Below are 72,089 nucleotides of genomic sequence, written 5' to 3'. Positions count from 1 at the left end.
GGAGGAAATTTGCAATACTTTAACAGTATGTGTTGAAGCTCAATCCTGGCAAATGTTTATTCACGGCAAAGAGTGAAAGATTCTTGGGGTGTATTGTAATTGAATGTGGGATAGAAGCCGATCCAAGCAAGATGTGAGCGCTACAAGACGTGGCTCCTCTGTGCAATCTGAGGGAGGCTCAAAGACTAATCGGCTGAATTACTGCTCTCTCCCGCTTCATCTCCCGGTAGATTGATTGAAGCCTGCATTTCTTCAAGATACTTCGCCAAGCGACTAAATTTCAATGGGATGCTGACTGTGATAAAGTCTTTGAGGAGTTGAAGACTTATATAGCTGCTATACCAATACTTGCCACATTAGTAGCAGGTGAAACAATGTGGGCGTATTTGTCAACTAATGAGTACACAGTCGGGTCGATATTAGTAAGACAAGATAGAAAGGAAAAGCAGCCTGTATACTTTTTGAGCTATTTAATGAAAGGAGTTGAATGTCGTTATACTGCACTCAAAAAGTTAGCCAACTCATTAATAATTTCTCACCAACAAAATATTGTGTTGGCTTTAAGCGGACAATATAGGCAAATGAAGCAATTATCAACTAATAATACAAGCACTGTTTTGTTTATTCATATAATATTCAAATTTCTAATTGAACCTATGGCTAACTGTTCTATATAGCAAAAGAATGTTGATTAATGCCTTATGTTTAATTCTTAAATAAACAGGAAGGAAAATTTATGTTCAATAGTTAAAGGTGTCGTTGGCAACAATGGATGCAATACCGTGTACTTAAATTGTTAGAAAACATATAGGAGACAACATAAGTGGAATATTTAAGTTTCCAAGACATACATACTAGAATTTTTCTCTCGCAACCATAAGTTCCAAGCATTAGCAAGATAGTCAAACATAAAAGCAATCAAAAGAAGAGTAGTTCCTTCTACTTAAGAACAAACATAAAAGCAAACTTGAAAACATCAAACTATACAGCAGCGACTTTCAACTTTTCCACCTTCTCCTTTACAGCAACCACTTTCTCCCTTTCATCCAGCAACGTTCCCAGCCCGACGCATAGCTCAATGTGACCGGTTGTCCAGCCTCTTTCAAGGGATTACAACGTACGGTGGATTGATTTTTACAATTTTTTTTTGAATATGCTATTGACCAGGAGGAAGAAAGAGCTATCTTCCAAAGGTTCATATCACAATTTACTGGAATTGTTGAAAGAAAGATGGTTTACAAATTAAAACTCCAAGCGATGTCCGTGCAAATTTAGGATGTCAACTTTGCCTTGGTTAAGATGGAGAAGGAGTTGGAAGATACAAAGGAGGAGTTGAAAGATACAAAAGAGTTGAAAGAGACCAAGAAAACATTGTTGTTGGATGAAAGGGAGAAAGTGGTTGCTGTAATGGAGAAGGTGGCAAATTTAACAAAGAGGATGGAAGAGTTGGAAGTTGCTGCTGCATAGTTTGATGTTTTCATGTTTGCTTTTATGTTTGTCTCTTAAGTAGAAGGAACTACTCTTCTTTTGATTGCTTTTATGTTTGACTATCTTGCGAATGCTTGGAACTTATGGTTGCGAGAGAAAAATTCTAGTATGTATGTCTTGGAAACTTAAATATTTCACTTATGTTGTCTCCTATATGTTTTCTAACAATTTCAGTACATGGTACCGCATCCATTGTTACCAACAACACCTTTAACTACTGGAACATAAATTTTCCTTCATGTTTATTTAAGAATTAAACATAAGGTATTAATCAACATTCTTTTACTATATCAGAACAGTTAGCCATAGGTTCAATTAGAAATTTGAATATTATATGAATAAAACAAAACAATGCTTGTATTATTATTTGATAATTGCTTCATTTGCCAATATTGTCCGCTTGAAACTACACACAATATTTTGCTAGAGAGAAATCATTAATGAGTTGGCTAAATCTCAACTAGGAGTGAGTATTCGGTTAATTTGGTATATAAATTAATCGAAAATTGATTTAATGTTGGCTAACCAAAACGAATCAAAGTTTAATTAAAATTGAATTAATCGAATTAAATTAAAAATAGATTATATCGGTTAACACCGAATTAATCGAATTTGTTTAAAAAATAAAAAAAAAATTATATAAAATTAATACAGAATTAACCGAATGCTCACAGTCTTAGTAGGTGGCTTGTTTTATATATTTGAAATTCTAAGGCTTTGTACTGTGTGACAGGATCAACATATGTAGAGAAAAAGGTGAAAGTGTGTTAGAGAAAGTTTTACAGAAATCTTGATAGTTTGAGAGGAGGGTAGTTTAAAACTCATTGTGTGAGAACTTGCAGGAATTTGTGACTTTATGTAATATATATATATATATATATATAAAATGAGAACTTGCAGGAGTTTTTGACTTTATGTAATATATATATATATAACAAGCCACCTATTGAGAGAAGTTAGCCAACTCATTAATGATTTCTCACTAGTAAAATATTGTGTTGGCTTGAAGGGGACAATATAGGCAAATGAAGCAATTATCAACTCAAAATACAAGCAGTATTTTATTTTATTCATATAATATTCAAATTTCTAATTGAACCTATGATTAATTGTTCTATATAGCAAAAGAATGTTGATTAATACCTTATGTTAAATTATTAAATAAACAGGAAGGAAAATTTATGTTCTGTAGTTAAAGGTGTTGTTGGCAACAATGGATGCAGTACCGTGTACTGAAACGTTTAGAAAACATATAGGAGACAACATAAGTGGAATATTTTGAAGTTTCCAAGACATACTAGAATTTTTCTCTCGGAGCCATAAGTTTCAAGCATTCGTAAGATAGTCAAACATAAAAGCAATCAAAAGAAGAGTAGTTCCGTCTACTTAAGAAACAAACATAAAAGTAAACATGAAAACGTCAAACTATGCAACAATGGCTTCCAACTCTTCGATCCTCTTTGTTAAATTTGCACCTTCTCCATTACAACAACCACTTTCTCCCTTTTATCCAGCAATGCTCCTAGCCTGACGCACAACTCAATGCGACCGATTGTCCAACCTCTTTCAAGAGATTACAACGTACGATGGATTGATTTTTACAAGTTTTTTTTTTTGAATATGCTATTGACCAGGAGGAAGAAAGAGCTATCTTCCAAAGGTTCATATCACAATTTACTGGAATCGTTGAAAGAAAGATGGTTTACAAATCAAAACTCCAAGCGATGCCCGTGCAAATTTCGGATGTCAACTTCGCCCTGGTTAAGATGGAGAAGGAGTTAGAAGATACAAAGGAGGAGTTGAAAGATACAAAGGAGTTGGAAGACAAGAAAGTGTTGCTGGATGAAAGGGAGAAAGTGGTTGCTGTAATGGAGAAGGTGGCAAAATTAACAAAGAGGATAGAAGAGTTGGAAGCCCCTGCTGCATTGATGTTTTCATGTTTCCTTTTATGTTTGTCTCTTATGTAGAAGTAACTCTTCTTCTTTTGATTGCTTTTATGTTTGACAATCTTACTAATGCTTGGAACTTATGGTTGCGAGAGAAAAATTCTAGTATGTCTGTCTTGGAAACTTAAATATTCCACTTATGCTGTCTCCTATATGTTTTCTAACCATTTTAGTACATGGTACCGCATCCATTGTTGCCAATAACACCTTTAACTACGGAATATAAATTTTCCTTCATGTTTATTTAAGAATTAAACATAAGGTATTAATCAACATTCTTTATATCAGAATGGTTAGCCATAGACTCAATTAGAAATTTGAATATTATATGAATAAAACAAAACAATGCTTGTATTATTATTTGATAATTGCTTCATTTGCCAATATTGTCCGCTTGAAGCCAACACAATATTTTGCTGGAGAGAAATCATTAATGAGTTGACTAATTTCTTTCAACTAGGATGAACATTCGGTTAATTCGGTATATAAATTAAGTGAAAATCGATTTAATGTTACCTAACTAAAATGAATCAAAGTTTTGCTAAAATCGAATTAATGAATTAAATTAAAAATTGATTATATCGGTAAACACCGAATTAACTGAATTTGTTTAAAAAAATAAGAAAAAAATTATATAAAATTAATACTAAAGTAATCAAATTAATCGAATGCTCACAGTCTTAGCAGGTGGCTTATTTTATATATTTGAAATTCTAAGGCTTTGTGATGTGTGACCGGATCAACATATGTAGAGAAAGAGGCGAAAGTGTATTTGAGAAAGTTCTACAGAAATCTTGATAGTTTGAGAGGAGGGCAATTTCAAACTCATTGTGTGAGAAATGGCAGGAGTTTGTGACTTTATGTGATACCTCGAATAATTACAATGAATTGTTAAACCAACTATTTGCTAATACCCAGTAGCTTAATCCCTATTTCCTTTGGTATAAGGATTTTCAATATTTCACAGTCTTCAACTTTCATGATAACCAGTGTTCTAGTTAACTGCAGGGTTATGAAGACAACATCATAAATAAATCTGATGGTACTTTCTATTTTCATTTTTACTTACAAGAATTTGTTAGTGCGGGAAGTATCCGATGATCGAACCCAAGTTTTGATAATGGCAAAAGGATTCAAAGTTAAGATTACTTGTTTTCTAACAGTTTGAATGAGCTTGCGGGAAAGTCCTATGTGTACTTAGGCAAAAGTCCTACCTGCGGTTAGACAGGTGGAAAACCCTAGGGGGTGGCAACCCTAGGTTATAGGGGGGTGGTAACCCTATGCGGAAAGTCTTGGCGGGTCGAGGGCTTAAGGCAAAAGTCCTAGGGGATGGTAACCCTGGGTGGAAAGTCCTGGTGTCGCGAACCAGGTGGAAGACTGGACGGGTTGGGGAGCGGGCATCCAGCAGAAAGTCCAGAAGCACCGAACGCCGAGCAAAAGTCCAGTCGATCTGGAGGATCATACTGGCATCAGGTAAATCTCCTGAGTGGAGTAGGTGAGGACGCGTTCCCCGAAGAGGGAACAATAGGCGTTGGGTCGATCTAGGGTTTCTAGTAGGAAATCCGAAATCAGACCCGGACAGTCCGGAAACTGTCAATATTTTATTTATGACTATTATGTGCTAACTTTGTTTTGCAGGGAATGTGTTTGGGACTAACACATTTTGCAGGAACAAAGGATCAAGTCACACCTCGGATGAACAGTGTCCGAGGCGCCTCCATGGAGCTTGGAGGCACCTCGGGTGCAAAGTGTGAGCTGGCTGCGAAGAGGAGCTGGAGGCGCCTCAGACGGAGCTGGAGGCGCTTTGGACCAGTGCTTGGAGGCGCCTTGGACCAAGGCTTGGAGGCGCCTTGGAGTGGCCATGGAGGCGCCTCAAGCAGGATAAGAGACGAACTATTCAGCACTGATCCACACGGTTGACTCGGCATGTTGGAGGCGCCTCGGAAGGGCTTTAAGGCACCTCCAGCAGTGTATAAAAGGAGGTCTCGAGGCAACAGCAAGATAACGAATCCAAAAGCTTTCTTTAGACTGTTGGTTGATCAAAAGACGATCCTGAAGTGCTGTAGTTACGCCCCGACAACCAGAAGCTGCTATTCTACTATTCCTTTGTTGTCGGTATAAGATTGTTATTGTTTTACTTGTATTGCATTTCTGTAAAACTTTTCACGATTATAGTTGTTGTCCAAAGGAAACGCTCAACGAGCGTGAGCCTTGGAGTAGGAGTCGCCCTAGGCTCCGAACCAAGTAAATTCTTGGGTCGTGTGTTTGTGATTATCTTCCTTTTTATTATTTCCGCTGCTTAAACTCTCGATACGTTTTAAATCGAATGAAATAGCCACAAGCACTATTCACACCCCCGTCCTCCTTCTAGCGTTTCTCGATCCAACAAAATTGAGGCTTATTTTTATTCCTTTTTAAGTTTCAAAAATGTACTAAGATACACATTCCATAATTTGCCATCCTGCTCCTGATTAAAATTAACTTTTAGGTTTCAGATTTCAACCTTGGCAACAAAGCTTGGTGTTAGGAACATAACATTCCTTGGTTCAGGTCTTCTATTGGTGAATTACCTTGGTGCTATTGCTGCAGCAATTTATATGCCACAGGTAATCAAAATCTAAAAATCAACATCTTAATTAGTCATAAGACCAAAATTATTTGTTTCTTTTGTATGCCATGTGTAAGTTGCTTATATTTTGGAATTGGAGTCGGTGGGAGCACGACACAAACTTTCTGCCAATCTTTTCTCGATTTTATATTCATTTTATTTCTTTCAAATCTTCCTCTTCTCTAATGCTCAGTTTACTTGAAGGAGTGGATGAGTAAGGGAAAAAATTTCATCGTGGAAAAATATCCCTATGGAGAGGGAAGGGAAAAGAAAAAGACAAAAAGGGGCGAGAAAAGAATTCCCAAGGAAAGGAAAGAAAAGAACGCAAAGGGGAGAAGGCAAAGGATTTGATGATCTCATTCTTCATCTCCAACTCTTCTCCCTCTTCGACCCCTCTCCCTTCTCCACTGCCTCTCCGCATTCCTCTCCACTTCCCACGATTATGATAAGAACTGCCTTGCTTCCTCCCCTTTTCTGCCCCTGCCCTCGTTTCCTTCCGGTACCACCAGATCCGAAATGCCACCGAGATTCTCACCTTGGTCCTGAGAATGGAATACCTCGATGATCACAGCAAGGAGCTCATTGTCGAGGCGATTCTCGCTAACCTCGACAGCGTCATAGCCGTAATCAAAATCCTTCAAGGCGACAAGTCGCAACTTATCTTGAATCGATGCAGCCAAGGTTCTTGAGTCAATTCTCTCATCCTCTTCCTGCAACAGGGATAAAGCAATCTCGATTGTTGAGCAATGGAGGTATTGGCCAAGGCAACGAAGCTAGCACTGTGGGCAATAGATGAAGGTCAGGAAGGCGTGCATGCAAGCGGTGATGGGGGCGTGCGTGCAAGCGGTAATAGAACTTACCAAAAGAGGGACGAGTAGTGATCTGCAAATAGGAGGAGGCGTGCGTGCAAGTGATGGGGTGATTGATGAAGGTGAGGCTGGAGGTGCCAACCCTCGCGAGGCGGGGCCGCTCGCGTGATGCCAACCTGCGCACGCAAGGCACGACCTCCTCATCCAGTGTGCCTACGTTGCCGCCTCGTGCAGTGCCACCTTCGCGACTCGCAGTCGTCTCGTGCGATGCTGTGAGCTTATGTAGTTGAGACAGAGATGCGATAGAGGACGGATGTGGGCTTTCCGTCCGGTTTTGGGAGGATGAAAAAAAGCTAAAAAATGATTCACTGACGGATTCACGAATTCATCCGTCCATTATTTAACAGGAAGTAAACAATGGAAAGGATGACTAATCTATCTTTCCTCATAAAGTAAACAACATAAAATTTGTTCTGCGGAAAACTTTCCCCAGTTTTTAAATCCGCTCTCCCAAGTAAACAAAGCATAAAGGTCTTTAGAAGGAACGTAATGGTCCCAACACATGCTATGCTTGCATTGGTTTGTTTTTCAGGTGTTCCTCGATGCATTTTCTCTTAGTTTGTATTTCCCTTGATGGAGTAGTGATTTAATTAATTATTAGGATTTTATAATATGTAATGTAGTGTAGGATAGTTGAATCATTTATCTGTTTTATGGAATGTTTATTTCTCGAATTCATAGACAAGATGTGAAATTAGTCTAAATGGTTGTCAATTTAAATTTGCTGGTTCTCCCACTTTCCCTCTGACATCTCCCACTCCCTGTCCAGCATTTATTCTTACACATGCAAACTATCGTTCCTGGATAGAGCATGTCATCCTTGTAGCTATTCTGGATTCTGGATCCATAGCTTGGATAAATCCTTTGCATCTGTTTCATGCTGTTGGAAAGAGCATTTGGAGTTGTTAACAAGCTAAGTAAAGGTTAATCTAATAGATAAAGAGAAAATCGTGTATTAGATGTCATGTGACAAAAAAAAGACGAAATCGTTCGCCCCCAGCGCCCCCGTCGCACCCGACCCAAGGTCATCACGAGTGATGTAAATCACAGCATCCTGAGCGAGCATGTGGCAGGTGGGGTGAGTTGCACAGGGACCGGGGATTTACGCCCCGACTACCCTGAGTATCGACCCCGCGACCTCATGTGACAAACATCCCACCACATACCAACTCGAATGACCTGTGGGGTCAGATGTCATGGAGTTATTGACTTATATAAGGAAGGATATATAGTATAATTATAATAATACCCCTAGTTATTATGTTACAATATTCAAAACACTCCCCCTCAAGCTGGAGAATATAGATCATATGCACCCAGCTTGTTACATATGTAGTTAATTCGGAAACCTGTCAGTGATTTAATGAATATATCTGCTAGTTGATCATGTGAATTAACAAAACTAGTAGATATTTCTCCTAATATAACTTTCTCTCTAACAAATCATCAACTTCAATATACTTTATCCTCTCATAAAAAACTAGGTTCAAGGCAATATGCATGGTAGCCTGGTTGTCACATATAAGCTAAGTGACATTTGTGTAACCTCCCCAAACCTGAAGCAACCGTTTTAGTCATATAAGCTCTTGACTAGTTATGGTCATAGCCGGATACTCTGCCTCTGCATTGGATCTTGCCACAACATTCTGCTTTTTGCTTTTCCAAGAAACAAGGTTACCTCCGACAAATATATAAAACCTAGAAGTGGACCTTCTATCAATGGGAGATCCTGCCCAATCCTATGACTCGAGTATGTCCTTTGTCTGCATACAAAAGGCCCTTTCTTGGTGCACTTATGATATATCGAATAATGCGAGTCACAACATCTCAATGTTCTTTGCATGGAGAGTTGAGAAACTAACTTACTACACTTACCGCAAATGAGATATCTAGACAAGTAACAGTAAGGTAGCTTAGTTTCCCTACTAATCGTCTGTACCATTCAGGATCTGGAAGAGGCTCTCCCTGATTTGGCAGAAACTTGACATATGATCTGTTGGACCCCGTGGTAATTTTGATGTGATCAACCAAGTTGGTTAGGTCCTGCTGTGTTTGATCCCTGTGTCTGAGTGTGCAGGAGCTTAGGAGCACAGGAAGTCGAGCGGAAGACGCAGTTAGCGAGAAGGACAGCACGGGAAGGGAGCCGACGGGCTCAGTGCGTCCGAAGGACGAGAGAGTTGCGGAAGAGTACTCCGGTGGAGCGAGAAGAACGTGCACGGTGTTCGAGGGACGAGAAGCCGGACGGAAGCCTGCTCGAGGAGAAGGCCGGGAATTGGGTTCGGGTGAGCCCTATTTCGGTTGGCCGCAATCACCCAAAAGAACGGAGCTTCGGAAGCCAAAGCGAAGAAGAAATGGAGACAAAAGAGGCTGAAATTACTGTAGCAAAAATTACTGTAGTAGGAACCTTGAAGGCGCCTTAAACATATTGAAGGCGCCTTAAACATATTGAAGGCGCCTTAAACATATTCAAGGCGCCTTCAACATTGAAGGCGCCTTGAAAGGTTTGTTTAAGGCGCCTTAAGCCAGGTCAGTTTGACCGTTTGCGCTGCGGATAAAGTTTTATCCGCTGACTGACCTGGAGGCGCCTTGAACCTTGTTGGAGGCGCCTTGGATTCTCGGGATAAGATTTCCAGGACCTATATAAAGGCCCCTGGAGCTAGGAAAGTAACAACAACTCAAGCAATCAACTGTGTACTCTTTCCTAGCAATAGTTCTAGGCTTCCAAAGTGTAAAAGACTTCTCCGCTTTTAGCAAAGGAGATTTTTCTATTGAGCTTTTTCTACTGCCCTGGATTAACAACCTCCTTGGTTGTAACCAGGTTAAATCCTATCTATTACTTAATTTATATTTCCTTGCTTGTTTTAATTTTACTATTGCTTTTCTGAGTTGAAATCTGAAGAGGGTATAGTTTATTTTTGATTTCAGCAATTCACCCCCCTCTTGTCGGCCTCCGCTGCACCTACATGATCCATAGGGTTGTCGACTGTCTTTGAGTTTAACATTCTTATTTCTTTCAAAATATCCATTGCATACTTCCTTTAGGATATGACGATCCCCTGTTTAGACTGTGCTACTTCTATCTCCAAGAAATATTTGAGTTTGTCGAGGTCCTCTGTCTGGAAATGTTTAAAAGGATGTTGTTTCACTTGTGAAATCCCAAGATGATCACTACTTGTGATGACAATATCATTAACATAAATCACTATGTAGATGCAACCAGTAGATGAGTAGAGATAAAAGGCAGAATAGTTAGCCTCGCTCCGAGTCATGCCAAACTATTGAATTATAGTACTAAATCTCCCGAACCATGCTCTGGGTGATTGCTTGAGGTCATATAAAGATTTCCGCAGGCGACATACAAGACCAGAAGACTCTCCCTGAGCAATAAAACACGGAGGTTGCTCCATATAGACTTCCTCGAGCAGATCATCATATAAGAATACATTTTTGATGTCCAACTGATAAAGAGGCCAATGACAAATCACAGTAATTAACAGGAATAGGCGTACAGAAGACATCTTGATAACAGGAGAAAAAGTATCCCCATAATCCAATCCGAAAATCTGAGTATAGACTTTAGCAACGAGGCACGCCTTAAGTTTGTTAACCATACCCTCTGGACTGACCTTCACTGTATACACCCATTGAGAACCAACAACTGACTTCCCATGCGGTAGAGGAACGAGGTCCCAAGTCCCACTACTCTATAAAGTACAAATTTCATTTAGCATAGCCTGTTTCCATCCTGGATGAGAAAAGGCATCACCTACAGTCTTAGGAAGAGAAACAAACGACAAGGAAGAAAGACAAGAATAATAGGAAGGAGAAAGGCAATGATAACTCAAAGAAACATAGTGAGGAGAATGATTACAAGTGGAACACATACCCTTTCGAAGTGCAATAGGAATATCAGAGTCAGGAGATGGGACCGGAGGAAACTGCGAAGGACTTGGCTCCAAAGATGTGTCCACGGTAGTGTCAGTGTTGGTTAGCGGCAAAGCAAGATGAGGATGATGCTGATAAACATGCAAAAGAAGAGACGACGTCGGGGGATGATAGAAGTGCCTCCGAAGGACAAAAGATAGTCACTGGTGCAGGTGGAGAGGGAGAAGCCTCGGACTAGGAAGCGGGTGGCCCAAAAAAATGAAATCAAATCAAAGAATGTGACATCAGCAGAGATGAAATACCGACGAAAATAGGGGAATAACACTTGTACCCTTTCTGAGACTGTGGGTACCCAAGGAAAAACACACTTATGAGATCGAAGAGAGAGTTTATCAATGCTAGGATCAAGATCATGAGCAAAATATATAGAACCAAAGACCCGAGGTGGTAAAGGATGAAGAGGATGATGAGGGTAGAGGATATGATGAGGTATTTTATCTTGGAGAGTGGATGAAGGCATGCGATTGATGAGATAACACGTAGTAAGTACGATATCACCCCAAACTGATGAGGAACATGAGAATGGAGAAGAAGAGTCTGAGTGGTCTCAAGGAGATGATGATTCTTGCATTTTGTAACCCCATTCTGTTGAGGGGTAAGAGGGTAAGACGTATGATGCAGTACACCATGAGATGCCAAGAAGGAATAAAACTGAGTAGAAAGATACTCGAGTGCATTACCACTTTGCAAAGTTCGAAGAGAAATGTCATACTGAGTTTTGATTTCATGAAAAAAAAAGATTGAAAAATAGAAAATAATTATGAATGTTCCTTCATCAGATATAATTATGTACAACGGAAAAAATCGTCTATAAAAGTAACAAAATATCGTGATTCCAATGTAGAAGAAACACGACTCAGATCCCAAACATCAGAATGAACCAAAGCAAAGGGGACGTAGCTCGACTCATAGTGCGAGGAGAAAAAGAACTACGAACATGCTTACCTAACTGACATAACTCACAAGACAAAGATTCTAAGTGAGAAAGGCTAGGATGTAATTGTTTCAACTTATTAAGACCTAGATGTCCCAACTGAGCATGAATAAGAAGTGAAGATACCGCCGCCGAACCAACAAGAGAGGATTGCTGAAGCCGATAAAGGCCATGACACTCACATCCGAAGCCAATCATCCTCCCTGTACTTTGGTCCTGTAAGGAAACAGACGTTTTAGTAAAAGAAATAACACAATCAGGAGACCGAGTAAGTTGACTTATTGATAATAAATTAAAGGAAGCGCAGGGAGCATAAAGAACATTATGAATGGAAAGAGACGGAGAAGGATGAACAATACCAATACCCTTGTACACAATTTGGGAACCATTGGTCATGGTGACAATTGGTAAGTAACCAGAAGTAGTGAGAGAAGAAAATAGAGATTTATTACCAGTGATATGATCGGTGGCCCCAGAATCAAGAACCCAAGGACCTGAAGAGCGAGATATGCCAGCAAAGAAATTACCAGCGTGTGCAACAATAGCAGTGGAATCAGAAGCCTGACGATCCTCAAACCATTTCAGAAAGTCATTATAGGAACGTTATGGGGTCGGATCCGGTGTTAACTGTGAAGTGGAAGCTGAAGAAGCAACAGAACTTTGAACGATCTGAGCAGCGTGAGGAGGTCGACCATGCATACCCCAACACTTATCAATCGTGTGGCCCGGGCAGCACTACCAGAAAATTGAGATTTTATAACACTTAAAAGACAACGTTTTTTTTTTAAAAAAGCATTGTCTTTTGTTTTAACAACGCTTTTAGTGAAAAATATTGTCTATCTCTTTATTGTATTGCTAATAGACAACAATTTTTTTTAAAAAAATATTATCTATTAGTGATTTTTTGGGATCAAATATAACACGTTTTGAAAAATATTGTCTATTAGTAATTTTGTTAGTGTCTACGATAATGATTTTTAAAAAGTATTGTTCTCATCTAAATCTAGGGAGTAGAAAAACCCTATGCTCCACTCTGCACCCACCTATCGCCCGAATACCTCCATAACCCCTCTCACGTCTTCATCTCCTCCCGTACCCCTCTCACCTGAACATCATCTCACGCCCTCTCAGTACAACTCCTCTCCCCGGTGAACCCCTCTCCGCAAACCTCTCCTCTGAACACCAATGTGCTGGAAGGCAGCAAAACCCTAACCCTAGATCACGCCATGGTCGAGTTTGGAGGCGTCGCCCCCTGCGTGGTGCCCGAGTTGATGGATAGTGGCAGCGATGGCATATTCTGAGTGCCTATCCGCGCCGTCGTACACCCCGGACACCCTCCGACACTCGAGGTGCGCTCCCACCCTCTGCGCGAAACCCAGGCCGGGTCCTTCGTCAGCACCATTACCTGCCCCGGGTCGTAGCTCTGGGCCAGACTCCTATCCGACCTATGGGTGTGGAACCTCAAGGAGGTTTTTGAGAACTGGGAGCCCGACATCATGGTAAGGAAAGGCGATGAGAAAAGCATGCCCTTTAACGAGTCGTGTCGCGCGTCGCCGACGCTGTGCTTGGCGGTCGATGCTGCTAATGGCTTGATCTGGAGCGGTCACAAGGATGGAAAGATCAGGTCTTGGAATATGGAATTACCCATCACTGCCGATGCCACTTCAGATGATCGTGGCTCTTCTTCGTCCTCTATAGGCAGTAGTAGTGGTCATGGTGGTTGCCCTCCATTTAGAGAACGTCTTTCATGGTAGGTGCACCATCGATCTCTAGTTCTATCCATGGTTAATTGGTTATCACATCTTATGGTACTTTCCTTCCACCCCTTGTTTACCTGTACAATTTATTCTGCTTTCATTTGGTTAAAATGGATCAAATGTGTCCGTGGCCAATACAGAAAAAGATCTGTAAATGTAAAGTTGTAGAACAGTTATTTTTCATTTCTCCTAAAATTTAAATCAATTATAATCATAAACATAACTAAATTTAATTCAATATAATTTATAAAATTATAAGCATGTATCTGATTGGTATTGTAGCATCAGAGGTTGGATTAGTTGTTGTTGGATTGCAAGAGGTGGAAATGGGGGCTGGATTCCTTACAATGGCTGTTGCTAAAGAAACTGTAAGATATTTATCCCTGTATTTTCTATTTTTTTTCTCGTAGAATCCAGGTTTTTTTGAGTATGATCTATTTCTTTCTTACAATATTAAAAGCAAAGGGAAGGTAGAATATTTTTCCATCAGTTTTGACTATGCAAGATTTTTACCTTTTTCTACCTTCCATAATTATTGTGTTATGAATGTAATGGCGAAATTGATCTCTTTCCTATTTGCTTAATCTTTTGAATAGTTGGTCATCTAATCAAATTTAAACAGATTGTCCTCTAATAATTCTGCTAGTGACACAGTTATAAACTGAACGGTTTGTTCATGGTTTGAGTCAGATCACTCAGTCGGCTCATTCACAAAAGATGGGGAATACTGAGAATATAAAGCAAATATTGAATATTTTCTAACATCTTAAACCTTTTGGGATAGGTTGTCAACCAATCTAACCTATCATATCCATCCTAGTATAACATTTGAGCAAATTTCTATCCTTAGAAATGCTTTCAACTGAAAACGATAAAATAGTAATCACCACTTGCAATTCATCACTATAAGTATTTATTTAATTGCGTAGTAATCACTATAGCCGGCCCCACCTAGTAGAATAAAACTTAATTTATTGTTGTGTAGTAATCACCACTATTAAACTGTATTTAATGTTTCTGTTATGTGAAAATAAAAGAGGTTTGCTTCACTGTCATTGTGTAATATTATTTGTTAGAACTATTCTCGTGCCTAATAACTTGAGCATTTGCATGGGATAAGTAAGATCTGAGTAGGAGGTGTGTTGAATCTTGTTATCTATAGACATATATATTTATATTTAAGTCAACATACTTGTTAGGCTAGAGTCAGTTGTCCAGTCTTTCTTCACGATGAATATCAGCAAAACAGATAACAATTTAGATCTTTCAAGATAAATGATTAGCTCAATATCTTTATTCATATATGCGTGAATTTGCACAGCAGGCACACGTTATGACTCCAATATGGTGACTAGTTGTTAAGCATATTGCTAGACCTTAACTAGATACTTGGATCAATTGGGGGACACACTTGTTTGCATTTTGTGTTGTTTTTTAGTTCCATTAGTTCTTTGTTAGATTACATGTGCTAATATACATGTATAAAAGAACAGAAGGATTAACCTTATGCAATAAAACATGAATTTGCACAGGTTGTAGATGCTTAGACGTGTATGCTATTTTGGAAAGTATCTTATTGTAAAATATTTTCTTTGCTTTAAGCTGTAGAAGAACTATGTAACTCAGCAATCGGCATACACTTGTCCATATCAACTCGTTTGTAAGTTGGATGAAATTTTGGAGAATGACTCCTGGCAATATATTTCTATGAAATTTGGTTCCTTTTATTTAATGACCTTGTGTACAGAGAAAAACATCATATTTCTATTTTGTTTCTAAGTTTATCTGGTGAGAAATAATTATGATCTTCTTTAACAATATTAGCTATTTAGATATGTGCTTAGTTATTTATGCTGCAGAGATGTTTTCACTCTTCATGTCACTTGGTAATGATTGGTAGTAGCGACAGATGTAAATATAAGGCGAACACTACTTTAAAATCCTAGGTGTGAAGGACCTCCCGTTAAGTTTATAAGTTCAACTTGGGTGCTGAGAGTTATTTCTGCTAACTTTTCTGAATGTATGTCTAATTTCCAAGGACATATTTTCAATCTTGTGAAATATAACTTCTAGACTGATGATACTGTCTCCAAATTTGTGTCTACTCTAATGATCTTAGGTAGGACTCGAGGGGAGTGCTAATGGGCAATGGTGGTTGAATGCAATTTGGCAAGACCTTAGATGAAGGATCTTCTTTTCAACATGTTGGTTCTAGGCAATTAGCAGGGTTACTCATTGCTGCATGGTATGTACTCCATCAATAATTTTATGCTACTTAGGAATTCTTTAATTTGATATGTTCAAATTAAGAGTGAAAATTTCTTTTGCATAATACTGATGGTATTGTTTTCTGTGGCAGATACACAGTGGTAGGTGTTTTGTCTCAGTCTCAAACCGACAATCCTTTTTGATTGTAGCTAGTAGAAGTACGCATGCAGATCATTGCCTTCAAGACCGGCTAGCTATTTTGTGCTCTTTGTTTTAAATTTGAATGTTAATATCTACTTTGAAAAAGAACTATTTAGTCTTTGAAATCATTTGTTGAATTCTACTTTGTAGTTGAATTCTCCTGAAAATACCAATATCTATTTTGTAATTGAATTATATTATTTTGGATGAATTCTATTATTTTGGTATGAACTTGAAATCATTGGTCGAGTTGATTAATTGTTATTATATGTCAAATTCGAATCTGAACATGGTAAAAGAAAATTAATAGTTTTGTAAATATAAAAATAATGATTTTGTAAATAGATTTTTTTTTAATTTTAAAAAGACAACGCTTTTAAAGTGTTGCAAAAATGTTGTCTTTGCAAAAAAAAAAAAAAACACAACGCTTTTAAAGCATTGCAAATGCGTTGTTTTTGCAAAAAAAAATGACAACGCTTTTAAAGCGTTGTCTTTATTACAAACGACAATGCTTTTAAAGCGTTGTCTTTATTACAAATGACAACGCTTTTAAAAAAAAAGTAGATCCGATACCTTAGCGGCCCCCCTAGTGTCGGCCCCACAGATATGGAGGGAGGTTCATACAGGTACACAGGCCATAGGCGCATGACGGGGTAAACCTCAGGTCGTCAGTTCCTGAGAATCGACCCCTGGCCATTACGCAACGATAATGCTTTTAAAGCATTGTCGTTGAGCGGACTTTTAACAACAGTGCTTTTAACAACGCTTTTTCAAACATATAGACAATGCTTTTAAAGAGTTGTCTATCAGCTTTTTTCTTGTAATGTGATGGCAATGATCACACCAAGGACGACCTTTGCCACCCTTGCAAGGCGGAGGTCTATTTTTGTGTCGAGAGACCAAAGCTGACGAGTCAATAGGAACGGAAAGAGACATCGTCAAGATCTTGACCGGGACACGAAGGAGAGTTGCCTAGGTATTGTCCATGGTAGCTTCTATGGGGTTGCCCAGAATCTGATCACGAACATGAGAATAATCTGCGGACAGACCATATAAGGTTAGGGACATAAAAAATTTCTTCCGGTTTTCAAGCTCTTCAACAGGATTGGCCGCAGGTGGTAGCAGTTCATTGAAGTCACAAAGAAGGCTAGAGACCGAACTCAGATAAGTTGACATTGAATCCTTAATCCGATGGGCACTGAGGATGGTCATGAGATCTTCACAAACTTGATAGAATCACCGAGAGATGTTTGTAAAAAATTGTTGAGTTTGTGTCCAAACGGCTTTGAAGGTTTTGTGAGTACGGAAGACATTCCTAAGAGATGAATGGATGGTGGCTCGGATAATGCAACACAACTGAGCGTCAACCTTCTTCCATAGAGGATGATCGGTGACTTGAATATCTTCTTCAGTTTGAGTGAGATGTGTCTCATAACCCTGTCCAACAAGCCAAAGCTCAATGTGAGATGCCTAAGAGATGTATTTTTTACCATCCAACTGCTCGGAAGAGAGGGGTGCAGTGATGTGGTTGGTAAAGATTGAGGTATCTGGCTTTGGGACGCTAGATGTAGTCATTGATTAGTTTGGAAAGAACTGTGAAGAATGGCTCCAGACTACTGGCGAAAATAGTGTCGGAGAAGACGAAGAGGCAGCCGGTTGCCCCCTCCGCTAGTGAAAACTCCCTGCTTCTTCAACCACGTCCGTAGAAAGTCCACAACAACCTTAGTGATGCACTTAGAGAAGAGCTTGCTGGAGATGAAGATGAAACGACCGACTAGAATTGAGAAGAAGATGCTCACTACTCTACCGGCCTCCTCTGTTGAACACCTTGTGTTAGCAACCACGTCAGCAAGGAAATCTTCGAATGTAGGGATGAAGAGGAAGAAAGAATAGCCAAAGAAAAGGGAAGAACAACCAGATTCCTCTGTTAGAAGCTCCCTACTTTCGCAATCACGTCCACGAGAAGCCTTCAAAGGTAAGGATGCTCTGTCTTGCCAGAGCAGAACCACTGCGGCAACGAAACCCTAGATTGAAGCCAGCACTCTTCAACAAGGATCAAGAGATGAGGGAAATCCACCGCGCCGGAGAAGAACTACTTCACCGGAAGGGAACACTGAGGAGACATTGTCGCCAGTCAGAAGAACCCTAAGATGAGGTCGTTACCTTCCAAGAGTCGTCGGAGATGTCATCGTCGTCGGAGAACAGAGGAGCTCGAGGTGGGATAGCTTCGTTGGCTGTCAAGGATGGGCGGCATGCAACCTGTGGATCGCGCGTTTACTGGCCACATCGAGGATGATCGCATGATTGTTAGCGAATACGAAGAGGGTACTATCAGGAGGAGGTGGAGAAGAGAAAATGTGAAGTGGTCTTGGGCCGTCAAGAGTTTTGGCGGAGAAGAGAAAATGCAAGAGAGGAACGACAACGCAGGAAATTAGGATTTTCTTTTAACCGGGCTCGGATACCATGTAAAGAGAAAATCATGTATTAGACACTATGAAATTATTGACTTATATAGAAAAAGATATACGGTATAATTATAATAATACCCCTAGTTATTATGTTACAATATTCTAACAGACATGAAAATGAAACTTCTCAGATTCATATTGCCACGTAATCGTATTTGCATCTTAGCCATGGAGATTCCAGGATCTTCTCCATCGTTTCTTCTTAGAGATATCCAGGCGTAATTAGCACCGAAAAAGCAGATGGCAGTGTTGGGAAATATTGCCATTTCATTTATAATTGGCCAAATTCCGCAGCAATTTTTGATTTTCAGTGAGTACTGTAAATTGTAAAGAGTCTTTGATTAGATTGTGGTTCAGTTGATCTGACCACTTTTACAAAACTCCTTATCCTTGATTTGTTATGATTTTCTCATGGAAAAGTTGATTAAGCTTCGTCTTTGTAGAAGTAACTTAGTAAAGCCATGGAAATACACGCCTTTGTTATAGTTATATATACTTTTACAGGATGAACTGCAAAACGATAAAACATTTCGTTGAACTTTGAATTACCAGATGGAATTTGGTGGATATTCATGAGACTCCCATTAGCTTTAGACAATTCTAATTCACCTAGCTACGGCTTGGGAGTCACCAGAATTTTTGTGAAGAAAATGGGGGAAGGTCGATTGGTTTAGCGTGACAGTAGATTCTAAACTAAGGAAAATGGTGATGAGGAAATAAAACCAAAATTGTAGTTTGGTTTCTGTTTTCACCTACTGCTTGGTTGAATTAAGGGTTACGTTTGATTGAAGGAAATTGAGCTAGCACTTGGGAAAGGTTGGGATGGTTCATTTTAGGTTTGACAGGCATGTTTTTTTTATTTCTCTAGCTAATTCTTCCGAATTCACTATTAATCTACTAGACAATATATATTGTTTAATTAGTAGCTAATAATTAATCATTATGTACTTGAGGAGTCATGAACTCGGAAGTGCCCAACAAGCATCAAAATCTTTTCAGGTATGATCTAATTGCAGAAGCAATAAAACTCGAGTGATTCATGTGTGTGTTGATACGGGATGTTACGAGTAGACCTATGGATAATGTGATGTTCAAAGTCAAGATGAGATGGAAGTCAAAGTCAAAGGGAGGTTGCAATCAGCAGGTCACTTAGTAGGGTTTCGCTCCTCATCTAGTGCTAAAACCGCCAAAATAAGGATGACCAACTTAAACTCCGATCACACCAATGCTTTCGATCGTTGAATAATTGATCGAGTTTAAGGGACGGTCGGGATAATACAGGTCAGGTTCATGAAACCTAGTAGGGTAAAACCCTCGATGCACAGTCAATGGTCCTGAAGTCGGGCAAACCCCAAGGCTTTATAATTGCCAAGATGTAGACGAGTATATAGCAAATCCGACCGACCTTAATGAGCCGATAGAGCATACTTAATGAGTCGGTCGAGCCTACGCCTGACGAGTATATAAACCTTCCTTTCATAGGGCCAGAACCATAAAGCTTAGCGTTATTTATACCATACACACAAGAATGCATGGAGGATTTTTGCTCTCGTTCGTAGCCCCTTGGCTAGTTCAAAGTCTTCATTCGGTCAACACCATTGCCACCTACCCAGTGCTCCATCTCTGGCTTTCAGACAGGATCATATTTAGCGTCGTCTGTAGACACGGCATGGTCATGTGGAAAAATACTACCAGTCGTTGCTTGTTGTTGTTGTTGCACCAGCTTTTACGCTTGTGCATTGATTAACATCTCTAGTTCTTCCGGCGTTAAGGCGACCGTGGTTAGTTGTCCAACTTCTTCCATCTATGTGATTCAGATTCAGACAAAAGTTTTCACTTATGGCGCCAAATATGATTCTGTTTGAAAGTTGGAGATGGCACGTTGGGTATGTGGCGATGGTGATGATCGAATAAAGATTTTGAACCAGCCAAGGGTGTTGCGAATGGGAGCAAAAATCCTCCCTGCGCACACTCAGATGAGCAAGTCAGTGCCCAAAAACTAGGGAAAGGGTCCTTAGCAAAGATCCTCTGATACTTAATTCAGTGCCCAAGAATCAGGGAAAAGGCCCTCTGATGCTCAAGTTAGTATATCGCCTCCCCAGAGGTACTGAAAGACAGGCTACCAAAACACATCCATCCCCTAGTGATTGGAGAATACTCGGGAATAACTAATCCAGAGGATCACCTCTTAAAGTTTGAAAATGCCACCCTCCTTCATCAATACATGGACGGTGTGAAGTGCCGAGTGTCTTACATTATCCCCTTTGACTTGACACAGAGATGGTTCAAGCAATTGTCGACCGAGTTCATTTGCAGTTTCAAAGATTTCTGAAAGACTTTCCTTCACCATTTCTCTAGTAGTCGCCGCTACCATAAGACCCCCTTGAGCCTCTTTTCACTCAAGCAGGGACTCAAGGAAATGCTTCGGGCTTACATCAAGAAGTTCAATCAAGTGGTGATGGATGTTCCCTCGGTCATCTCATAAATTTTGGTGACTGCCTTTTCTCAAGGACTTTTCTCAAATAATTTATTTCGTTCTCTCATTAGGAGGCCACCAAGAGACTTCAATCATTTACTCAGCCGAATGACTGAGTATATTAATGTGGAGGAAGCTCAGTCTGCTCGGAAGAAGGGAATCTCCACACCCACTCAGGCATTTGTTCAAGAGCACATAGCGTCTCCCACTCGACCCCCTCCGCATAAAAGACCCCAAGTTGATCCTCAGCCTCGTCACTTAGAGCCTCGACCTCAAGCTGTGCAATCTGTTCAGGCAAAGCGGGTGGAATGCCTCGAGCCCCTCTGATGGACTCTGCCCAAATTCTGTACATATCACCACTCGGTGACCTATGACAACCAGGATTGTTATCATTACAATTGGGGGAATCTCCCAGTTATCAATCAAGAGTACCGTCGGCATTCACTATCTCCCAACCACCGACAAAATCAATGTCTGAATGCTCTGCCCAGGCGAGATTATTGAGGCATCGACTGGCAGCAAAGGATGCATCATCAACAGGGATATTGGGCTCAGATCCCTGCTCGAGTGCAGTAGAAACAACCCCCCAACACACAGTAAGAGGAGAACCGCAATAATGCTGCTAGGGGGGGGGGGGACATCGACATGATTGCAAGAGGTCAAACCGACATAGATTCCAATCGGGCGAGAGTCGCATGCCCGCTGACTGGAAATCCACTCGGTCAGTTATAGTCAAGAGCAAGCGTAAGGGCCCGAGATTAGCTTTGGGCCCAAGGACCTAGAAGGGGTCAAAGTACCCTATGATGATGCCTTAATAATTAAAGTTGTTATAGTTAATTATAACATTCATTATACTTTTGTTGACCAGGCTGCTCAGTCAACATCATCTTCAAACAAACGTTCAAGCAGCTGCAGATAGATCCGAGTGAACTTTAGTCCATAGTGATATCCTTGTATGGCTTCATGAGCAATGAAATCTAGTTGCTCGGCCAAAAAAGTTGGTTGTATCCTTGGGGGAGGAGCCCCTAATGAGGACGTATCGATCAACCTTTATAATGATAGATGCACCTTCAGCATACAACGTCATTTTGGGTCAATCTGTGCTAAATGAATTTCGTACAATCATCTCCACCTTTTACCAAAAACTAAAATTCCTCATGGATGATTAGGTCGGAGAAGTAAAAGGAAATCAGCTAGTAGCACGCAAGTGTTATGTGTTGGTGCGGGAAGCATCCGATGATCGAACCTGAGTTTTGATAATGGCAAAGGATTCAAAGTTAAGGTTTGTGGTGATCGAACATGTTGAATAAGTGTTTCAGGAAAGTCCTAGCTGCGGTTAGGCAAAGGGAAAATCCTAAGGGGTGGTAACCTTAGGTCCTAGGGGGCGGTAACCCTAGGTGAGGGAAAACCCTAAGGGGCGGCAACCTTAGGTCCTAGGGGGCGGTAACCCTAGGTGAGGGAAAACCCTAAGGGGCGACAACCTTAGGTCCTAGGGGGTGGCAACCCTAGGTGGAGAAAAACCCTAGGGGGCGGTAACCCTAGGTCCTAGGGGGTGGTAACCCTAGGCGGAAAGTCCAGTCGGTCTGGAGGACCGGACTGGCATCAGGTAATCTCTCCTGAGGGGAGTGGGTGAGGACGCATTCCCCGTAGAGGGAACAGTAAGCGTCGAGTCGACCTAGGATTTCCGATTGGGAATCCGAAGTCAGACTCGGACAGTCCGAAGACTGTCAGTTCTTCTTTACTATGGTTTATCAGATTCTAACACTGTCTTGCAGGGTATTTGCTCGGACTAACCTTGTTTTGCAGGAGAGGAACCTGCTAGAAAAAGGTGGTCTGGGCGCCCGGGATGGATCCGGGCGCCTGGAGGTCCAGGCGCCCGGGACCAAGTTTTATCCCTGCCGCGACTTCGCCACGTGGAGCATCCTGGTTGGTTGGCCACGTCACACTCCAGGCGCCCGGAAGGGATCCAGGCGCCCGGAATGTCATATAAAAGAGGGTCGAGGGAGCAGCTAAAAGACAACAACGAATTCTAAGCTTTCTTCTGTGAAGTGCTGCCAATGAGACGACCTTGAAGTGCTACTACTCGACGTCGACAACCCGAAGCTCAGACTCTTCGATCTTTTGTTGTCGGTATCAATTTACTTATTGCATTAATTGTAATTCAAATTGTAATCTTTTCGATATTATAGTTGTAGCCCACCGAAAGCGGTCAAGGACCGCGAGCCTTCGAGTAGGAGTCGCCAGAGGCTCCGAACGAAGTAAAACATCGGCGTCGTTCTGTGCTTGCTTTACTTTTTCCGCTGCGTTACTTAATTTTTACGATTCCGATATTTCGAAAAATGAAATAGCCACGAGCGCTATTCACCCCCCCTCTAGCGCTTTCGATCCATCAATTGGTATCAGAGCGGGGTCATTTTGAATCGGTGCAACCACCATTCAAAATACTTTTCGTGGTATTTTCAGATTTTTCGGAGTCGATTAGAATTTAGCTTCATAGCTATATTCTAATTCTTTTTTTCTCTCGAATCGGTTTTCTGCTCAGAGTTGGTGCAACACCACCCGAGTTCGTGATCCATTTTCTTCCTTCCGCACTACTAATCCAGGACCAAGTCCTGGGACATTTTGTCAGGGTTTTCTTTTTATATTAATCTGAATGGCCCTTCAAGAAGGCTATAGTACAGCCCGCCCTCTGCTATTCACCGGAGACGACTTCGGGTACTGGAAGAGTCGGATGGAGGCTCTAGACTCACTTTGAAGTCTGGATGATTATCAAAACCGGACTCCAACTACCAACTGATAACGCCGGCAAACCTCTACCGTACGAGGATTGGGATGCATCTCTGATTAAGAAGGTGGAAGTTAATGCCAAGGCAATCTGCACCCTCCAGTGCGGCCTATCAAAAGAAGAACTCAACCGTGTCGGCCCCTTCAACAGTGCCAAATAGTTGTGGGAGAAGCTCATTTAACTTCACGAAGGGACATCCGACACCAAAGTAAGTAAAAGAGACTTAATTTTCAATAAATTATTTAACATCAAATTGCAGGAAGGTGAATCAGCTGCCCAACTCCATGCTCGGATTCAAGATCTGCTCAATGGTCTTCATGCAATTGGACAGAAGGTAGACAATCGGGACATCATAAGGTATTCTTTAAATGCTTTTCCAAGGAACACCTTGTGGGCATCCATGGTAGATGCCTACAAGGTCTCCAAGGACTTATCTACCATTAAGTTAGATGAACTTTTTGCAGAATTTGAACTTCACGAACAGACTAATGCACGCCCGACCGAGAAAGTGTTGGCTTTGGTTGCAGGAACAGGGAGAACGCGCGAATCAAAAATCAAGCGCAGAATCGAACATGAGTCAGAAGAAGAACCAGATTCCGAAGACGACGATGAACTTACAACCGAAATAGTCAACTTGGTAAAGAAGCTCTCCAAAAAGAAGGGCTTCAACAAAAAGGATGTCAGAAAGGCCATCCAGTCTAAAGAAGCCCAACCAAGCTCGAAGGTTAAATTTGAAGTGACCTGCTATGGGTGCAATCAGAAAGGGCACATCAAGGCAAACTGCCCGAACCAGAAGGATCCAAAGAAACCAAAGAGAAAGAAGGCATTGAAGGCAACATGGGACGAGTCTTCCTCCGAGGAATCCGACGACGAAGAACTAGAGCAGACTAATTTTCTCGCATTGACAGCCCTGGACTACACCAACGAATCCGGAAGCGAGGACGAATCGGAAGCCGAGTCCGAGAGAAGCCACGGATCCGCATCTGTTTCCGAAGGGTCAAACCCCTCTGTAAGTCGAAATAGGTTATATTGCATAATTAATTATTTAATGCATAAAGTAGCAAAGTCCAAAATTCGAATCAAGTCGCTTCTAAAGGAGGTAACACTCCTTAAAGAGACGACTAATAATGAATCCTTGACTGATCCAGATCAGACTGGAACCTCAACTCAAGTTCAAAAACTTGAGGAAGAGAATTCCAACCTGAAAAGTCAAGTCAAGGATTTGAAGACAACCTTAGAACGATTTTCCTTGGGATCCAAGAATCTTAACTTGATTCTTGGAACACAAAGGGCAATCTACAATCGAACTGGACTAGGGTACAAAACGAAAAACAAATATAGGTCATACCTATCTCTCATACAAAGAACAAATAGAAAAATGGTCCAAGCATGGGTTGCCAAGTCCAACCTGATCAATCAAGTTGGACTTGGACAGTATTGGGTCCCTAAGGATCAAATACATTACCTCAATAGACCTTATCGAGGCTATGATCCAAGGGGAGCTAAAACAATAAAAATTCGTAATTAATTATTAAAATTCAAAATTCAAATTCGAAATTAATTATTAAAATTCAAAATTCAAAATTCAAATTCGAAATTAATTATTCAAAATTCAAATTCGAAATTAATTATTCAAAATTCAAATTCAAAATCAATTATTAAAATTCAATTTCAAAAAATTCGAAATTAATTCAAAAACTCAAAAATCAAAATAGAAGGAGCGTCCAGAATAGCTGACAACTCCAAAATCTATTTACCCGAATGGGTAACCGAACTTAATCTACCCGAAATGGGTAAACAAGAGTAGATTACCCGACAGGGTAAGTAAGCATAGATTAAAAGGGTCAGATTTAACTTGAAACACAGTACTGGTGAAGTTTTTGGATGATAGTACGTTGGGGAAGCTTGGGCATCGCATGTCTAGGAAGATATGGCTTCGACCTGTTGCATTTGGCCAAGTGGAACTAACCGAAGCTACCCTTAAATGGATCCTAACTAGTTAGACCAAGGTTCAGTATTAAGTTCAATGGGTAGGACTATTTAGAAAACCTCAAAGGCATGGTTACTTTAATGAGCTCCTTGTGACTCACCATAGCCCAGAAGTTTATCCAAAGAACGCTTAATTGTTGAACCCAAAGCTAAACCCGAATCTAACATAAAGTTAAACTAAACCCTAAAAATTGAACTATTTCATCTCACAAAATGATAGGATCCCCTGGTTGAAAACATACATTGGGTGAGATGACTAAGCAAATTAACATTTAAATATTTTTCCAAATTAATTAACTTAATTATTTTTTAAAATGAAGTAACTTAGAAATTTATTCTTAAAATTAAAACTCATTAAAAAAAAAACAGGGGTCAAAAACCAGGGGCGGGCGCCCTGGTATACGGACCCGGGGCGCCCGCACAGGACCCGGGGCGCCCGCAGAGGACCCGGGCGCCCCGCCTAACACGACCCCGGGCGCCCGGAACAGGCCCGGGCGCCCGGACTCCCTTATAAATAGGGAGCAAGGGGCGCCCCCCTACCCTTGCACCTCCAAGTTTTCCTTAAGCTTTTCAGCTTCACTGCGAAAACTTTCAAAATTAAAATTTTCCGCGGTTGATACGGAGTTGCGACTCAACCGAGGTCGTCAGTTCTAAAATTTCTTACGATGGCTCCTCGGTAAAATTACTATCCCTTCTTAAATTTTTTCCAAACTTATAATGCTTGTTTATTTCTTAGTATAATATTAGTTTGAAATTTAGGAAGCGTTCTAAATCTGGTGCTGGGCCCTCTACACCTAGCATTGACCCTAGGTTTCCCACCGACGAACTTAGGCTTAAGTTTGAGTCAATGATTTACATGGCCATTAGAACCAAATGTATAGATAGAGCGTTCTTTCTACGCTCTTGTGTTTCAGCCTACGAGGCTATAAACCACTATAGGTTGCGGAACCTTGTTGAGTGTACCAGCTCGGTAGACCAAGGTGTTTCAAAAACTATTTTAAAATCACATTTCTAACTTCTAGGAAAAAATTTTCAAAATCCCCACTTTACTAGACGTTCTAAATTTGGACTTAGCCTAGGCTTTTCCCCTAGAAATCATGTTCCCCCAGGGCTCAGCCAGAGCATCTCACAAACACCTAGGTCTACCTTGATTGTGTTTGTAAAACATAGAATGGTGTGAGATGCATAGGGTACAGCCTGGACTCAAGAATGCTTATTTCTGTGCATCAATATGAGTCTGGGCGTTAAATACCTTATTAACAGTAATCAAATCAAGTCTTCCAGCCCTAGTCAAATCTAACTGGATCAATTGACGTGATTTGACTAACCAAGTGAACACTGTTGCTGTCAAGGCAATCAGCAAGTAGCTAAAGGTTAGACAGTTCGTGAAGGAAATAATAAGTTTAAGCATGCTTGTACTTAAGGGATCTGATACCTGATCAAAACAAATCTTAACTCATGCTTGGACCTTAGGGCTCTGATACCTTAATAAAACAAAATTTGTAAACTATTAAGCACTAAGGCTAACGCTTCTCCTTTGCCTTCGGTATCTTTGAAATTCATTTATCTTAAGCAGCTTTTCAAATAGTTTGTCAAATTTAAAACTTTCAAGTTTCTTCTATTTAAATTTTTTTTTTAATTCTGTTAGAAAATTCACAAAGTTAAAAAGAGCTGAATATATCACAACGAAAAATCTCCTCTAGCAAAATCAATGTTTTGTCTTGAAAAGTTAAGTTTTTTCAAAACTAGCTTATTTTTGATATATGGCAAAGGGGGAGAGTAGAGAAATTCAAAGAGAACAAAAATCCAAAGGGGAGGTCATATTAAGGGGGAGTTTGTAATGCACAAAAATCCAAAGGGGAGGTCATATTAAGGGGGAGTTTGTAATGCCCATTTTTTCTCCTTGTACTTATACCTTACTGCATATTATTACTTAACTTTGAATTTCGATTGCCATAATCAAAAAGGGGGAGATTGTTGGTGCGGGAAGGATCCGATGATCGAACCTGAGTTTTGATAATGGCAAAGGATTCAAAGTTAAGGTTTGTGGTGATCTAACATGTTGAATAAGTGTTTCAGGAAAGTCCTAGCTGCGGTTAGGCAAAGGGAAAATCCTAAGGGTTGGTAACCTTAGGTCCTAGGGGGCGGTAACCCTAGGTGAGGGAAAACCCTAAGGGGCGGCAACCTTAGGTCCTAGGGGGTGGCAACCCTAGGTAGAGAAAAACCCTAGGGGGCGGTAACCCTAGGTCCTAGGGGGTGGTAACCCTAGGCGGAAAGTCCAGTTGGTCTGGAGGACCGGACTGGCATCAGGTAATCTCTCCTGAGTGGAGTAGGTGAGGACGCGTTCCCCGTAGAGGGAACAGTAGACGTCGGGTCGACCTAGGGTTTCCGGTTGGGAATCCGAAGTCAGACTCGGACAGTCCGAAGACTGTCAGTTCTTCTTTACTATGGTTTATCAGATTCTAACACTGTCTTGCAGGGTATTTGCTCGGACTAACCTTGTTTTGCAGGAGAGAAACCTGCTGGAAAAAGGTGGTCCGGGCGCCCGGGATGGACCGGGCGCCCAGAGGTCCAGGCGCCCGGAACAGGTCCGGGCGCCCGGGACCAAGTTTTATCCCTGCCGCGACTTCGCCACGTGGAGCATCCTGGTTGGTTGGCCACGTCACACTCCAGGCGCCCGGAAGGGATCCAGGTGCCCGGAATGTCATATAAAAAGAGGGTCGAGGGAGCAGCTAGAAGACAACAACGAATTCTAAGCTTTCTTCTGTGAAGTGCTGCCAACGAGACGACCTTGAAGTGCTACTACTCGACGTCGACAACCCGAAGCTCAGACTCTTCGATCTTTTGTTGTCGGTATCAGTTTACTTATTGCATTAATTGTAATTCAAATTGTAATCTTTCCGATATTATAGTTGTAGCCCACCGAAAGCGGTCAAGGACCGCGGGCCTTCGAGTAGGAGTCGCCAGAGGCTCCGAACGAAGTAAAACATCTGCGTCGTTCTGTGCTTGCTTTACTTTTTCCGCTGCGTTACTTAATTTTTACGATTCTGATATTTCGAAAAACGAAATAGCCACGAGCGCTATTCACCCCTCCTCTAGCGCTTTCGATCCATCATTATGTTGGTATAATCAAAACTGAAGCAGTGTCACTCGAAAGATCCAATAAATGGAGGTCAATATCATTTGGGAAGCACCCCACCCCCACTGGTTTATGAAGAAAAAGAAGAAGTCCACATATTCAGCCCGATCGACAAGAGGCCACTACTTAAATAGCCCTTAACTTGGCCCCAGAGCTTAAGACCGAGTTGATCACGTGTCTCACACATAATAGTGACGTCTGTTGGGACCGAAAAGTAGCTAGAGGGGGGGTGAATAGCTCGTCGCGTGCTAGGTGCTCTTCGTTGCTTGTTTCTTCAAAGATGTGCAGCGGAAATACAAGAAACAAACCACACAACGCTAACAAGGTTGGTTTACTTGGTATCCACCTCACAAGAGGTGACTAATCCAAGGATCCACACCTACTCACACACCCTCAACTAATAAAACCCTCCTTTTCGGTAACTACCGAAGGCGGAGAAGCCCTACAAGACTCTCAATACAAGAAGAAAGGAAAGGGAAACAAAATACAAGCGCAAAGCTTACAATGAGTACAGAAAACCCTAACCCTAGCTTCTCTTCTTGTCTTTGATCCGCCTCTTGACTTGGAAAACCTCCAAGATCCTTTAAGAACTAGCGAGCTAAGCTTTGAGAGCGCTGTGGAGGAGCTGGCGAGAGATCTGAGATAAAACCGTGGAGAACTGGCGAAGGAGACGCCCGCCTGCAGCTCAAATACGACGCAACGGTCGGATCCCGATCGATTCGAAAACACCCAATCGATCGGGGAGGCTTTGGATCGATCCACGGATCGATCCAGAGCGCCTCTGTGCTCTGGAAAAACGCTTGGATTGATCCACGGATCGATCCAGCGCTTATCGCGCGAAGCAGCAGGATCCCAATCGATCCACTGATCGATTGGGACCTCTGGATCGATCCACTGATCGATCCAGAGGCTTTCTGTTCGTTGGGAAAAGCCTGGATCGATCCAGCTCTTGGTTTTTGCCCAAAACCAAGTCCCAAGCCTCTCAAACCAGCATCCGGTCAACCTTGACCTGTTGGTACATCATGCCTAGCATCTGGTCACTCCCTTGACCTGCCAGGACTCCCCACCAAGTGTCCGGTCAATCCCTTTGACCCACTTGGACTTTTCTCTTCGTGCCAAGTATCCGGTCACTCCCTTGACCTACTTGGACTTCCACCAGATGTCTGGTCAACCTTGACCCATCTGAATTTCCTCGTGCCAAGTATCCAGTCAATCCTTTGACCTACTTGGACTTCCCAACACCAGATGTCCAATCATCCTTGATCCATCTGGATTTTCCCTTGTCTGGCTTCACTCACCAGGACTTTCACCTAACTTCACTCACTAGGATTTTCCATCTGCCTAGCTTCACTCACTAGGACTTTCACCTAGCTTCACTCACTAGGGTTTTCCATCTGCCTAACTTCACTCACCAGGACTTTCACCTAGCTTCACTCACTAGGGTTTTCCATCTGCCTAACTTCACTCACTAGGACTTTCACCTAGCTTCACTCACTAGGGTTTTCCATCTGCCTAGCTTCACTCACTAGGACTTTCCATCTGCCTAACCTTCTAGTTAGGACTTCCCAGTCAAGTATCCGGTCACTCTTAACCTACTTGACTCTTCTTCATCCACACTGATCAGTCCCTGATCAGAATCTCTCCACATATACAACTGCACCTGCATTGTCCATGTGTCTACATGTATTGTCAAACATCGAAACTATGACCAAGACTCAAGCTTGGTCAACTCAGTCAATCTTGACCTAAGGGATATTGCACCAACTATCTCCCCCTTTTTGATTTTTGACAATACCTTTAAGTTAGGACCACTCTGAGTTAAGCTAATCCCATAGCCTTAACTCTCTTCATGCCAAAGTATGAATGTTGATTCTCTTCATTCTCCCCCATAGGTAATGAATGTCTAACTTAAACCACACATTCTCCCCCTATTGGCACACATCAAACAAACACTATCTCTCCCCCTGAAGAGATACTCATCATTGGTTACAACTGCACTCGTTGAACCTTTATCCCCTTTGAAACTCTCCCCCTAAAGAGTTTCTCAAAGTTGTTATCAACATCATAATGAAGGTCACATACCCTTCATTTTCCCTACATTCTCCCTCAATGTAGACAGATGCCCAACCTTGAGCATTTTTCAACCACTTGAAATACCACTTGAAATAATGAGGATATCCACTCCCCATTTCAAGTTCAAATGCTCATTCATGAGCATTTTCTCTACAGAAGGTTAACCACCCTCCAAGGTTCATGAAAAATAATTTTTCATGTCTTTAAAGAGTCCTTCCCCTGAAGACATGGTGGTAACTTCTGTCATTGCACCAACAATGACTTGGAATCCCTAAACCTTTAGGAAACCCAAATTTAGAAGTTTTAAGGTTCAAATGTTCAAAATTTGAAACAAACCTCGACCTAAACTTCAATTTAGTCTTCCTTAACCAATCCATCCTTGTTTTCACCATGAAAACACCCTTTTTATGTATACAAATGTATTTTGAGGGGTTTTAGAATGGTTACATTGACTAAAATAGGTTCAAAATACTGAAAATAAGCTTTCCCAGCCAAAATCAGCATCTTCGATCGATTGGAGTTGGGTTCCAATCGATTGAACCCTGCTAAATCGATCCACTGATCGATTCAGTCTTCTTGGATCGATCGGCTGATCGATCCAGCGAGCTTCTGCTCGCGAGAAATACCTTCTCAATCAATCGGCTGATCGATTGAGGCACTCCAATCGATCCACTGATCGATTGAAGGCCTGAACTTGCTGAAATTCAATTTCAGCCAATTTCAGAAACCCCTAGAAAATTCTACAAAATTTCAAAAATCGTAAAAAATTGTGTAGACATTATTTAGGGTATAATTTATCATGGAAAAATAGTTTTCTATGAAAATACATCATATTTTCAAAGATTGACATAAACTTGAAAACTTGCTAAAACTTTAGCGTTTTCTTCAAGTTTGTGTCTAACTATTCAATGGTGATTACTATCAAAAGATAGCCTTCACCAAGGTTTTCCAAAAGCATTTTAAAATAATTTTCAAAATCAATATCCCATCACATTCCTTGGGCTTAATGCACATGACTTGTACATTAGCTTTCCCAATGATGGGAAAACACATAACTATGTGTTTTGATGAACCTACAACTCAAAAGAATGCACTAAATCAACATCTTGAGTTTTGTTCATCTTCCTAATATCTCACTTGTATCTAATGTGCACTACAACACATACAAGTCACCTTATAGTCCTTGTGAGATGTGAGATTTTGGTTTTGCCCTATTCTAGGGATCATGCATATCTATCTAGGCATTTTGAGTGATGAACATCCACCAAGGATGTTACTTGTTGATGATCAATTGTTGGTAAATGTCATTTGTCCTTAATTACAAGGAATTAAACTTAATGCATGATTACGTTATGGCATACATCAAAAGGAAATAATTTTCAAAAGAAAATATCCTATAACTACATGATGTATGAATGTCATGACATGGTATTTTTGGATTTTTCATAATAAAACATGAATGCAAAAATAGACATGATGTCATGGCATATGATGGGCAAACAAACATGGCAAGGTTTAGCATAAATAAAATACACCTCGATTACCTATCTAAGTATCCTTAACCACCTAGATTACCACTTGCTTTAACTAAAAACGTTAAACCTAGATTGCCCTAAATGCTTCAAAGAAATGCCAAAACCTAAGTTGACATTTCTATTTCTCTTGATTTGTTTATGCCACTTAAAAATTAAGCATATCCTCAAATGTTGGCATATTTCATTTTTCCTCAAGAGTAAACACATAAACCAAGGCCCGGATTGCCTAAAATTTCTAAGAGAATACCAAAATCCCAACTTGGTATTTCTCTAGATTTTCCCAATTTATGCCATTTTAAGATAAAATCAATTTTTCCACCATTAGGCACATTTTACTCTTTCAAGGAGTAAATAATAATTCCATTTCATTTTCAAAGGTTAACAAAAACCTTGAAAATGCTTCTTGAGTGTCAATTTCCTCAGAGTTGGGTTAACTACCCTTCTAATCGGAGTTGACACTCTCTAACCCATCTATGGGGTAGAGAAGATGCTCCTAGGAACCCAACACCTATTGGTGCTCCTTGGATACTCTAGGTACTCACTAGGGATAACTTCCCTAGATACCTTCTTAGTGACCTTGTTGGGATTCTTAGAAGCCTTGGTCACATTTTCTAGGTCAACTCTAGGAATAGCCTCCCTTGTGACCTTGTTAGTGACTTTCTTAGACTTCTTAGAAGTCTTAGTCACTTTGGTTGCAAAGATACTTCTAGGGATATCTTCCCTTGTATCCTTGACTTGACCTCTAGACTTAGGGTTTGTTCCATAACTATATGGAACCCTATGATAACTAAGCACATCCTTTTTAGCTTTGGGTTTGTATCCCAAACCTCTATGGCCATTGGATGGCTTTTGTATCCCTAAACCTAGATTATGCTCTTTTTGCCCTAATAGGATATTTTCCAATCCTTTTAGAGTCTTTTCTAATTTATCAAGTCTTGACCTCAAGACTTGATTTTCCCTCACTAAGTCCTTAGTATTTGATTTTTCATTTGATCCATGAGCATTTTTACTCTTGGGCTTGTATCTATTATCCTTAGTGTTCTTGCCCAAAAGTCTATCTACCTTCCTAACCTTAGGTTGGGTAGTTTTGGCATGTAGGGCCACATGCTTTTCCTTAATGCCCTCATGCTTTCTATTCTTATGGTAAATTACGTTAAAATGATAAAAATTAGAACTATCATGCTTTTTACCATAACGTAAAGGGGTAGGCTCAATAAATGTTACCTTCTTCTTTACCTTGGAGGCTCCCCCTTTATTAGTGCCTCCATGAGCCTTGACCATCTTCTTCCCCTTGGGACATTGACTTCGGTAATGCCCTTTTTGTTGACACAAGAAACACACAATGTGCTCCTTGCTCTTATTTGTCCCAGGGGTGGTCTCCTTTGGCTTCTCCTTGCCCCTTTGTGTCACTTGACCCTTCTTCTTGGCCAAGTTGGGACACTTGCTCTTGTAGTGCCCACTTTCCCTACACTCAAAACATATTATATGATTTTTATTTTTAATTGAAACATTTATACCTTCTTGTGTAGGGATGACATCTTCTCCTCTTGATCCGGAGGTAGAAACTTCCTCTTGATCTTGATCCGGCGTCACCAAGGATTGCTCCCCCTCAATCCTAGAGGTGGAGGCTTCTTCATCTTCATCTTGTTCATGGAACAAGGAGTAAGCTCCCTCCTTGCCCTCTTCATTGCATTCCGTTGAAGATGAGGCTTCTTGGACTTCTTCTTCGGAAGTTGAGCATCTCTCAACCTCGGAGTCCTCCTCTTGGTCTTGCTCCAATGAGTCGCCCTCTTTGGATTCTTCTTGGATTGGTACAGTGGAGGGGATCTCATGGATTGTTGCCAATTTTCTCCAAAACTCCTTGGCATCGTTGAATTCTCCGATTTGAGCCAAAATGTGGCTAGGCAATAAGTTGACCAAAAGCTTGGTCACTTTATCATTTGCCTCGCTCCTTTGAATTTTCTCCAAGCTCCATTTGCTTTTCTTGAGAAGCTTGCCCTTGGAGTTTGTTGGAGCTTTGAAGCCTTCCATTAGAGCAAATCATTGCTCTATCTCCATCATAAGAAAATTTTCGATTCTTGATTTCCAAGAATCGAAGCTTGTGGATGTGTACGGTGGAGCCACCCTTGTGTCAAATCCAAGTCGATCTTGGAATTGCATCTTGAAGTTGAGCTTCTTGAAATCTTTGACTTTTGATGAATTTGCTTCAACTTCTTCACCCTCTAGCTTAGCTTGTTTTGTTAGCCCCTTCCGGCGATGATTCCGGTGAAGAGCGACCTCGCTCTGATACCACTTGTTGGGACCGAAAAGTAGCTAGAGGGGGGGTGAATAGCTCGTCGCGTGCTAGGTGCTCTTCGTTGCTTGTTTCTTCAAAGATGTGCAGCGAAAATACAAGAAACAAACCACACAACGCTAACAAGGTTGATTTACTTGGTATCCACCTCACAAGAGGTGACTAATCCAAGGATCCACACCTACTCACGCACCCTCCACTAATAAAACCCTCCTTTTTGGTAACTACCGAAGGCGGAGAAGCCCTACAAGACTCTCAATACAAGAAGAAAGGAAAGGGAAACAAAATACAAGCGCAAAGCTTACAATGAGTACAGAAAACTCTAACCCTAGCTTCTCTTCTTGTCTTTGATCCGCCTCTTGACTTGGAAAACCTCCAAGATCCTTCAAGAACTGGCGAGCTGAGCTTTGAGAGCGCTGTGGAGGAGCTGGCGAGAGATCTGAGATAAAACTGTGGAGAACTGGCGAAGGAGACGCCCGCCTGCAGCTCAAATACGACGCAACGGTCGGATCCCGATCGATTCAAAAACTCCCAATCGATCCGGAGCACCTCGGTGCTCTGGAATCATGCCTGGATCGATCCACGGATCAATCCACGGATCGATCCAGCGCTTATCGCGCGAAGCAGCAGCGTCCCAATCGATCCACTGATCGATTGGGACCTCTGGATTGATCCACTGATCGATCCAGAGGCTTTCTGTTCGCTGGGAAAAGCCTGGATCGATCCAGCTCCTGGATCGATCCACTGATCGTTCCAGCTCCTAGATCGATCCACTGATCGATCCAGCTCTTGGTTTTTGCCCAAAACCAAGTCCCAAGCCTCTCAAACCAACATCCGGTCAACCTTGACCTGTTGGTACATCATGCCTAGCATCTGGTCACTCCCTTGACCTGCCAGGACTCCCCACCAAGTGTCCGGTCAATCCCTTTGACCCACTTGGACTTTTCTCTTCGTGCCAAGTATCCGGTCACTCCCTTGACCTACTTGGACTTCCACCGGATGTCTGGTCAACCTTGACCCATCTGAATTTCCTCGTGTCAAGTATCCAGTCAATCCTTTAACCTACTTGGACTTCCCAACACCAGATGTCCGATCATCCTTGATCCATCTGGATTTTCCCTTGTCTGGCTTCACTCACTAGGACTTTCACCTAACTTCACTCACTAGGATTTTCCATCTGCCTAGCTTCACTCACTAGGACTTTCACCTAGCTTCACTCACTAGGATTTTCCATCTGCCTAGCTTCACTCACTAGGGTTTTCCATCTGCCTAGCTTCACTCACTAGGACTTTCACCTAGCTTCACTCACTAGGGTTTTCCATCTGCCTAGCTTCACTCACTAGGACTTTCCATCTGACTAACCTTCTAGTTAGGACTTCCCAGTCAGGTATCCGGTCGCTCTTGACCTACTTGACTCTTCTTCATCCATACTGATCAGTTCCTGATCAGAATCTTCCCACATGAACAACTGCACCTGCATTGTCCATGTGTCTACATGTATTGTCAAACATCGAAACTATGACCAAGACTCAAGCTTGGTCAACTCAGTCAATCTTGACCTAAGGAATATTGCACCAACAACGTCTTCGCCGAGATGCCCAAAGAAATCATCGACATCTCACCCACGGTCATGGAGCATGTACTCCATGTTTTTCCTGACACCCGGCCTGTCAAGCAAAGGAAACGAGACTTTAGGGTTGACCAGAATAAAATCATCCGAGTGGATGTGGATAAGTTACTGGAGGCCGGTTACATTCGGGAAGTATAGTTCCCGAGCTGACGAGCAAATGTCGTTTTGGTGTTTAAGCCAATAAACAAATGACGGGTCTGCATCGACTTTAAAGACCTCAACAAGGCGTGCCCCAAAGATTATTACCCTTTGTCACGGATTGATCAGATGGTGGACTCAACTTCTGGTTATGAGTTAATTTGCATGTTAGATGCATATTAGGACTATCACCAGGTGCCACTAGCCAAGGACGACTAGGAAAAGAAGGCAGGGAGCAATTCTCAAGATAACTCCAATCGGTACATAATACCAAGCGAGCCTCTTAGGACTTGGTCCCTATATCTAATCGGACCTAGGGGACCGAGCTCTTTATTATTTCAATATCGGGTACTATTATGCTCGTTGGCATATTCTCAATCTTCTACCAGACTCACAGACTCATAGCAGATTCACAATCTTCTAGCAGACTTTCAACCTCATAGCATATTCTAGCCTCCTACCAGACTCTCAGATTCATAGCAGATTCCTAGCTTCCTACAAGACTCTCAGATTCATAGCAGATTCCCAACCTCCTAGCAGTCTCTAAGCCTCATAGCAGAGTCTTAGATTCCTATCAGACTCTCAGACTCATAGTAGATTCCCAACCTCCTAGCAGACCCTCAGCCTCATAGCAGATTCTCAGCCTCCTATTAGACTCTCAGACTCATAGCAGATTCCCAGTCTCCTAGCAGACTCTTAGCCTCATAGCAAATTCTCAGCAGCCTATCAGACTGCCAACATCATATACATTCTATCAGACCGCCAACATCACATATACTTATATACATCCGGACAACTCTAAAGGTCGAGTGTCCTTACAAGACTCAGTTCACCATTCTTCAAGAGCAAGCATTCTTGTGAATGTCTGGTCAGTCATATGAACCGTCTGGACCTAGGGAACTTCTCCCTTCATAAGCAAACCTCCAATATGTGGTCGGTCGGCTAAATGTTCGACCGAGATATATGCAGGAGACAATATTATCAGAGAATTACAACCGTTTGTCAGAGAATATTCTTCTACGATGATGATCATTCAATGGAACCTGTTCGATTGTTATGCATGTGAGAGAGAGAGAGAGAGGGGGGGGGGGGGGGGGGGGAGAATCACATGATTTTTAAAAAATAGTCTTTATAAAAAGTTTAATAAAAGTGCAGCGGAAAAGACTAAAAGAGAAAAAGAAGAAAAATAGGAATACAAACTATTTTACTTGGTTCGGAGTCTTCGGTGACTCCTACTCAAAGACCCAAGTCCCTCAAACCTATCGATGGGTAATCCACTAAAACTCTTTCAGAACCGCCGAAAGACCGAATCGAGTATAAATAAAAGAATAAGAAAGTGTAACAATCCTACACTTTCCTTTTTCAGATATGTAAAGTACAAAATTAAAACTAGTTACCAACATGAAGATATCAAAGTGAGAGCTCTCGTGTGTCGATGACGAAATTTCTGTAGTAGTCGGTCATGGCAGTGTTGTAGTAGAACGGTGGCACAAAGTCAGAGCAATTGGAATGTCGGACGAAAGTGTAGAAGCTTGTAGAAGAGTTGTGTATATTACACTGGTTGAAGTTCTCTTTTATAGAGGGTTCAAGGTGCCTTCCATGCCACTAGAGGCGTCTACAAGTTTATAAAAATCTTGTCTAAAACTTCCTATTAATTAGAAAATAATAAAAAAAAATTATTAAAAGAAAATAATGAGCTAAAAAGAACCTTAGCAACATCTTGTCGATTAAAAAATTTCAACAAGATAAAAATTGGAAATAAAAAATTGTAAGCAGAAATAGAAAATTTTAAAAATTTTGCATGCTCACATGTTCAACAAGTTCGAAATTATAATGGATTAAATTGATATTTTAGATATCATAAGGGTTAAATTAGAAAATTATCATCAAAATATATCTCTAAGAAATTTTTGATTAATCCAGTTGAAAATAACCTATATTGAGTTTCAAAATCATACCTAAATTAAATTTTTATGTATGTCATACTTTTAGTTGATTTAATTTTTATTATTTGCTTAGAATTATATAAATAAATTGTTTCATATACTTTTTGTTTGAAATTAATTTTCTATTTAATTTTTTGAGAAAGAGGATATCATCACTTATCTTTAGGAAAAATTTTAAATTTTTTTGACTGTTAAATTATTTTTTATGATTTTTTTAACAAAAATCATATTTCCAATTTAAAAATAATTCGTAGAGTATTTTTTTCAAACTTCATTTTTTATGTGAAAAAAATAGTATGTTCTCTGTTAAAAAAATATTTTCAGATTTTTTTACAGTTATTGAATTTTATATGAATTATTTATCCAAATGTCACTTTTTAATATTAAAAACTATCAAAAAAAGTAGTTTTTGTAAATTTATTTTTTTTACAAAGTTACTTTCCATAATACATTCTCAGAAAATATTTCAAGATTTTTCAAAATTAATAACAATTTTTAAGCATTGTTTAGAAAAAAATATCTTTATATAGAAAAGAATTTATTACTATTTACATTAATTTTAATTTTTCGAGAAAATTTTATCTCTGATTTGGATACTTATATTTAACCGGTATAAAAATTTTCAAAATTTTCCCACAGTTAATTTTTTTCAAATTATTTTCTAAAAATAGTTTAAAATTATAAAAATCCAGGTTTTCGAAAATTAAACTTCACGACTTTTCTAGATAATAGTCACTAAATTTGTATCCCTTAGACTCTGTTTTAAATTTATTTCAAGTTATTTTCATGGAATGCCCCTATTTTTAATGTGATCAAAGGGGGTGAATTAGAAATTAAGTCTAGGGGAGGGTATATTTTGATTTTTGTAATATTTTTTAATTACAATTTATGTACTTGCTATTTTTCTGTTACTTATTTTTGTTTTATCCTAACTTAACTTGGGTTGTTCTCATCAAAAAAGAGGGAGATTATAAGTACCCCCAGTAGTTTTGATGTGATCAACCAAGTTAAGTTAGGTCATGTTGTGGTTTAACCCCTGTGTCAAAGTGTGCAGGAACTTAGGAGCACATGAAGTTGAGCGAAAGACGCAGCTAGCGAGAAGGATGACACGGGAGAGAGTTGACGGGCTCGATGCGTCCGAGAGAAGAGGCGCTGTGGAAGAGTGAGCTCGCAAATGAGGAAGCACGCGGCATTTCCGAGGGACAAGAAGTCGGAGCGACAGGTTGCTCGAGAAGGTAAAAAAATGGATTCCAGTGAACCCTATTTTGGATGGTCGAAATCACCCAAGTGAGCGGAGCCGGAGCAGAAGGCCCGGACCAAAAGTCAGCACGGAGTTGACTTTGGTCTGGCGCCCGAACCCCTGGGGCAGTCGGGGCGGCCCGGGTACGCACTCTGGTCGCGAGGGTGGTTCAACCCGGTCTAGGCATCCAAACTAGAAAGTTTATTGAAACACCACCTGGTGCTATTCGTTGTGACGTGGATAAGGTGCCTGGAATCTTTCTAGGCACTCTGATCAGAGTTATAAATACAACTCTGATCCCAGTAGCTAAACACAACACTGGTAAAGGTTCTACTTTCTGTTTAGCTTTGTAATTATATGTTTTAACTACTGTAAGAGACTTTTCCGCCAGAAAGAGATTTGATAGTGAGTTTTTAACATCTTGGATTAGCAACCCCCTATTTGTAAACCAAGTAAAAGATCTGCCTCTTCTTTCTTTCTCTTTTTAATTATTTTCCTTTCTGTATAAGTGTGTATTAAATTAGCTTGAAAAGTCGAGAAATGTTTGTGTTTATATTTTCAGGCAATTCACCCCCCTCTTGTCGACCGCAAGGGACCAACAGTTCCATCTATTATTGAAGTGTTACCTATTTATTGAGACAACATTGGAGTCATTGTGCAAGCAAAGGAACTTAGGTCTCATCAGCGATCAAAACATGTGCTTCGTTGCTATCACTTGATCATGGAGATTATTAGTAGGAAAGAAATGCAACTCAAGAAAATGTTTATTAAAAGGAACCTAGCGGATCCTTTGACAAAGGCTTTACCACAAAGAAAGATTGAGAGTTATATCCAGGCTTACGATTTAGAATACCGTGGCTATTGGCATTAGGCCAAGTGAGTGTTAGATTTTGAGGGATGTCCTAAGGAAATTGCCTTATAATTTTACTATTTATTTAATAAATATAGATTCATTATTTGAGTGCATATTATATGTTTGATAGTCTTAAACTCATTTACTGAATGTATGTAATACAATTCATAGCATGAGAGAATTTGTAATTGAATCACAACTTGTGATTATCTCTACATATGCAATTATGAACGTATTTGAATTTCTCTAGTCGTCGTATTGGTACATTCGGAGATCACCAATTCTGTAAGACTAGTACGGATTATACTCCTTGGTTCGCCAAGCGACTGTTTTCTCACTGACTGGAGATATTGAGATGTCGAGAGTTACACATGGATGCTAGTTATGGTAACTAGTTTATTGGAGTGACTCGCTGTAAGACTTCATATGGTATCTACATAAAGTATGAAACTCTTGTACACATGTATGAGTAATTTAAATCCGTAGAACGAGAAAGTATTACTTGGGTTAGGTGTAACGTAGTCAATCTAGTAGGGGCAGACACATAGATCATGTCCTAAACCAAGTGGGTATAAGATGAGTGAAAGGAATGAGACACGACTCACTGTAGCTGCTGAAGGGTTCAGAATTAATTCTGAAATCAAGTATGATTTTTTGATTAATTGAGGATCATGATATACTACTAGGTGTCACTCATGATCGTTCCATAATTAAGTAGTTAATTATGGATAACCAAGATAAACCGGGAACCTATTGGATCATACGCACTAACGAGCCTCTAAAAGATGTAAAATAAGTTAAAGAATATGATTCTTAGATCAAAAGTTAAATATTTGGTTGAACCATGCATAAGATAAATATGGAAATATTTGTCACAATGAAAGCGTGAATGGGTTACATCTCTTATGGAGGAATTGGACCATATTTGTTTTAATCATGAATTAGTCATGAACCAACTTAGTTTAGTTGTGAATCAAACCAAGGGGGTTAATGGACTAATTTTTAGTTAAGGGATAATGGGTTGGATTTGGGCTTTCTAATCCAACTCATTAATGAAGACTATATATAGATATGGTTAAAAGAGAATTATTACACAATAGAGATTTATTAGTTGGTTTGATAGGGTTTCAGAAACCTTAACCCAACTTTTATCTCTCTCCCTCTTCTTCTCTTTCAGCTGCCACCACCACAACAAGGAGAAAGTTTTCTCCTTGTTATCGTGACCGCAAGGTAGAGTTTCTTGCTTGTTTGCTTCTTCCTCTTGATTCATTTTCTTCGCTCGTGACTAGTAACTTTCGAAGGAGAGGCTTGTAGAGTTGTCTTAAGGAGCTTGGTGTGGATACAAATAGAGGCCAAGTTAGACAACATCGCTACAGTTGATGCTCTTCTCGTTACAGGTCATCCATAAGGTATATCTAGAATAATTATTATTCGTTTCGTTTTGTTTTATGATCTTGTCTGTGTGATTGTATCCTGCATGCGTGTGGTGTGTGTGATGTAATAAATTAGTTTATTTATTTTAATCTTCTACTGCACATGTTACAAAACGTATTTTAACACACACCGCATCAGGATATCCCAATATCTCTCTTCCAGTGACTTACACCACTTACCAATCATAGACTTTCTTGGCATCAGGTCCCTTGACCCACTAGGATTTCCTGTCAGATCTCAACAAATCTGGACTTCGTGCCTATCAACCTAGTTGGACTTCCTTTTGCTAGATCTCAACCAATCTGGACTTCCTTCTGCCAGATCTCAACTAATCTAGACTTAGCTATCAATCTAGTTGTACTTCAGCTTAGTGCTTCGGTCCTCTAGACCCATCAAGTTCATATTATGCACACTTGGTAGACAAATTAGACAAACATAACGTCTAACTTTAATCCACTTGTCATTCATCAAAACTCAAGTATGATCATTTGTGGCAAATGCACCAACATGAATAATTGTTTGAACCTATTGTTCATCGGTCAACTCATGACTAGCAGTTTTAAGCTCCTAAATCATATTCAACATCTCCCTGAGGTGTTGAACCATTGAAACATTCGAATGCTTCTTGTAGCTGTCAAACTTGATCGTCAGCTGTCAAAGCTTGCTCACACTTACTTCACTGTATTTCTCCTTAAGGACTACCCAAACTGCATGAGCCGAAAGATAAAACTCATACTCAAAAGCTAAGTCATCTATCATTGAACTAATCAATATGCCCTTTGTAGTGGAGTGATCGCACTATGTGAAAAACGACTTTTTACTTCGTTGATTACCTGAAGTAAAAGACCTGTTTTTACCGAAGTAGACACGCGTGTAGTAAAAAGATTCATTTTACTTCGGATAAACTCCGAAGTCGTAGGCCCAGAAAAAACGAAGTCGTATTGGGTGTCGGGTTCGGACATATTACGAAGTAAAAAGTGCATATAACTTCGTCGGTTTTTAAAAACACCGAAGTAATTAATCCTTTTCGACTTCATCGTTTAGTATTTGTTGTGAAGTAATATACCTACTTTAACTTCGGTTAAAAATGAAGTAATGGATTACTTTTACTTCGTCATATATCATTAATTCCTGAAGTAATTATCGATTAAATTACATTTAGCTTCGTTCTGGATCGAAGTAATAGATAGATATTACTTCGGAATAATTGAAGTAGTTGATACTATTTTACAGCAACAAATTGTGAATTCAAATTTTGAATTTGAAATGATGTGCCTTGACTGAATTTTTTTGACTGAATTCAATTTTCGACTTTCAAATGCTGCAAATGCCATGTCTTGACTGAATTTCTTTGACTGAATTCAAATTTCAAAATTTCAAATGTCGTGCCTTGACTGAATTGCTTAGAATGAATTCAAATTTTGTATTTCAAATGTCGTGCCTTGACTGATCTCGACTTTGGAAAATGTCGTGCACAGCTCCAGCGGTGACGTGCCATTCTTGAAACCACCGCCCTCCCTGTTCATTTTGACTTTCGGGGCACAAAATTTGAATGCAACCTCTCTTGCCTTGCTGGCCACGGTTTCCAAGGTTGCCACACTCTTCTTCCCCAAGACTTATTTCGGAAGCCCTAACGAGGAAACCTTCGTCTCTGTTGCCTAAGACTCCAAATCGGAAGCCCTAACGAGAGGGAACGGAGAGGACTGAAATGAAGGGGAAGGAAGAGGAGGTCCAACCTTATTTCGGTAGAGGGAAGCCCTAACGAGAGGGAACGGAGAGGACTGAAATGAAGGGGAAGGAAGAGGAGGTCCAACCTTATTTCGGCAGAGGGAAGTTAACGAAAAAGTGGGGGGAAATAAAAGTGGTCTCAAAATAAAAGTTAACTCTTGTACTATTACTTCGGAGTAAACACTAAAAATTCTATTCATGACGTTACTACTTCGGTATTTAACAACTTTCCGAAGTAATAGCTTATTTCAGTTTAAAGCGAAGCCCGCGTTTTTAAATCTGCGAAGTCTATATTTGTATATACTTCGTCAGTTTTTTCAGCGAAGTTGCTTATACACTTTTACCTCGTATATTTAAATTGATGAAGTAAATTGTGGCGAAGTAAAACGTCGTTTTTCACATAGTGATGAGTCCTTTTTCTTCTATGCCTTATAGGCATCAAGATCTCGTTTGTTCTGTGCAATGGGACCATCTACAAGTTCTACCATAACGTAATTTACAGCTTCTAGAACTTCTTGTTCTTCAAGTACATACTGTATCCTGAGGTGTCAGATCTTATAGTTATCCTCTTTAAGTTCCTCTCCTTTATTGAGTTCAGCTATGATGTTTTTAGTTATCATGAGGTGTTAGATCTTATAGTTATCCTCTTTAAGTTCCTCTCCTTTATTGAGTTCAGCTATGATGTTTTTAGTTATCATGATCTAACATAAATAAATATATTATTTAGTATTCAGTGTAATTCATATGCATGAAATTTATTATTGACTCAATATTAATTTGAGTTGGTTTACAAAATTAAGTGATAACTACGTTTTCACTCATCATTCGTATAACCAATCAAATCAACTTGATCAATACTATTACACACATCCCAACTAATGAACTAATCATTAATTATTATACTCATAATGAACTAATCAAAGAGTATATTGCATTGACAATATTATCATGCATTATGTAAAGTATCAGCATAGACAAATATATGAATGAGCATATCATTAACATAAACATGTTGCATATTGTTAACATATAACAAACTGACATAAAGTAAATAGATTAATACTATTCATACATAATGACAATAACAATAATAGAACTCTAATAAATTAGATAGGCTAACACCACTCCCATTAGGATAGACACTAGTGTAGTGACTAACATTATCCCTTTCAACCTATACTCATTTGGGGCAATCTCAGGTGGGACAGCTTCAGGATTCTCCATCAGATCCATAATCGGATTCTCTTCTGAATCTTCCTCGAACATTTCCGAGTCTTATTCGGACTCTTCAGGATCCTCTTTAGCAATATGGTGAAGTAGTTCCTTATACAATTATGAATATGTGATGCACCTTTAGAGCACCCCCATACATAGTCTACTATCACCTTAGGATACTTTGGTAATTAACACACCAAAGCTCAAATTCTATAACTGTCCAAGACTGAAAATTTTTCTCGCTCAAGTTTCAAAATAGTCTATAAAGTCGTTCAACGTGTTTGCCGACTCCATAAGTAGAGTTATACTCTATCTCTTGAATTTGCTCTCGTAGGTCATTTCGTCACACTTTGCGAAGAGTTAAAGTGGTAATCGTTCGTGCCATCTGTAAATTGAAACTAAATTAGTCAGTACAAAATCAACTAACCAATACAAAACCAGCTTAATTCAATTTATACAAATATAGAACCAACATTATAAATCAAGAAAATTAAATCTTCTCAATTTTCAGGAGTCTAAGTCGACTGGCCCATTGGACTGGTTGGTCGGGAATCCATATCCTAAGCTTGGTCCATTGTGCTCGTTAGAACTAATCTAATTAAACAAGGATTTTTTGTAGCTATGTTCTATTATAATTTAATCTAAGTTTATTTCAATTAATCTCAGAGTTATTGATCAAACTTAGGTCTATTTGATAAAACCAATGCCCATTAGTTTAAGTCAGACATATTAGAACAAATCTAATCTATTTGATCAAATTTGACCCAATAGAACAAATCTGATCATTTGATCCTATCTAGTCTGAACCCGATTAAATCAACTCAAATCAATTCCTGTTTTGATCAAACTGGTTCAGTTAAACCAACTAATGGTTTGAACCAGACTGAGTTCTAATTAGACTAAAATAGTCTGATTAAATCAACCAATGATTTAATTCAAATCTGGGTCTGATTGGACTAATATAATCTGGTTAAACCAACTAATAGTTTCAACCAGACCCGAGTCTAATTTGAATTAAACTAGTTCAAACCAATTTGGTTTGAAATCAGACCAATACCAAAGAAGTAAGGAAAAAAAAACCCACACCGCCTCAACTGTGACAGACGCGGTCTCTAGTCTACTGGGACAATCACTAGTCCTTTCCGACACCAGATTATGGTCGCCCTTGGCCCAACAAGGTTACTGGCACCTGCTCACGCAGAAAGTGCGAGAGGCTGCCAAAGACACGTCGATGGCCACAGGAGTGTGGCCGACCACTCGGGGAGACTTCACCGTGTTCAGAATGTTGTCGCGGCATCCCGTAACGCAAGCCTAATTCCGGTGTAAATCACGATGTTGTTGCAATTCTGCAACCAGACGCAGCACGCTACTCTACAGCGGCGTTGTTGCCAGTGAGCAACTCTGTCGCTGACTTGTGACCCTGTCACCAGTTTGCGACCCTACCGTGGAATCCTTCTACTGTGATGCAGTTGTCAGCGCTTGTCTGCAGCGACACATCAGTTGTGCACAAGGCAACGAGAAATTGCAACTTGGTATAACTCCTAACTCTCTTATACCACTATAAGAATTATAATAGAAATTCATTGTATGAAACAATAAATCATAGCTCATTGCAATGGAATTCGGAGAGGAAAGAATACTGGATGGAGGAAGCCGCCTCTTGCTATTGGAAGAGCGATCGTAGATACAAAATCAAAAAGCCCTTCACAAATCCATAAACTAAATCCCGCAGCCTCGGATGGTCTTCTTCCACGATGAAAACAAATCTCACCTTCTCAAGTTTTCAACCCCATGAGTCACCCTTGGACACATTCTTTATAATGGGGAATTATCTCAGGAGTAAAAGGGACATTTTGTCTCAAAAAAGTGCCAATTTTCTACAATTTGTCCTTATGTCAATACGGAGGAGGTAAATCACGAATGACTACTAATTATTAGTACAGTAACCAAAGTATAAAAAAAGACATATTTAGATGTGCCAAATTTTAACTTTATAATTTAATATGATAATATTCTACATCTTAACTACCATATTACCCCAAGAGACACCACCCTATCAATCAAACTCTGAGGTCGAGAGTTAGATCATATTAAATTTATCATAACTGATTCAGTTGGATATTAAATTTTAATGTTTTAAGTAAAATATTGCATTTGTATTTAAATTGTGGAGGGGCTTACCAGGGCACATTTGGACTACGTGGAACTCATGATTCGACGAGGTAGTGTCGATGATGACTTGATATACACTAAGTCAATTTAATAGTGTGGAGACTTGCTACAGTTGAAGAGGTTGTATGAGATATTTGAGGATGAACTAGGTGGAACTTATGATTCGACGAGGTCCCAAATGTCCATGAGGACTTGATATAAACTAAGTCAATTTAATAGTGTGGAGGCTTGTTAGAGTTGAAGAGGTTGTATGAGATATTTGACAAACTGCGAGATGAGAAATATTAAGATGGTGATGAAGCTACTCGTTGCGCATGACTTGGTGTGACCAAATTGATTGTCTTAGTGTCTCAAGGTTTGCTAAAATGAGAAAATGCTGAAATAAGACAATTTTTTTTTTTAATAATCTAGATATTTAATTTTTACAATCTGATTTATTTTAAAGATGATCGATTTGATTCTATGAAAATTTATTAACGAACATCAAGATAAATCAGAAAGTGCAAAAAATTTCTATTCGTATTCAAGTTGACCAGAAAAATGATTGATTAAGGTCAACTAGTTGTTGATCAGACAAAACTATACTAAAATGGTCTAATGACATGAGTGCTACGATCGACTAATTGATTGATGCTTGAATTCTGGTAGGCTATGGCAGCCTTTGACAGACTACAGGCCAAAGTGATTAGAAAAACAATCAATTGACGGTGGAACCCAACGACAAACTAGTAAAATAGCAAGTGAAACTAGAAGAAATGTATGTCAGTAGACTCAGACTTATGTTAGATGCTAGAAGTCATCACAAACATCAAATGTTGAGTTAGGGTTTGTCGCTAGTTGCTACTATCAAGCTCAATCGTCGGATGCAAGGTTGTCAAGAAACATCCGTGAGCTTGAAGAAATCACAAGATATCATTCGGCCAATAAGGGGAAAAAATCCACTCATGTAAATTACATGAAAACACAAGGGAACATGCATCTTCAAATGTTTTGAGTAAAAATTGTTCATAGCAAACACAGAGATGCTGCAGTAGTCTCCAAATCCAACATTCTTCAAAACTATAATACTGCTAAAATTTATTCACAAGCAAAAGAAAAGAGACGCACAATCCAGTCATTATATATTCCCATACTATAACAATCTACCTAAATATCGTATAAAAGAGAAAAAGAAAAATACATATATACACAAAACAGAGAGAGAAAGGAAGCTATGCATTCAGGTTCTACATGTAGTTTACTGAGCAATTCACTCAACAGGGGGAAAAAAATATCAAACTTATGGCCCATGTCGATGGTTTGTGGAACTATTACATGAAAGCTTCAGCGTTGAAATCGAATCACAATACAGGATAGATCATCTTTACTGTTCCTCTTCAAGGCCTCAGCAGTTAGTCGCTTTGCGGCAGCCTTAGGGTTCTTTATATGTTTTATGATATCAACAGCTTCTTGGTTCTTCATAACCTATGCAGAGAGGAAAAAATAAGCACCAAAGAAAGTCTACGAAATATCGTGCATATTTCTCCGGTGAAATAGAACAATAAATAACAAAGGCGAGAGTGGAATTCTAGGCTTTAGACCCCCAGTTTACAATAAAGTTGCATAGCTACACGAGTGATTTTCGTGAAGTCGTAAGATTACTATGTAAAAGATCTGAACTACAGCAATAGTTTGTGAGCCACTAACCTTCCACAATCCATCACTTGCAAGTATAACAAACTCTATTGATGAGTCTATCGGCACATGCCGCACATCAGGTTCTGAACTTAAGTGTGCCTTGAGGCTGTGATCGCCAAAAGCTCTTGCTACTGCAAGTTGACCGTTTACTCGAGGAACATCACCTATTCAAGCAAAGTTACAGAACAATCACCTCAGTGTTAATATATATCTATATCCCTGTCAACTGAAACTCAAGAGTATTAAAGGGAAAATGTACCTGGAAAAAGTGTTACAAAGCCGCCTTGCTGTTCAATCCTACTTCGTTCGGCATCAGGCTCGTGGTCAACTGACAATTGATTAGCAGCACCTCTTTCACATACAACAGCTCTTGAGTCACCTATGTTTGCTATCCACAAGTCTTTACCATCAATAACTATTGCCGTAACTGCGGTTGAACCCCCTGGCCCTAACTGCTTTGAATTTTCAAGAATCCATTTATTCGTGGAGCAGTATGCATTCTTTATTGCTGAATGAGGGTCTTGCCAGAATGATGACTGCATTAACGATAAATTGAAATCATCAATTATCATTCTAAAGAATTTGGCATATGAAAAATCTCAATTCTTGAAAATAAGTATAATCACAAGAGTTGTCTGACTATCACAAGTGGTTGCCCCGTAACACTTTCTTTCATCTTATATTAATAAATGCAGAAAGACAATGTGTGCGACAACTTCTTTCATCTCAGATTATGATATCAGAAGACCATATGAATAGGATAATTAAGGTACATTTAGGAAGCAAAGGTGGTGGAAGAGAAAGTGAAAAAAAAAACCTCTTTAATTATATTGTCGAAAAGGTTGGCTTTCAGGTAGTTGGGGACCCTATCCCCCATGTGACCATCAAAAATTGCAAACAGACCAAGTTCACGACCACACTCTAATCTATATTGTGCCACATGATAGTCTTCCATGTCATGACCTGATTTCCCTTCCACCAAGTGAAATCCATGCGATACTTTATTGCCTGACAACTTACTACTCCCTTTCCCAGAATCTGCGGATGATTTATCAAGGCATGCCACCTTCAACAAATAAGTATGAAAAATGTTAGCAAAAGACATCAGTGCAATTTATTCAACTCAATGCAAATCAGAGATCTCAGAGTGATAAAAGACATAAGTAGCATTTTCCAGTTATGAATAATAGGCTTTTTCATGATCCACAAGGAAAAATGTGGAAATGGATAAGTGCAAATTCAAATGAAACAACACAAGTTGTATTCAACAGCAATAATCATATGCATAGTGTCAAGAAAAAAGTGAAAGAAAGAATTGTGTTCGCATCTAATATGAGTAACTATTGAAATTCCACACACGTCCAGCACAAACTGTAATCATTAATATTGTAAAAGTCTGTTGAAGATCAAATCTCAAAAATATGTAATGCCAGCATCAACATAGGACTTAATGTCAGAGCTTAATATCCTGGAGACTCTGATGGCATACCTATTGACTCTGCTTTGTGTAGCGCTTTAATGTTAGATGAATCTAGCAATGCAACATTCATTCTAATACATCCATTTTTCTAGATTTGTAAAGACAATTGCAGCCTAAGTTCTCATGACTCTGAAGATGGCAGTTCAGAAGTTGCTCATAAATCCTTGAGATATGTTCTGTGCCTCTGCGGGGTAATCCAAGAAAATACCTGGTTCTTCTAGTAACTGAATGCTCAAATAATTACAATCAAAATGACTAGCTTACAATTTCATGGTCTGTTATCTGCCATGTAGTTTAATCACACAATTAGCATAACTGTACATGAATACGCCATAGATTCAACTATGATGGCGATACCCAAAACTTACCCTTCAAAATCCTTAAGAAATAAAAGTAGAAGGGGAGCAAAATTGACAGAATCACTAGCCAATTTTGTCATGGTCACAAAGAAGCAAAAGAAAACCAGTAGTATGCATCGTTATTCCAGCAAATACTACAGCAGAGAAATTTCCTTGTTTACAGAAGATTATAGAAATTTCAAACATTATTTCCTGCATGAAATGTTCTTCGGAGCTATAAGGTCTCGTTTCAACCCAAAAAGAAGGATTTTTCACAGAAAAACATGTTTTTTTCATGAATTACCACTAGCAGTACACGAATTAAAAAACCCCTAAATTGCTTTCTGTCGTTCAATTTGATGAGCAAAAAAGGAACAAAGAATCAACCTTGATGATGCTGGGGATGTTGATCTTCCTCATGGCGCTCGAAGCGAGAAGCGCATCCGACCAACAACGATCGAATCGAAGAGGCACAAGCAAGAGCGTAGAGCTTCCAGTCGATAAAATCCGACAACGATCAACACAGGAAGAGAGAAACGGAAGGCAGGGAGCAAACAAAAAGATCAAAAGTCTTCCTCTGAGTGTTTGATTTCCTTTATGGCTCCGCGTATGACTTCATCTTCCTGGAAGGTTCATCTCTCTTTTCTTCCCTTGACTTCCTCCTCTTGCTGTGCTACTTCGACTTCTATTTCACTTTCTGTATTACATCCTTAGAAGTTTGCACCTTCAACTTTGCTTTTAACCTCATTTCATTGCAAATTGATTTTTTTTTTTTTTTTTAAAAAAAAGAACTCATCTCATTGTGTTAATCATATTTGTATTAGATTGCAAATTTTTTTTTAAAAAAAAAAGTATTTTCACTAATCCTAAATTTTAGAAGATGGTTCCAAAAAATTCCATAATTAAGGCACCAAGAGATAAAGGTGGAAATTTCCAAAAAAATCAAGTAGCAAAATGCAAAAAACCTAGGGGCCAAACATAAAAGGATTGACTTGTTCAAAGGATTCACAAACATTCACACAATTAATTGGATATTTTGTAGAGATCTTTATTTTAGTCAAAGCCAATTATGTGAGCCAAATTGTTAAGATGATGAGCCCGAAGACTTGACCAAGTCAACCACCTACTGTGTCCCAGTGGCAATCCATTTCATCATGCCACTTGGAAAATGGAAGCAATGAGTCAAATAAAAAAAATGAAAATGATATCTGCATTTTGATCCCATGTTGCAAGAGCTGTTTTCACAATTCAATTCGAACTGAGACTTGTAAGTTGCACGACAATAGCATTTTAAAGCATTGGAAAAATATGGCAAGGAGAAGAAGAAAAAACCCGACAAGATCGCTCTCAGGCACTAAACTGAGAGAAAATGTCAAAGAGTTGTACGTACCTAACTTCATTTAGTTCAATGACTTTCATAGGCAAGCTTTCTGTGGGCGTGTTGTTCTCATAGATAATGATATGATCGTCATTAATGCTGCAATAATAATTGACTTAAACAAGGTCACATGATGATACTCTTTCAGAATTACTACATGACTAACACTGTAAATGGTTTAATTGTCCAAATGCTTAAGCAAGGTTCATGGGGGAAGAAGATGATGGATATCAATGTCTACACCAGAATTTTCCATGAGTTGCACAAAAAAATGGAGTTGAATGATTGGATCATAAAGGCAGTTCACCACTGTCGATGATCACGACTTTGCTTTTGGGCGACCCATTCTGCTTCCCTTCGGCTTCAATCTTGTACACCACATCCATGCCGAAGATCACTTTTCCGAAAACAACATGTTTACCGTCCAGCCTATGGAGACGAATCAAATCAGTGACTAATTAATTGATAAATTTGACGAAAACAGGGCAGTTGATGAGGAATACCAGCTAGTTGTTACAGTGGTGATGAAAAATTGGGATCCATTGGTATCGCTACCAGAATTCGCCATCGACAGGAATCCTACACCAATAAGCAAGCACAGTGGCATCACCCGTTTGACAATGGGCGGCGAGGAAAGAATTTGTTTTCCTTGAATGGAGAAACAATAGTACCTGGTCCTGTGTGCTTGAGCTTGAAATTCTCATCGGCAAATTTAGTGCCGTATATAGACTCTCCGCCCATTCCATTACCGTGAGTGAAATCGCCTCCTTGGATCATAAAACTGGGAATTATTCTGTGGAAGCTACTCCCCTTGTAGTGAAGAGGTTTCCCACTTTTGCCTTCACCTTTCTCTCCTGCATAGAACGCATTGATATATGTTATACGATCATTATGTCAGTGTATAATACTTGGGCTGGTCACACTGGAAAATCACACGAGCATAATAGTAGTTCAAAAATTATCACAGTGAAAGAATGATGGTCATATATTGTTTGTATTAAATGCAATTAGCATCATCACAATTGAAGAAATCTTCAATGTTTCGGTAATGTGGACCAAGAGGAAAAGCTTAAAGCGAACAGCTTGCTTTAAGCTGTTACTCCTATTCTTTTATTTTGCATTTACGATGCCTATATTGTCTGAAGTATAGATAGCATTTTTAACTTCTCAACATTTTACCTTTATGTAGAACACATATCGAGATAAACACAAACTAAAGCTAGCGAGAAAGAAAAGTGTTACTGATATGGTGAAAGTTTCTTCAGACAGAAGTTAAAACTTCTACGATATTAAGCATTGCAATAAGATGACAGCATACCAGTGCATAATGCGCGGAAGTTTTCTGTCGAAGCAACATAACCCAGAACAGTTAGTTGGAAAGCAATTAAAAAAAAGCTTTGTACACAGAAGAAATGGATGAAGCAGCATTTGACAAACACATACCGGCGGTCTTGGGTACAGTTTTGCCGAATAAACCCATAACAATCCAGCCTGGAATACATCAATTCATAATCGATATTAATAACAACAAATTCTAAGTACATATCCAGATATTGAACAGACAACAAATAGTAGTAAGAAATGCAATGCAAATTAGTAAACATGACCTCAAAAAATAAAATTAAAGTCATTATTAAAACACGAAGAAGATCTCATTAAATAAAATAATTCAAGATGTTCTCTACCAGCACAACATCTCATGTCGCTAACATGAGCAATCTTCATATTGAACTTGAAGACAAAACTAGAGTTTCATGGATCATTTTTCAGCGCAATCAAGGCAGTTAATCACTAAATCATCAAATTTAAATTCCTGCTACTTTTAAGCAAACATTGTACATTGATGTCAATATATTTGATAAACCCCTGAAAATATATAAGCTGGATCTTCCATCTTAACTGGAACCATCTGTTAAAAACAGTCAATAACTGACAAATCCAATCTACTCAGTAGGAAGAAAGAACATTCGATGCAAATATATGAAATCTGAGAAGTATTACTTGCTATCTCCTATACCAACACAACATTCTCCACTTAATTGTTACCATTAAACAATTCAAAACAAAAGTAAGGAAGCAAGAAACACATAACATGCATTTTACTTGTTATGGTTCATAACAGTCATCACTGAAATCCACAGAATGAGATTGTTGGGCGTACCAGCTGGTTTTCCACCAATTTCGACATCAAAGTACACCTTGTGTGTGACTTCCTTTAAACTTTTTTTAGATGCTTTAGCCTGAAATGTTAAGTGAAACGGGTTTGATAAATTGAGTAGTTTATTTCAGAACTCAAAAAGCATAGAAACTAGATTGAGATGTACAATTAAAATAATTTACTGATATGTAAAATTAAAATGGCTGCAGAACTGGACAACGTCAACTTTGAATCAGTACGAACGCAACTATCGAACTTGTCAGAGATAATAAAAAATTGCAAAACCATGCAAGCTTAGTAGTTAAAACACGAACGGGGAAAAGAAAAACAACTTTGCAGATTTGGAGGAAACAAAAAAAAGGGGCGTAATTTCTGCAAAATTAAAGCAACCAAACATCAACCATTTAAAACTAACAGAGGAGAGGGTTCAATGAATAAACAATTGAACATGAGTTAATTGGGCGAAAAAAAGGATTTTTTTTTTCATCGTATTTTATTCCATTCGATGAACCGAGAACATCAATCCGAAAAATAAAAGAAGTCACGGAATAAAATGAAACGGATGTACGCGGATTGAACGGATTTGATTACATATATAAGAACCTGGACGAGGACGATGGCACCGATGAAGAGGAGAAGCCACCGGAGCCAGGAAGATGCCGCTCGCTGCTTCGTAGTCGTCGCCATCTATCGCTCAGACTCGTCAATCGGAGATCTCAAATCTGAAGGGTGAAGACTGATCGTTCCCTCGTCTCTCTCAAACCCTACAATGGTGTGACCTTTCCGTCAGTTCCATGGGCCGGCCCATATTTAACTTAGAAAATTTTACTTATAAATACTCCGCTCTATTGCTAATCCTTCCAACAAAGAGGTGGACCACTTCATTCATAAATGGGGTCCATGAAATCCCACTTATTAGTAACCCCTAATTCAAAAGTGGATCATGAGTTACTGTCAAGAGGATCTCGACTCTCCAACAAATCCGAAAATCATTCCTCAAACAATCAGACGAGATCCTCTGGTCCACAAGAGGATGGTCTCTTGTATAGAATTGGATGATTTAGATGGATCCCACTTGTAAATAGGTAGGGTTCATCTAAATTATCCAATATCATACAAGAGACCATCCTCTTATCCACAATTTAACAACTAGAGGATCCGTTCTCTTCAAACAACGCTATGGCAATGTGTTCGCCAGTCATCCCCACCTGTCACTACTCTTGAAGGTACCTTTTTAGTTGACATCCAATATCTAGTTTACACCAATGAATCGGAATGACTAATTTGATTCTATAAAAAATTTTATCAACTATCAGAATAAATTAAAAATTAATTACAATAGATATTACATCAATCTAATATTTTTAAATTGACTGTCTATTAAAAAAAATTTATCCATTAACCCATGGACATTAGACTCTTATGAAATAGACAAAACATTTCAATATTAACATCCCTAAGTAAAATAAATTAAATTGTATCTATCTCTCCAAAGTCAAACAACCATATTAGCAAAATATCTAATTTTTTTATTGCCTCTATGTGCTCTAATTTTCCTTGATACGAGGAAATATCATTCGTTTTTTATTGGATGATTTAACCCTGAAAATTTTTTTATCGATTATCATGATAAATTAGAAAGCGCTAGCACAACCTATATTCTTAGATCTATTGTCATTAAAGAAACTCAATCCTTAAATATCTAAGAGCATTGCACTATTTTCTTAGGGCAAACAATTATATTTGTTATGGATGCACCCATATGGAAGGGATTATACATGGGCATTACCATGTATTGTGATGTAATATTATGATCTACACCTGGTGTATGTTTGTTTTTTTTTGCTTTGCTTTTAATTAAGTTCCCAAGGCTGTGTTTATTGATAGAGTAGGGTTCAGGGTATACATAGATAAATATTGCATAATATGAAATTCACAGAGCAAATTTCATGGTCGTTGTCATGCAAATATGGTATATATCAGTTGGTTTTCAATTTGTAGGTAGGTGCTTCAGTTGGACTATAAAGGTTAAGTGGTATTATTCATTATTAATTTTAAAAGACAGTTACAACTAAAATAAATTTCAAATTTCATAACTTCCTTCCTCATATATTATGGTGCTCATAACATATGGAAATATGAATTCATACAGTTATTCTAAGCATTATTTTGTATCTTAAAACTAGTCACTTATGTGGATCTATTGATCCATATAGAAATAAAAAATTTGGCAAGGTAAAAAACAAATGTAATATATATGTGCAAACAATATGACCATAACTATCTGTGTACTTATATTATCTCTCTCTATATTCCTAGGACGTTAAATTATATTGTAGTTCTTTTATTTGTTTTAAGAAATCTTATGTAAATGAAATGAATATGACACGATGGTATATATATATATATATATATATATATATATATATATATAGAAATTCTGAAAAAAAAATTGTAGAGGAAAAGAAAAAGATTCGAAAGAAAGAGAAGCCTTGCGGGATGATCATGAAATTCTGAAGAAGCGTCTGAAAAAACTTTAAGACGAGGAGATGAAAAAGCAGGAAGAGATTGCAATGAATAAGATTCGCAAAGGTTACGGCTGAATTCGGTTTTGCGACTGGACTCGCTTTAGCTTTTGTGATGCCAAGCTTCCAATGAATCATCAGCTTCTTGCATCTCACCCATAAATAGACTATTTTGTTTACGAATATAGTAACGTCGATATTTGGCATAACTTTAACTATTAGTTTTTTTATGTTGTTTTGAAATAATGTGTTATTTTATAGCCGACTGTCAAATTATTAGAGAGTGAGAGAAATTTTTCTTAAAAACCTACGCTGATTAAAAATTAATCTCTAATATATCACTCTCTCTAATTAATTGAGTACTCACATAGGGACAATAATATGTTACACTAAAAGTAGCTGATTTTACAGCTTTAGCAAGGTCTAGTTGCTTCTGGAGGTGAAATCCCTTTCTGTTGGTAGGCAGAAGGAACTTGGCCTTACATTTTTCTTTCCCAATGAGGCAAATAACTATAAAATCATGTTTTTTTATAATCCAACTATTTCGAACCAATTAATTTTACAAATGATCAATTCAAGTCAATAGAAATTTTTTATCAAAATAAATTTAGAAGTATGAACAACCAGTTACTTCACAACTAGCATTTTAGGATATCTTCCCAGTGTAGGAAATTAATTCGTAGTACACCATATTTAGAAATCGACCCATGGATACTTAATTAACTACAAAAGTATTTTACGGATTGATGGATATACCTTAGGGACTTAGGAGGAATTAAAGGAAAAGGGAGGGGCATTTAAATCTTTTCACATTTTGAGAATTTTGGGGTACTAAGTGGGCACTATTCATCAAGGAGAGGGGGCCTTCGCTGCGACACAAACCACCTCCAAGGTCGGCCACCTCCGATGTTGGTGGTCACGTGCTTCCTTCCCAACACCAACAACTTTGGACTCGCGCCATCAGGGTCGCTTCTCCCTCTCGGCGTCGCACCTCGCCGCTGCCTCATCTCCACACGCGCTACCTCCAGACACCGTCGACACTAGCAGCTGCCTCCTTCCCCTTCTCCCTTTATCCCGGTGACTCGCGCCGCCATTGTCGTCAAGTAGAACATGCCCCTCCTGATCGTGTGATCCCCTGGCTGTCGGCTAGTCGTCGGCCCCTTTCATCGCATGCACACCAATAGCCTCATCATTTATGCCCCCTCATCTTCTCTCTCTCAAGTTTCCGCCGCCGATGACCACGCTGCCGCCTAGGAGAGGAGGATGTCGCCTCCCTCTCCCACCTCTCTCCCACCTTCACTGTCAACCTTCCTTTCTTCTAGCCAATGCTGCTACCATTGTCTAAGGCTCTCTTCCTTTCGGGTGTCGCTCATGCCGCCTCGCCTTCCTCTTCCCTGCGAAATGTTGCCGCCGCAAGCATTCGCATCGCCTCCCCTACCGTGACGCCGCTGCCACCGCCAGCCAATAGCCTCCGAAGCCACAGTCTCCCTCTTCATCCAGTGTCGCGACAGCAAGCTATCGCGTCAGCCATTCCGTTTGTAGCCGGGCATCGCTGGCACAATGCAGTTGTAGCATCCGTTTTCACCATGTGTCGCTCCTGGAGGTAGCCACTGCCTCGCGCTAGTTATCGCCGCAAGCCCCGTTGACTCCGATTTGAGCATACTCCGCTTCCGTTGTGTTCCAGCCTTCGCGCCCATCTACTCCGTGTATCGTGTTCTAGCCTTCGCATCGCTATAATGTTTCGGTCTTCAAGCTGCGGTTGAATCCCGATCTATGTGTCGTCGTCAATGTGTTCCGGCCTACGAGCCGCGGTTGTATTTCGGACTGTGTTCATTATGTCTAGCCTTCGTGTTGTTATCCTATCCCGGCCTATGCATCAATATTCTATCCCGATCTACGTGCCAATGTCCTTTTCCGGCCTACGTGCCACTAGTATCTCTCGGCCTGCGTGTCGCTAGTATCTCTCGGCATGTGTGTCAATGTCATAGCTCGATCTACGTGTCGTTGCTAGGCCTCGGCCTGCACGTTGTCTTCCGGATCCAGGTCGTGCTCGACTAGGTGCCGTCAAATCCAACTATTCATCCGGCTCATTCATCTACTCTTTCGGGTCACGACAACTCAAGCACCATCCCGACCTGCTCACCGATCCACCCGAGGGCGCCTTCATGGGCTAGGGTATGTTATCGTACTCACTCCTCATTCATTTCATTATTCTAGTATTAGCCTATCTCTTATATATTCGTTGGATCTGCCTCGAGCCTTGGGGTACCAGGGACCGGGGCAACCCGATCGCTAGCTGCAGGTAGCATTGACCAGAGGACTTCTGATGACTTGGTCAACATAGAAGTCATCTCAGCATACCCCCTCCGAGACGTCGCGATTCAGTCAACATTCCCGCCACATCACCCCGGCAGTCCATCTGACTCGGCTTCCGAACCAGATCATTTGGCGCTGTCTGTGGGAATTTCCTTCACCTATTTTGGAATGTGAAGATGGACGGCGTTAGAAGACTCTCTGCCATTGGATCTGCCTAGAGCATCGGGGTACCAATGACCGGGGTAACCTGGTCACTAGCTACAGGTAGCGTTGACTAGAGGACTTCTGATGACTTGGTCAACATAGAAGTCATCTCAGCATACTCCCCTCCGGGACGTTGCGATTTAGTCAACATTCCCACCACATCACCTCGGCAGTCCATCTGACTCAGCTTCCAAACCGGATCAATTTGGTGTCATCTATGGGAATCTCCTTCTCATGCTCTGGAACATGGAGATGGATGACGTCGGAAGACTCTCTGCCATTATCACAATCCTGGAGCATTTTGATGAGCATATTATCTTCTCCCCTCGCTCCACGGGTATTCGGGAGTCGAGGGATTGACTTGGAACTTCAGTTGGCCGACAGGTTAGTGTTGGAACTCCAAGGTTGTTTTGGTCTGATCAACAAGTTAAGTTAGGTCCTGTGTGCTTTTAACCTTGTGTCTAAGTGTGCAAGAGCTTAGGAGCACAGGTAGTCGAGCGGAAGATGCAACTAGCGAGAAGGATGGCACGCGGTGCGTCCGAGGGATGAGGCGCTGCGGAAGAGTACACCGACGGACGAGACGGAAGCGTGTGGTGGTTCTGAGGGACGAGAAGCTGAAGCGGAAAACTGCTCGGGGAGCAAGAGACGCAGCTAGTGAGAAGGTCGACACGAGGTGCGACCGAGGGACGAAGACTGCGGATGAGTACGCTGGCGGACGAGAAGGAAGCACACGACGATTCCGAGGGACGAGAAGCCGGAGCGGAAGCCTGCTCGAGAAGACCGGAAGTTGAGTTCGGGTGAGCCCTATTCCGGATGGCAGAGATCACCCAAGCGAGAGGAATCGGAGCAGAAGACCCGGACCAAGGCGAACGGAGCCGGAGCAGAAGACCCGGGCTGAAACTTTTCCTCCCGGGGTGCCCCGGAGTTGGAATTTATCCAGATTGCAGTCAAACCGCAATCCGTGCGCACGGGATAAAATTTTATCCCCCCTAGGGCGCCTGGAACCCTTCGGGGTGCCCCGACCAAGGCTATAAATATAGCCTTGGTCGAGAAGCTTTCAACGAACACAAGCAATTCATTTCCAACACTTGTACGCTTTATTTCTAGATTAGCTTCTCTGTTTTACGCTTCATTGCTGTAAGAGGCTTCTCCATCTGAATGAGATAGTTAATGCGACACTTTCCTTGGATTAGCAACCTCCCCGGTGGTAATCCAGTAAAACATCCTTGTGCCTCTACTTTCTATTTTAGTTTATCGCTTTTCTATTTTGCAAGTGTTAGTTTAAGAAAAGTCGAGAAGGGTTGTTTTTATTTTTTCAGGCTATTCAACCCCCCTTCTAGCTGACATCCAACAAGTGGTATTAGAGCCAAGTATGCCTCAGGAGGACTAACCACCGACTGAAGCAACGAAATGACCGGAGCTAACATCTACCCACCAACTTTCGAAGGGGAGTTCGCTTTTTGGAAGCGACGAATGCAGGGTTATTTTAAAACTGATTTTAGTATTTTATTAATTATGAAATATGGTTTTGAAGTGCCCAAAAGCAAAGATGGAGAAGAACTTGAGGAGCATCAATGGACTGACGAGTAGCGTGACAAATTCATAACAAATGGTAAGGCTGAGTCTTGTCTTTTGAGCGTATTACCTGCCCAGGATCTCGACAGAGTTGAAAAATACAAAAGCGCAAAAGAACTTTGGGAAAAGTTCTTGAAGCTCTACGAAGAACCACTTGAAGTCGAATCCAACTCCTCGATGGACACCGAACCACCGTCAAAAGAATCCAAGACAGAGGAAATTGTCGAAACAACACTCAACGCCTAGTATCTACTAGAAGATGCAATCAACTCTTCCTCAATAAGATTGATGAAGAAGGAGCAACGTCGGGAGAAAGCGGCTCAACAGTGGGAGAATCAACAGCCAACAAGGTAAGTCAGGTATGATCTCCACCTCCTGACCTATTGTTTGATTCAATTAAAAAATTATCAAAAGATTTTTTTGAATTAGAAAATATATGGTCAAAAGATTTTTGCAAATCAAAAATTATTTTATCGAAAGGATTTTGCGAATTAAACCCCAAAAAATTATTTTAGAATAGTGGGTTAAAGGAAACTCATGCAACAACTTGTCGATCAAAGAATTTCGACAAACTAACAATAGAAAATAACATAATAAAGGAAATGATATAATTTTCTGCATGCTCAATATTTTTTTGCTTCAAATTTGAAAAATTATGATTTGAGGAATTATAATAAACTAAAGTGAAAATTTAAATATCACAATGAAAAAAAATTATTAGAGAATTTGATCTAAATTAAAAACTTAGATTTAGCACTTTCAACAAGAAAATTGAACCTTTAATTTCTTTATGCGGCTTTGTCTAAGAAACTGGTTGTTGCTCCAATAACCAAGAAGGCCTAGTGTCTCGCCACTGCCTGGAAGTTAAGTATTGAAATAAAAAGTTTAATTGACTAACTGAAAAAATATTAATTTGAAATTGAATAATGTTTTAAAGAGTTACTTAATTTGTTTTAGAAAATTCTTAAAAATAATTTTTGCTTGCAAAAACTTAGAAAGAATTTTGCTAAATATTTTTTTACTTGAAATTATGTTTAAATTTTCATTCACTTAGAAATGCCTTCAAAAATTCATTGAAATAATTTTCAACATTTTCTAAGTTTTAACCTTTAGATTTTTCTTTGAACCCCATTTTTTATGTGATCAAAGGGGGAGAAGGAAAAGTATCAGTCTAGGGGGAGGTAGACCAAAATTTTCTATCTTGTTTGCACTTTATTACAAAATTAATTAGTTTATTTTTATGCCTATTTACCCTAGCTTAACTTGGGTTGCTCACATCAAAAAGGGAGAGATTGTTGGAACTTCAAGGTTATTTTGGTGTGATCAACAAGTTAAATTAGGTTCTATGTGCTTTTAACCTTGTGTCTAAGTGTGAAGAAGCTTAAGAGCACAGGTAGTCGAGCGGGAGGCACTGCTAGCGAGAAGGATGGCACATGGTGCGTCCATGGGATGAGGCGCTGCGGAAGAGTACATCGACGGACAAGAAGGAAGCGTTTGATGGTTCCAAGGGATGAAAAGCCGGAGCAGAAAAATGCTCGGGGAGCAAGAGACGCAGCTAGCGAGAAGGTCGACACGGGGTGCGACCAAGGGACGAAAACTGCGGATGAGTACGCTGGCGGACAAGAAGAAAGCACACGACGATTCCAAGGGATGAGAAGCCGGAGCGGAAGCCCGCTCGAGAAGACTGGAAGTTGGGTTCGAGTGAGCCCTATTCCGGATGGCAGAGATCACCCAAGCGAGCGGAACTGGAGTAAAAGATCCTGACCGAGGCGAACGGAGCCGGAGCAGAAGACCCGAGCTGAAAAAGTCAATGGGGTTGACTTTTCCACCCGAGCGCCCAGAACAGTCCGGGGCGCCCGGAGTTGGAATTTATCCAGATCACGGTCAAACCACGATCCGTGAGCAGGGATAAAATTTTATCCCCTCAGGATGCCTGGAACCCTTCGGGGCGCCCCGACCAAGGCTGTAAATACAGCCTTGGTCCAAAAGTTTTCAACGCACACAAGCAATTCATTTCCAACACTTGTACGCTTTATTTCTAGATTATCTTCTCTATTTTGCGTTTCATTGCTGTAAGAGGCTTCTCCGCCTAAAGGAGATAGTTAGTGCGACACTTTCCTTGGATTAACAACCTCCCCGGTTGTAACCAAGTAAAACATCCTTGTGCCTCTACTTTCTGTTTTAGTTTATCACTTTTCTATTTTGCAAGTGTTAGTTTAAGAAAAGTTGAGAAGGATTGTTTTTATTTTTTCAGGCTATTCAACCCCCCTTCTAGCCGGTCGCTGCGATCCAACAGTTAGTTTTTTCATTTTGTCTTTTCCCTGACTCCACGGGTATTCGGAAGTCAAGGGACAGATATGGATCCTCAGCTGGGTGGCAAAGCTCCTAGGCCAAGTACGCAATGGGCTATGCTCCCTCTTTATCTCCCCCGTTCATGGTCGAGCTATCGCCATCGGTCTCGGACCTGAGTATCGCCACTGGTCTTGGACCAGAGTATCACCACCAGTCTCATACCGGAGTATTACCAACGACCTCTCGGTCGGGCTCCAGACTCTCGCCCCAGTGTGAGTTATAAGTGAACATGCTCTCACGACCAACGACATCCCGGTCGAGCTCTAGACTCTCGCCCCAATGCGAGTTATAAGTGAACATGCTCTCACGACCACCGACCTCTTGGTCGGACTCCAGACTATCACCCCAGTGCGAGTTATAAGTGAGCATACTCTCACGACCAACGACCTTCTCGGTTGGGCTCCAGACTCTCACCCCAATGCGAGTTATAAGTGAGCATGCTCTTACGACCACCGACCTCTCAATCGAGCTCCAGACTCTCGCCCCAGTGCGAGTTATAAGTGAGCATGCTCTCACGACCAACAACCTTCCCGGTCGGGCTTCAGACTCTCCCCCCAGTGCGAGTTATAAGTGAGCATACTCTCACGACCAACGACATTCCCGATCAGGCTCCAGACTCTCGCCCCAGTGCGAGTTATAAGTGAGCACACTCTCACGACTCTCAAACTCTCGAGTCTCGCCTAAGTACGAGTTATAAGTGAGCATGATCTCACAACTCTTAAATTCTCACCTAAGTACGAATTATAAGTGAGCATGCTCTCACGACTCCAGACTCTCGCCTAAGTACGAGTTATAAGCGATCATGCTCTCACAACCAACGACCTTCGAGTTGGCGTCCCAGACTCTCGCCCTAGTGCGAGTTATAAGTGAGCATGTTCTTACGACTCCCAAACTCTCGCCCTAGTACGAGTTATAAGAGAGCTGCTCTCGCGACCAGTGACCTCTCTGTTGGGCATGACTAGTCAGTCGGGTTTGCTCCCCTGCCCGGCACTCATTGCTCTTGTGTCTCACTCGTCACTCTACTCGGCACTCACTGCTCTCGTGCCTCAATCGTCGCTCTACCCGGCACTCACTGCTCTCCTCAATCACCGCTCTGCTCAGCACTCACTGCTCTCCCCAATCGTCGGTCTGCCCGGGCACTCACTGCTCTCCTCAATCACCGCTCTGCCCGACACTCAATGATCTCCTCAATCACCGCTCTGCCCGGCACTCACTGCTCTCCTCAATCGTTGCCCTGGCCGACACTCACTGCTCTCACCTCATTCGCCACTCTAGCCGACACTCAATGCTCTCCTCAATCGTCGCTCTGCCCGACACTCATTACTCTCACCTCATTCGATGCTCTGCCCGACACTCACTGCTCTCAACCTCATTCGCTGCTCTGCCCGGCACTCACTGCCCTCGCTTCACTCATCGCTTTGCCCCTCATTCACTGCTCGGTAGATACCCACTTTCCTTCTTGCTTGGCATTAGCATAACTTCCTGATATCTTTGCTCCCATTCGCACTCAATCCACATGCTCTACTTTCGGTCGCTTTCAGTCTCTCGGGATCCATGCCCGACTCAGCTCACAAAGCCTTTGCTTCCGTGCACGCTCGATCCACAGGTTCTGCTCCCATTCTCATGTGGTCTCATAGGCTCCAAGTCTATCCAGCACATAGGCTTCACGCCCACTCGACATTCTTTCGGTCACTCGGTCGACCTTCTCTTCGTTGACCGATCAGTATTGCCTGGTCGTCCACTCAACCACTCATTTGTGTCACTTACGGCCACCCGCTCAGTGTTCCCCTGATTGCTCTGTCGGCATTGTCACAGTCACACTCTTAGATTCACCCACTAGTTCTCTGTCAACCTGATAGGTATTGTCTTAGTTGCTCGGTCGGCATTTTCTCGATTGCGGGGTTGTCACCGATCGTCCAACATCTTTCCACCCGCATTGCACGCTCGACACTGCTCGATCATTCGCTTTCCACCGCTCGATATTTTTTGGTCACTCGCTTGGCAGTCGCCCTATTGCCTGCTCGGCATTCGCTTGATCGTCTACTTGGCACCGGCTCGTCATCGTTTTTCATCGCTCATTCCGCACTTGCCCCACTCGTCGCTCGGCTCACAGGTTTTACACCCACTTGGCTCCCCGGCTTTGCCCCCCCCCCCCCCCTCTCTCATTCACCTTCTATCTCATGGGCTTCACGCCCACTCGGTGCATCGACGTTGTGCTTTTGATCTCTCGGATCTACTCCTGATCGGCTCACGAACATCGTGCCTGCTCAGCTCAAGGGCTTTGCTCCCATTCACCATCGATCTATTGGTTTCGCTTGGCAGTTGCCTGGTCGGCATTATCTCGGTCGCGCGCTCGACTTCGCTCGCCCGGTCCCTTTCCACCCGATCAGCATTGTCTCTGTTGCTTGGACTGTATTGTCTCGGTCGCGCGCTCTGCTTCGCTCGCCCATCCTCTTTCCACTCGATCCATATATATCTCTGTGGCCCAGTCGACACTCCTTCGGTTGCTCGCTCGACATCTTCTTAGCCACTTGATCAATATCACCTGACCATTCACTTTGTTCCATTTGGCCTATCGCTCAACATTTCTCTCAGTTGCTTGCTTGCCTTTCTCTCAGCAACACTCGGTCGTTCATTTTGTCCCGTTTGGTAGCTTGGCCAGCATCGATCCAGTTTTTGGCTCAATGTCGCTCGATTGTTTACTCGGTATCGCTCGACATTCGACTTACTTCCTGCTCGGTATTATCTTTCGTTGTTCGCTCAGTATTGTTTTCGTCACTTGTTTGACATCGCCACAGCTATTCGTTTAACGTTATGCGACTGGCCTAGCGATCTGACTCTGTAGTTAGAAGTGATTTCGCTTTACATTAGGCTTGGTCTAGTCAGTCGGACTTGTGCCTCCTTCGACTAGACTTGGAGGGGAGACTTGTGATATAGATATATCTTAGGGACCCAAGAGGAATTAAAGGAAAATGGAGGGGTATTTAAGTATTTTCACATTTTGAAGGTTGGGGGGGGGGGGGATCTTCACTGCGACACCAACCACCTCCAAGGCCGGCCAACCCCGACACCGACGACCGCGTGCTTCCTTCCCAACACCAACAACTTTGGACTCGCGCCATCAATGTCGCTTCTCCGTCTCGGCGTCGCACCTTGCCGCTGCCTCTAGACACCGTCGACACTAGCAGCCGCCTCCTTCCCCTTCTTCCTTTATCCCGGCCAATGACGCTGGACTCGCGCCACCACCGCCGTCAAGTAGAACACGCCCTCCTGCTCGCACGAGCCCCTGGCTGTCGGCCAGTTGTTGACCCCTTTCATCGCATGCACGCCAATAGCCTCATCATTTCTGCCCCCTCATCTTCTCTCTCTCAAGTCCCCGCCATTGATGACCACACCACCGCCAAGGAGAGGAGGCTGCCGCCTCCCTCTCCTACCTCTCTCCCACCTTCGCTGCCGACCTTCCCTTCTCCCCTCCAATGTTGCTACTGTTGCCTAAGGCTCTCTTCCTTTCGGGCGTCGCTCACGCCGACTCGCCTTCCTCTCCCCTGTGAAATGTCACCACCGCCGAGACCTGCATTGCCTCCCCTACCATGATGTCGCTGCCTCCGCCAGCCAATAACCTCCGAAGCCACAATCTCCCTCTTCAGCCGCTACCACGATAGCAAGCTATCGCATCAGCAATTCCGTTTGCAGCCGGTCATCGCTGGTACAATGTTGCTGTAACAGTCGTCTTCACCATGTGCCGCTCCTAGAGGTAGCCACTTCCCCGTGCCAGTTGTTGCTGCAAGCCTCATTGACTCCGATCTGAGCATACTCCGCATCCGTTGTGTTCCGACCTTCGCGCCCATCTGCTCCGTGCGTCGTGTTCTAGCATTCACATCGCTATTATGTTTCGGCTTTCTAGCTCCGGTTGAATCCCGATCTGTGTCGTCGCCATTGTGTTCCGGCCTACGAGCCGCGGTTGTATTTCGGACTGTGTGCTTTATGTCTAGCCTTCGTGTTGTTGTCCTATCCCAGTCTGCGTGTCGATGTCCTATCCCGATCTACGTGCCAATGTCCTCTCTCGGCCTACGTGCCGCTAGTATCTCCTGGCCTGCGTGTCGTTAGTATCTCCCAGCCTGTGTGTCGATGTCATAACCCGATCTACATGTCGCTGCTAGGCCCCGACATGCACATTGTCTTCCGAATCCAGGTCTCTAGGTGTCATTAGATCCAGCTCTTCATATGGCTCATTCATCTACTCTTCCATGTCACGACAACTCAAGCAGTATCCCGACCAGCTCACCGATCCATCCGAGGGCGCCCCCTGTGTCAGGGTACGTTATCGTACTCACTCTTCATTCATTTCATTATTCTAGCATTAGCCTGTCTCTTATATATTCGTTGAATCTGCCTCGAGCCTCGGGGTACCAGGGACCGAGACAACCAGATCGCTGACTGCAGGTAGCGTTGACCAGAGAACTTCTGACGAGTTGGTCAACATAAAAGTCATCTCAGTATACTCCCCTCTGGGACGTCATGATTTAGTTAATATTCTTGCTATATCATCTTGATAGTCCATCCGACTTAGCTTCTGAATTGGATCATCAATTATTAGGATAAATTTGAAGGTGTAAATGACTCGTTGCTCTATAACTAGCATTCTGAGTTAAAAAAATGATTTGTAAGTTATAGTGGTGAAAATTTGATAATGGTCATGTTCAGATCTTTTGACATTTTAATTTTATATAAATTCAAAATTTTGACGTGTAAATCATATGAAATACTATCATATATGAATTATTTTTTTTAGATATATTCATATTTAAAAAATTATTTTTTAAAAAATATTAAATTAAATTAATATTTAATAATATTTTTAAAATGAGAAGAATTAAACGAACATATAAAAATTGATTTTATATCATTTCAATATCTCTAATTTTATTAGTCAATTTTGATGATTAAAAAAATTATTTTTTTTCTAATCAAATTTAATTGATTTAAGGATGAGAATAAAATAAGATGAATATACCATTTGATAATTTTAAAACTAGTATATGATTTAAATATTTAAAAATTTTATTTTTACTGGGTTCAATCCAAAGTTGGTGTTTTTTATATATTTTTTGGGGCTCAATTAACCCGAACCGACATCATTTACGTACAGCTGTATGAAGAGGAGAAGCCACGGGACGATGCTGCTTCCTAAAAAAAAAGGTAGATCCGCTACCTTAGCGGCCCCCCTAGTGCCGGCCCCACGGATATGGAGGGAGGGACGATGCTGCTTCCTAGTCGTCACCATCTATCGCTCGGAATCATCCGTCCATTAGATCTCTGAAATCTGAAGGGCGATGACTTATCCATTCCCTCGTCTCTTCTCTCTCAAACCCGGTGCGAATTTCCTGTTAGTTGCATGGGCCGGCCCATATTAATTTAGAAAATTTTATTTATAAATACTCCGCTAACAAACCCTAAAATCTCTCTCCTCGAACCCTCTATTTACGCTATGGTAGGGTCCGCCCCATCAAATTTGGAAGACTTGTCAGCTTGCCTTAAAGAATGTACAGAAATTATGAAACGTACTACAGAAAATTTGAAAGCAACTACAGAAAATTGGAAAGCGATTGCAGAAGAATATCAGAAAAAAATTGCAGAAATTCGGAAAGAAATTGAAGAGGAGAAGAAAAAAGCAACAAGTCTTGCCGGATGTTTAATTGTTTGGTTTAATTTCCGAATATGGTAATGCCGATGCTTAATTGGCTTGATTTTAACTATTGTTTTTTTTATTACATGGATAAAAAAAAAAGGTTTCAGGTGCCACGGTAAAATGAATGAGCCTGTAACTATTGTCCTGCCAGATACGTTGAATGAAATACAAGTACGAGTTTTAAAATTTTAGATCTACTCCTAGATCTATGTGTTGAGAGTTTTTACCTTTGAAGCGTGTCCTCGCAAAATTCCCGCTCGTCCAAGGTATGTGTCGGATCTCCAAAGTATCAAGGTAGATACTTCTCTAGTGATATCCACACGAACAAGGAGGGCTCTCTAGCACTCAAGGATGGAGAAGAGAGCCCCAAGTGTGCTAGCACTTTCTAGAGCTCTCGGATAGAATTTGAAAAGGGAGAAAAAGAGAAAAACAAGAAGACTCTCACATACTCAACTAGTAGTATCCTCTTCTTATGTCCTTCACACTCTCTTATCTTTTCTTGGATGAAACTCAACACCTTCTCACCTTCCAAAACCCCACGGCAACAGCAAGAGGGAGATGAGGAAGAAGCAAGGAGGAGGAAGAATGAAGTGAATGCACCATCATCCCACACAACCAAAACCTCCACATTAATGTGTGGCCGGCCACATCTTGTAACCTCCCCATTAATGTGGCCGGCTACATTAAAGCCAAGGGGAGGGTGTAACCCCCATGAGGTAGCATGTCTCATGAGGTGGAGGTGATGTGGCAAGGATGAGTCATCCTTATGATGTGGCAATGCATCAAGTCAAACTTGATGTTTCAACTTCCATTTGGTCAAGTCAAAATTGACCAATTTCTTCCTTGTTGAGTTAAATCCAATCTTTGATTCAAGTCAATTTCAATTGAATGAATCTTAATTCATTAATATAAATTGACTCAATGAATCAAATTTAAATTAGACTCATTCAACAATTGAATCTAATTGAGTCTAACTCAATAAGTCTAATTTGAATCCAATCTTTGGTGCATCATATGAACCTAATCCAATTGGTTCATCATATGAACCTAATCTCCATCCACTTGTTCTTTTTGTGTGACCCAATAGGTTCTTGTAACGTTGGCAATGTTTCTAAACTCCTTTAGAAACATAAGCAATGAGCGGTATCTAGCAATACATCATTGCTACCCAAGTTACAAGAATGTTGAGATCCAACATCACCTTGTGACTACTAATTGTGACTCCTCACAATATGTGACATTGTCCTTCTATCCTAGACATCTAGATTGATCAATATGAGGCATAGACCGTGTCATCCTCTAATCAATCTAAATCTTGAACTCCAAGTAGACTCACTCGATCAAATGAGCTCAACATCTAATGTTGACTCATTTGGGCATGGCTATGCACTTAGTGGTCTCACTCTATCAAGAATACCGATGTCGCTCCCGTCATATGGGAGGGATAGATCCCATCTACATCACTCACATCCCTCTACATAATTCGTTACATACCCAGTAATCGCCTTTATAGTCTACCCAGTTACGGGTGACGTTTGACGAAACCAAAGTACATAACTCCTTATGTAGGGATCCATGGTGACTTTAGGTCCAAGGACTAATAGTCATACTAATAGCCACATGAGAAAGTATATGACACTCATATAACGATCCATGATACTTTCTCATGGCGGGTCATTCAGTATACATTCTCCAATGCATACCCATGTGTCAACTTGATATCTCCATATCCATGACTTGTGAGATCAAGTCATCGAGTTGACCTACATGCTAGTCTTATTGCATTAACATTGTCCCTGAATGTTAATACTCGACTAGGAATGATTTAGAGTAGTGTTCCCTATATCATCTCACTATCGGTTCAACTAACCGATTGATATAGGTGAGAACCATCTACTCAAGGACATTATTATACTTAGTTTATTTGGCACCAATACAAGTAAGTATAATAACCAAAATCCAAATGCCTTTATTTATATAGAATATGATACAATAAGTCCAAAATACAATCATCAAATGATTGGCTTTAGGGCTCTAGCTAACAATCTCCCACTAGCACTAGTGCCAATCAGTGTAGGCTCTAAGTTCAAATGACCTAGTGTGACCATCATGCTTCTTCTGTGCCAAAACCTTGGTCAAGGGATCTGCGATGTTAGCCTCTGTAGGTACTCTGCAAATCTTCACATCTCCTCTCTCGATGATCTCTCGAATGAGATGGAAGCGCCGTAGTATGTGTTTGGTCCGCTGGTGTGAGTGAGGTTCCTTCGCCTGTGCTATAGCTCCATTGTTGTCACAATAGAGCTCAATGGGGTCAGCAATGCTAGGAACCACCCCAAGTTCAGTGATGAACTTGCGGATCCAAACTGCCTCCTTTGCTGCCTCTAATGCAACAATGTACTCGGCTTCTGTTGTAGAATCAGCTACTGTATCTTGCTTCGAACTCTTCCAGCTGACAGCACCACTATCAATGTAAAATATGAACTCCGACTGTGATCTATAGTCATCCTGGTCGGTCTGGAAGCTAGCATCACTGTAACCCTTTACAGCTAGCTCATCATTGCCTCCATATATCAAGAAATATTCTTTAGTCCTTCTTAAGTACTTAAGAATATTCTTGACCGCTATCCAGTGACTTTCACTTGGATCTGACTAGTATCTGCTCGTCATGCTCAAAGCATACGAGACATCAGGTCTAGTACATAGCATGGCGTACATGATCGATCCTATGGCTGAGGCATAAGGGATCTGATCCATACGGTCTCTCTCCTCTCTAGAAGAGGGACCTTGAGTCTTCGAAAGACTCACGCCATGTGACATCGGCAGAAATCCCTTCTTGGAGTTCTGCATGGCAAACCGAAGGAGTACCTTGTCAATGTATGTACTCTGACTTAGGCCAAACAATCTGTTAGATCTATCTCTATAGATCTGTATCCCTAGAATGCGGGATGCCTCACCTAAATCCTTCATTGAAAAGCAACTCCCTAGCCAGGTCTTGACAGACTGAAGCATAGGGATGTCCTTCCCAATGAGTAGTATGTCATTCACATACAATATGAGGAAGGCAACTATGTCCCCTACAACATTCTTGTAGACACAAGGCTCATCTTCGTTCTTGATGAAACCAAACTGTTTGATCGCATCATCGAATCAAAGATTCCAGCTCCGAGAAGCTTGCTTTAGTCCATAAATGGATCTATGCAGCTTGCATACTCTGCTAGTATGCTGTGGATCTACAAAATCTTCAGGTTGTGTCATGTACACATCCTCGAGTAGGTTTCCATTCAGAAACGCGGTTTTGATGTCCATCTGCCAGATCTCGTAATCGTG

The 72,089-nt window shown here is 40.7% G+C and overlaps 2 protein-coding genes and 1 long non-coding RNA gene across 4 annotated transcripts; 1 reads left to right on the top strand and 2 right to left on the bottom strand.

The window, feature by feature from the left end:
• Nucleotides 1-12,798: 12,798 nt before the first annotated feature.
• LOC121986313 lies at nt 12,799-16,175 on the top strand. The gene is made up of 4 exons (XR_006113375.1): nt 12,799-13,540; nt 13,830-13,915; nt 15,667-15,792; nt 15,907-16,175. It is a non-coding gene; the product is annotated as an uncharacterized LOC121986313 (long non-coding RNA).
• Nucleotides 16,176-48,119: 31,944 nt separating this feature from the next.
• On the bottom strand, nt 48,120-69,481 carry LOC121986311 (probable protein phosphatase 2C 44). Its single transcript, XM_042540192.1, has 7 exons — nt 69,470-69,481; nt 68,548-68,550; nt 50,953-51,274; nt 49,565-49,813; nt 49,007-49,283; nt 48,757-48,911; nt 48,120-48,534 (listed from the first exon to the last, which is right to left on the bottom strand). The coding sequence occupies exons 3-7, from the start codon at nt 50,983-50,985 to the stop codon at nt 48,394-48,396; spliced, it is 855 nt and encodes a 284-aa protein (XP_042396126.1). The 5' UTR covers nt 50,986-51,274; nt 68,548-68,550; nt 69,470-69,481; the 3' UTR covers nt 48,120-48,393.
• On the bottom strand, nt 52,028-54,903 carry LOC121986312 (peptidyl-prolyl cis-trans isomerase CYP20-1-like). 2 transcript variants are annotated; one of them, XM_042540193.1, is made up of 7 exons: nt 54,693-54,903; nt 54,105-54,183; nt 53,387-53,434; nt 53,262-53,285; nt 52,615-52,797; nt 52,447-52,522; nt 52,028-52,372 (listed from the first exon to the last, which is right to left on the bottom strand). In XM_042540193.1, the coding sequence occupies exons 1-7, from the start codon at nt 54,786-54,788 to the stop codon at nt 52,234-52,236; spliced, it is 645 nt and encodes a 214-aa protein (XP_042396127.1). In that variant the 5' UTR covers nt 54,789-54,903; the 3' UTR covers nt 52,028-52,233. The 2 variants fall into 2 exon arrangements, with proteins under 2 accessions (XP_042396127.1, XP_042396128.1); XM_042540194.1 differs by having other exon boundaries at nt 54,705-54,903.
• Nucleotides 69,482-72,089: the final 2,608 nt, after the last annotated feature.

The sequence above is a fragment of the Zingiber officinale genome, chromosome 5B (assembly GCF_018446385.1).
Source record: "Zingiber officinale cultivar Zhangliang chromosome 5B, Zo_v1.1, whole genome shotgun sequence".
Lineage (NCBI taxonomy): Eukaryota > Viridiplantae > Streptophyta > Magnoliopsida > Zingiberales > Zingiberaceae > Zingiber > Zingiber officinale.
The sequence above is the reverse complement of the archived record's forward strand: the minus strand, read 5'-3'. Positions and strand labels throughout refer to the sequence as shown.

Bases quoted from the DNA above. Each gene is read 5' to 3' on its own strand.
- LOC121986312 (XM_042540193.1), bottom strand. From the start codon at position 54,788: ATGGCGACGACTACGAAGCAGCGAGCGGCATCTTCCTGGCTCCGGTGG. The intron at 53,435-54,104 runs GTACGCCCAACA...GATGTATTCCAG, and splicing joins AATTGGTGGAAAACCAGCTG to GCTGGATTGTTATGGGTTTA. The intron at 52,523-52,614 runs GTACTATTGTTT...TTATTGGTGTAG, and splicing joins GCTCAAGCACACAGGACCAG to GATTCCTGTCGATGGCGAAT.
- LOC121986311 (XM_042540192.1), bottom strand. From the start codon at position 50,985: ATGAGGAAGATCAACATCCCCAGCATCATCAAG. The intron at 49,814-50,952 runs GTTGATTCTTTG...TATTTGTTGAAG, and splicing joins ACATCCCCAGCATCATCAAG to GTGGCATGCCTTGATAAATC. The intron at 49,284-49,564 runs GTTTTTTTTTTC...TCGTTAATGCAG, and splicing joins TCGACAATATAATTAAAGAG to TCATCATTCTGGCAAGACCC.